Here is a 72,089-nt window from a genome sequence, read left to right as displayed (position 1 = left end):
AAATCGAACGCATTCAAAGCTTTTCGGAAACGTGGAACCATTGAAAATTTTCAATCGTATTTGGACCTTGAAAATCAATTTAAAAACTTGATCAAAGGGAAAAAACGTGCTTATTGGCGAAATTTCGTGGGAGGTTTGTCACGAGAAACGTCAATGAAAAAATTATGGAAAGTGGCTCGAAACATGAGAAATCGCTCTTCATCCAATGAAAGCGAGGAATATTCACATCGATGGATTTTTAATTTTGCACGGAAGGTTTGTCCTGATTCCGCTCCTGTGCAAAAAATTGTTCGAGATATACCACAAGATAGGTGCGATCTTGATTCCGAGTTTTCGATGGTAGAATTCTCTCTTGCTCTGCTTTCATGTAACAATTCTGCTCCGGGATCGGATAGAATTAAGTTCAACTTGCTGAAAAACCTCCCTGATGTGGCGAAACATCGCTTGTTGAATTTATTCAATCGGTTTCTGGAGAATAATATTGTTCCAGATGATTGGAGACAAGTACGAGTTATAGCTATTCAAAAACCCGGAAAACCCGCGTCCGACTTCAATTCGTACCGCCCAATAGCAATGCTGTCTTGTATACGGAAATTGTTGGAGAAAATGATCTTGTTTCGCCTTGATCGATGGGTTGAAACGAATGGCCTACTCTCAGATACACAATATGGGTTCCGCAGGGGCAAGGGGACGAATGATTGTCTTGCGTTGCTTTCTTCAGAAATTCAAATGGCTTACGCCGGAAAAAAACAAATGGCTTCAGTATTCTTGGACATAAAGGGGGCCTTTGATTCTGTTTCAATAGAGGTTTTGACAGACAAATTACACTCTCGGGGTCTGCCGCCTCTATTGAATAATATGTTATATAACTTGCTTTGTGAGAAGCATTTGAACTTTTCTCACGGAGATTCGGCAGTAAGTCGGGTCTCTTACATGGGCCTCCCCCAGGGCTCATGTTTAAGCCCCCTTTTGTACAACTTCTATGTAAGCGACATCGATAATTGCCTTACACAAAATTGCAGCCTAAGACAACTTGCAGATGATGGAGTGGTCTCTGTCGTAGGATCAACAGAATCCGACCTACAAGAACCCTTACAAGATACTTTGAACAATTTTTCAACCTGGGCCATTGGGCTAGGGATCGAATTCTCCACGGAGAAAACAGAGATGGTGGTTTTTTCTAGGAAGCATAGACCAGCAAAACCAAAGCTTCAACTTTTGGGTAAACCGATCACTCATGCTATGTCATTCAAGTATCTTGGGGTCTGGTTCGACTCCAAATGTACTTGGGGGGCCCATATTAGGTATCTGAGTAAAAAATGCCAACAAAGAATAAATTTTCTCCGTACAATTACCGGCACCTGGTGGGGAGCCCATCCCGAAGATCTTATAATGTTGTATAGAACAACTATTCTCTCAGTGATGGAGTATGGCAGTTTCTGTTTTCAATCAGCTGCCAAAACACACTTAATTAAACTCGAGCGAATTCAGTATCTTTGTCTCCGTATTGCGTTGGGATGTATGCCCTCAACGCATACCATGAGTCTCGAGGTTTTGGCAGGCCTACTCCCACTAAAAGATCGCTTCAATTTATTATCTCTTCGGTTCTTCATCCGGTGTAAGGTCATGAACCTATTGGTGATCGGAAATTTTGAGCGGCTGATCGAGCTAAATTTTCACTCCGGATTCATGAGTTCATATCATGAATTCATCTCCATGCAGGTTGATTCTTCTTCGTATATTCCCAACCGTGTTTGTTTCCCTGACTACATCAATTCCTCTGTGCATTTTGATCTGTCCATGAAGCAAGATATCCATGGATATTCAGATTACCAACGATCGAGGATCGCTCCAACGATCTTCGATGAAAAATATAGGGGTATCAATTGTGATAATATGTACTTTACTGATGGGTCCACTATAAATGAGTCCACAGGATTTGGAGTGTTCAACGAATTTTTTAGCAACTCACACAGTCTTCAGAATCCTTGCTCAGTGTATATTGCTGAATTGGCAGCAATTCATTGGGCGCTGGACAGCGTCGCCTCACGACCTGTTGAACACTATTACATTGTAACGGATAGTCTTAGCTCTGTCGAAGCTATCCGTTCAGTGAGGCCGGAAAAGCACTCGCCGTACTTCCTTGAGAGAATACGAAAAATTTTGAGTGCTTTATCCAGACGCTGTTATGTCATTACCTTTGTGTGGGTCCCTTCTCATTGCTCAATTCCGGGTAATGAGAGGGCTGACTCATTAGCAAAGGTAGGTGCGATTGAAGGCGATAGTTATCAGCGTCAAATCGCCTTCAATGAATTTTACTCTTTAGTCCGTAAAAATACCATCGCTAACTGGCAACGCAAATGGAACGAAGATGAATTGGGCCGGTGGCTTCACTCGATTATCCCTAAGGTTAGCCTCAAACCATGGTTCAAAAGTCTGGACTTGAGTCGGGACTTTATTCGCACCTTCTCCCGACTCATGTCCAATCACTGTTCGTTAGACGCGCTACTCTTTCGTTTCAATCTGGCCGGCAGCAATATCTGCGTTTGTGGCCGAGGTTACCACGACATCGAACACGTTGTTTGGTCGTGTGAGGTGTATCTTGTTGCCAGATCGAATTTAGAGAACTCCCTTCGGGCTAGAGGAAGGCAGCCCAATGTGCCGGTGAGAGATGTGTTGGCTCGGTTAGACCTTGATTACATGTCCCAAATATATGTTTTCCTTAAATCTATCGATGTTCGTGTGTGATTATCCTTATATCCTTATACCCTCCATTTCTTCCTTTGTGAGTAATTGGTCCGCTTGCTATAAACAGAAGAATGAAATGTAAATTCACAACTGATGTACGAATAGATTTAAGAATTGAGTGTGTGTGATTATCAACATTGTAATAATTTCCTTATACCCCATCCTTTTTCCTGAGAAAATGTCACCCTTTTAATCTCGAGTCCACCACGAGTAATCGGTTTCCCACATTACTAACCATAGATTTAAGAAAATTGTTCATATATATAGTTTTAAAAATATATTTAAGATTTCGGCTCCTTTAAACTTATGTAACTGAGCCTGTAAAAATAAACGAATTTATAAAAAAAAAAAAAAAAATCTGCGCCTTTGTTTATTTTTTCTTGTTCCGTGAAATCAAAACAAACATTTTTGCGCGCTGAATCAGTAGGTCCGAAAACACTGATTTTTTTCAAAAATCTCCAGAATCGCACGTCAAGTAATCAAGTAGGCATAATCAAGTGAGGTGGTTTTGAAAACTAAACCAAAAAATCTTTTTCCGTAAAGCTCTGAGGATTAAAACTCACACCGAGTTTTTTTTTCAACCCTGGGGTAAGTTAAATCCAGTGATAATCGACTATTTTTTGAAAATTTCTGCAGATGCCGCACGTTATTTGTCGGTGATTGCTGTATGCATGATTGCGGTGATTGCTGTATGAATGATAAATTAAAAAATAAGAATCATTCATATTTCGTTCTCCAGTATATTCTGCATAATTTATGAATGCACAAACATGATACAAGTAAAATTTGTTAATTTTACAATTAGGGGTCGTTCGAATGTTACGTAACGCATTCTTTTTCTATTTTAGCCTCCCTGTTCACTACATAAAAAGTAACAAATGGTCATTTGCATAAAACTGTTTAGATTGATTTGGATTTATTTCTTAACATGTTTCCACAATGTATCTCCTCCTACCTTTCTGGGTGCATTACGTAACATTTGAATATTTGAATGATCCTATAAAGCTTATTAGTAGCCGTTTTGTGGCTCTTTTCTGACACGAAAGCGTCTAAAATAGTATTCTCGATGTTATTGTTTCGTATATCAATTCCTAGTATGTAGTGTCCATTTTGCGTGTATCAAACTATTCCCCAACATCTCACGTGTACCAAAACCCTCTTTTCCAAGTGTTTATGTGTAATTCCCTCAATTTAGTGTTTCATAAATCAGTTGTAGATAGTTCGAAAAGCAAAACCGCTCAGTAAACTCATGATACAGGGTGGGCCATTTGAAGTGGAAGCATCTGGCAACCCCATAACTTTTGACAGAGATGTCAGATTAACAAATGTCATACCGCGTTGGAAGCGTCATTTCAGTACAATTTTAACCATGGAACAATACACACCTAAACAACGCGCTGAAATTGTTCAGCTGTACATTCAAAATAACTTCTCAATTGTGTTAACTAAACGTGCGTGGAAAAATAAAAATAAAGTTAAAACATCGCCTGGAGACAACACTATACGTCGATTATATGCCAACTTTATATCGTCTGGTAGTGTTGGTAATGCCAGTCATCTGTCCAGACAACGACCAAGACGTTTCGACGAGAATATTGATGCCGTTCGAGCCAGTGTTGCAGAGACTCCATCGACATCAGGTCGCCATCGTTCGCAAGAGTTAGGCATCTTTTTATTGCCATTTGTTCGTGAAAATGAATTGGACAATTACTGGTTCCAACAGGACGGCGCTACATGCCATACAGCGGCTGCCACGACCAAATTATTGCGCGAAATGTTCCCCGGAAGATTAATATCGAAAAATGGCCATTATGACTGGCCACCGAGATCACCTGATTTGACGCCTCCTGACTTTTTTTATGGGGATATTTAAAATCCAAGGTATACACTGGTAAACCAAGGACCCTGGCTGCGCTGAAAGACAATATCCGACAAGAAATTGCTGCCATATCGGCCGAAACATTGGGCAAAGTGATGGAAAATGCCGAAAAAAGGGCACATTTTGCGGTCAAGGCCAGAGGCGGTCATTTACGAGATATCATAATCAAAAAGTAGTTAGAACAAATCTCCTTGGACCAAAATAAATGAATTTCAAAACAATTTTTTTTAAATTCCACTTCTTTACTTTGCTATTGCAAAAACAAATCCTTCCACTTTAAATGGCCCACCCTGTAGTTCCGCGTTTCAACTTACCCTGCTCTACGGACAAGTTGAAAAAAGGAATATGAAAACTAAACATTTTCAAAACTAATATTTATTGAAACATTTAGTTTGAATCCCTATTTTTTATCGAAAGTCATCTGTTATACCTTGTATATGCTGCAAATACATTTAAATTTAGTGATTTAGAGATTTTTGAAGATAACTTTCAAGTTGAACTTAGAAAAAATTGTTTCAACTTGCCAGGTGTACCTAATTCAAAAAAACAAAATGCAAGATTTACAGCTTTGAATCCCATCTGATTCATTATTTCAGGTGGGATTCAGGATTATTTCGCTGATCAAAAGAAATTCAAGCAATGTCTCATACTGGAGGTGCTTACGGAACGTGCCATGTCATTTTTTGAGCCACAACTTTGAAATTGGATTTTCGTTGGATGTTTTGTTGGTTTGGTGAAAATCCTCTCAATGTGGCCATGTTCAGATAACTGCTTCATTAACACGAATAGACCGCCAAGTATATGACGAATTACTTTAAAATAATTAACTGTCGTTCTTGCACGCTACCAACAACAAGTGATAAATTTAATGATTTCGATTAGGGATGCGATAATAATTTTTTGAACAATTAATCATCAAATACGAAGAGGAAATTTTCCATTCAAACAAAAATATCTCTATATTGAAAGGTCCTACAGAAATTTTATAGGAGTCAAACGAAAGCTGGTTGATAAGGCCAATTGGATTTGCTATTGAATTATTTGACAAAAAAAATTGTGCTAGCCCACAAATTCTTTGATAAAACAGAAAGAACCGTTTTTTTATCACTTCTAGATATTTTTGTTTTGACCAAGATATAAATTTGTTCGCAAAATATTCCAAAACTTGAGAGTTGAGGCTTTAAAATGATGTACATCCCATATTTATGCGTTCATTCTATATACAAAAAATTACGGGCGGGGTATGACGTCCCGTTGAAGTGCTTCCAGGTAAGCTTGAACGACTTGAGCAACATGTTACCGAGTGTTGTCGTATAGCAAAATCTCTTTATCGTGTCTTTGCTCAATGGAAAACTCCATATATTGCGGCAGTATGTAGATGAAAGGAGCAATGGTTATTCTGAAGGTTCAAACAGGAAGATAAAAGACGGAAGACACCAATCTAATTATTTTGACGATACATATATTCCAGCACTGTTATCACACGAAATCACACGGAGGAAAAATATAAAATATAATTTTTATATAAAACAGCACATTAAAACATATAAGGCAGTAAATACATACCTAATGATCCTAAAAATTCAACAAATCTTGTTTATCTTTCGTCATTTTATAAGTTATGTATGAAATGACGCTTTGTTGGCACGAATATCATTATTTTCTCGCAAAAATACAGCTGATTCCGGTAGAAACTCTTGATTGTGGTGATATTTACAATATTTACAAGTGCTAATGGAATACCACCGTGTGGCGCCTTCGTAGGAGATGCCTAGTTAAATGTAATTTTTACCGCATAATAAAGAAATGATCGCATATAATAAGAGTATCCAATAAGAAATAAAGAATTTAGAAAAAAAATCCAATGCCTTAAATATGACACAAATGATTTGGTTAACTTATGTCAAAGTTCAGCTTGACTCGTTCGTATGCATACAAGACTGCAAGACTTGATGCTACAGGACAGAAAGTGCAGCATTTCAAGCTACTTCCCCCAGAATCCTGTTTCACAATAAGCTTAGGTAGTGACTTGAAAAGAAACAGCACCAGAATCAGTTTGAAAAATATTTTGTTTTGTTTTGAGAGAGTAAAGAGAATGAGAATCTTCGAGTAAGATACCAACGGGGTGTGTGCCGCGTGGGTTCACATGTCATCGGCACTAATAAATGCGCGATACTATTTTCAAGGTCTTCTTGCAGCGCTCTGCAGCAACCCATTGAGGTGTGCATTCCGGTAACCTGCCACAAGATTGTGTTATTTTGTTGATAGTGAATAAATATTCTTCCTGATTTTCCGCTGACGTCAATCAGAGAAGCTTCTTACATATGCAAAAGTTTTGAGCGAAATGGTCCATAATAATGGAAGCGGATGCTAAGCCACCCTGAGCTGCTTCCCATTATGTCTGACAACAAACGTCGTGGTCGCAAGCTGTGATACAATCTGTAGAGTCAGGTGCTTTCAGATATCTTTGTCAATGTCATCTAAAGCAGTATACTCACATATCAAAAGTGCTACGAAAAGTGTTCTTTCTGATTGAAGTAACGTTACAAACGTGAAAAGCAAATATGTTTTGTTAGAATTACAAAGCATCTGAAGGATCGTGCTGAAGGCTATACACGAAAAAGCCGCAATATTTCTCGTACACCAAAAAAGCACATGTAAAGCTAGTTTAACGCGTTTTCGCACCTTTTCAACGGCAAAATAAACGACTTGATGAGCACAATCTATTGCGGTGATAGAAAAAAAAAACGGATCAGTGAACAAGCTATTATGGCAAATTGCTGTTTGTAATAAGATAAGTGCTGACGGAAGAATCAAACACTATTCAACTTTTGAGGCGATATTATGCTGAAATTTATATAGTTTCAAACTTCCTGGTTGCACGTATTCAACGCCGATTTGACCGAAAAATAGACGATTCTGAAGAAAAACATTGAACTTGAATTTAATATTTGAAACATTTCGAAATTGTAACTTTACATAGAAAATAAAATAAACCATTATATTATGTGTTTGATAAAAATTACACAAACAAAATTTTTCATCGAAAATACGCTTATTATCGGATTCTCGTGAAACCTTCAGAAAATAAAGAAATAATGATTTACTTTTGTTCAATTTATTTTGTTCAATTGTCTCACTCATTTCGAATGCCTGTAGGTTTTCTCTTCACTCCACATTAAATTTTATTCAATTTTTTTCCTATTTTCCATGGTTTCCATCCAAACTTTTTTTCAACTCCATATCGTTTCCAATAAAAATATCTTAGCCGTTGGACGCGTCTTAAAGTATATCACATACGGCATGGTGTTATTTGTGAATCTAAACTTTTTAGCGATAGATTGATGAGAAGCTTCCGGATTTTCATTGGAAAGACATAACATTTTTTCGTGGATGATTTGCTGTTTCGAGGACATGATTGTAAGCACTGTATGAATTTCTATGGAACTTGACAGATGTAAACAATACACTTCCAACTAATTTTACTCATAATTTCAGATTTTTTAACTCAAACAGTTGTGAAAACCCCATTTCAATGGTCGGAATGATTCGTTGTTCATACGGGGATAATCGAAAAGTGAACTAACTATACCCTAATTGGCTGTGATATAAATTGGCATACATTGAACAGTGGTCGGCACAGGCCTAAATTTGTCCTAGCTTAGAATATAGTGATGGTTATGATCGTGAAATGAACACCGGCTTCGTATAGCGGAAGCAAGCGAGCTTCAACAAATAAAAGCGAATAGAAGAATAGACCCATCTTCTATTTATGAGAGGGTAAATATCTTCACAAAAAAACAGTGCTGTGTTTATTAAACTGAATGAAGAAACAGGTTTTTTGTCAATTGTCGTTTAGAATATCCGCGATCCGTTATGACCGCGATGAATTATGGCTAGTTGAAATATGATGTTCTTGATTAGCAGAAGCTTTCGTGCAGTTCACAAATATGTGGTAACAAAGAGAGTGACCATAAGTTCGATAACCATTTCTTGTAACAATTATTACGTAAATTACACCCGTGTTAAATATGGACATTATCATATTGGTATGGTTTGATTTCCACAAAGAGATTTTTTGTTCGTGCGATAGATCGAATCAATTGAAATGTTAAAATGAGCAACATGCTGATGTACAAAAAATCGCTTTCAATTGTATTTTCCTTGAACATTGAGTGGATAGAAAAATATCAAAATCGATTTTTGTGAAAATAGTTGTAAAATCGATTACTATCATTACTATCATTATTACCATTACTATAAATGGTATGTTGTTCCATTCACATCCAAAATGTACATTTAGTGCAATAGTTCTAATGAATTCAGGAATTGTTATCAGCAACGATACGCTTAGAAGAATCGAAATGCTTGTGGATATGATTGAAATCTGTCTGTGATAATAGTGCAGGAGCCTGTGAAACGTTGTTCCTTCAGCAAGGAGGTATATAGCAGCAATTCGTAGAAGTGGAGTGACATTTATGGAGGTTGACGAAAATTCATCAATCAATGATTTTGATTTTTTGCACTAGGTCTGTATGGTAGCTATTGAGCCAGAGAGGTCTAGTCTGATATCAAATAATGAATCCCATCAGAGAGAACTGTTTCAAAGAAATTCCGAATTTCATAGCATTTCATTCAATAGTACTGTTACGACGGACCGCCTGTTGCAACAACGCTGTGCATACGTAACGCGTAATGAACCATCGTTCCCAATTTCACAACATTTATGACGGTCTTTGGTAACAATTGCGATTGGTTTATAGCAAAAAAAAACAAATCAAAAGAAATCCATTAGACAACGTGTATCTCCAATAGTTTCAATATTTTTCTAAATTCGCTGCTTAAATTAATTGGTACTTAAAATAGTTACTTATTAGCTAGTTCTACTCATTATCCTAATTCTACTGCACTAAAAGTAAGTCATTTTGCAGGAATATATCCTAAAAAAAGGGAATTAATAATATCTTAACCTAAATACTACAACGCTGAATACGACGACTCACAACTTAAATTACTGTCGGTTTTCCAAAATTGTAAGTGAACTGAATATTTGTTACAACTTAAACTAAAATAAATAAATTTTTAGCTTAAAGCTAACAGCATATACATCCAGCGTTTACTACAAAGAGTTGGAAACCTCCGTCGAGTCTTCTATCGTACAAGTACACTCTGTCCAACTTCTATAAGAACACCTTGAATATATTTCGTTGTAACACAAACAGTTGGAATTCCAACAAGTTATTTTAATACATTGTTGAATGCTTAAAATAAAGCATATTTACATCAATTTCGTTCTAAAGAGTCGATTGTTTATTTATTGGGCTTAAATATTATAATTTCAGCTGTTCAGTTTTTAAAAGACCATTTAAAATTTCAAAAGTATCATCAATAAAAAATTCAAAACAATCGGCAGATTTACATATCAATAATAGTTAACCTTGCCATCTCGGCTAATGACCTGGAAAATTCGTTCTGGCATACTATTTACCAAATTCGGCAGAACGGATTTCTCGATATTTTCCCATGTCTCCGAAATTGCGGCCTTGACTTCATCAACCGTGGTATACTGCTTTCCCTCAGCGTAGTTTTTGCGTACTAGAATCCCCCAAAGATTTTCAATAGGATTCAAGTCTGGAGAGCGAGCTGGTCAGTCCAAAAAATTAAGATCTTGGTCCTTAATCTATTGCTTAGTTTTCTTGCTGATATGAATAGCGGCATTGTTTTGCTGGAATGTAATTTTTGATATCGATATTTACGCAAGAATGGCAGGAGAGAATTCCAGAACATGTATCTAAGCGTTGCTATTGATTTTGAAGGATGTGAAAGCTATCCTGAGTTTTTCGGTTGCACATAATCCCGCCCAAACCATACACAAGCTTCCGCCTAAGTTCCTGGTTGGAAAATACTATTCCCCTTCTGTAAATGACGCAAGAACTGCGTCTAACATTGAAAAACTTTACGTTATGGTTTATAGCAAAATGTATTCTTTTGAAAACATTCTTTGTCGTAACATACCATGTCCCACTGTCGATTCATGTGAGTTTTGGCAAAACTCAGACGTCTTTCGATGTGGGATGGTGTAAGATTAGGAGCTTCAACCTTTTTTAGATCTATTTATGTAAGGACTTTTTACCGAAACGAATTGATGAATTAACATCCGGGAAACATTAAATTCAAAAGTTGCTTTATTTGCATAACCAATTTGAGGTATTTGAAGCTGTTCTAACTATTTCCCACTAATCCCGCTCAGAGAGCTTCGATTACCACATCCATGAGGATTCGTCAAATAATTGAGCTCTACTTGATGGGATTATCCAATCCGACGAGCAATTTCTCTGGCGAAACGCACCAATTTGTTCTTTTTCTCTCTCCGTGATCAAATTTCCCTTCCAGATTCCATTTTCCAGATTTGTTGATCAAAACTAAAACAATGGAAAATGTAACTGGTCTTATACAAATTTGACACTGGAAAAATACAAAATTTACAAGATAAATATTGATGAGATTACTTCATCAGAATGACAATAACAATGATCGTGGAAAGTTGACAAAATTAATATGAAAAAAAGGTTTTCAACCTTTTTTGCTCTATTCCCCCCTTTTAAATAAAAATTAATTCCAGTGGAACCACCTCCTATCAGTATTTTACAAAAAAAATTGTAGCATATCAGTAAAATAATGAAATAATACAAACGGTTTTTAAATTATAATTGCAATAAATTTGATTTTATACTTGTATCTGATTACAAAAAGGGTATATAAAGTTTGTCAAGTCAGTTGATCCGATATTTTCATAACGGTCAGTCGGAAGGAATTTCAAATCATGTCCAGATCCTGTTCTTCGATATAAGGAAAATATATTTCAAGTTTAACTTGCTGTAAGAAGTCTTGACAAATGAAGTACAAGTTTCTTATTTATGTACTTCTATATTGTTCCGTCGTCTGTTCAATCATCATTCACTGACGAAAGTCTTCCAAACATTGCGAATGTTTGATTTGGAAATGATCTCCAAGGATCGCAAATTTTCAATTATTCAATAAGATTATAAGACAATTTTTGCGATTATAAGACATCTTCAAAGCGAAGTAAATGTATAATATTCTCTTGCACAATTCCCCCCTTTTAATGACCAAACTCCCCACTAGGGGGGAATTCCCCAACGGTTGAAAATCACTGCTTTATCATTACAATAATAGGGCAGGGACACTATGGTGTCTACAACTGCGAAAGTATTAAATGGTAAAAAATCAAGCATAAGCTATTAACATATTAGGGACCGCTCTAAAGTTTTATCGTGTTTCGCGTTCCGTCTGTACCAGATGGATCACGAAATAACCCATGTTTTCTACACTTGGTTAAATCCTTGATCTGTCAAGAATCTAACAAGGCCTACCGATGGATCGCCTTCGTCTCATGCACACCGAAGGAAACGATCTCATTCGTGGAATCAGAACAAATGAAGCGTACAAGTTTGTCCCAAAACGTGCGGTTCCAGGCGTATGTCTTACATATTTCTTTTCGGTCTTTACTATGTTAACATTACTATGAAAAATACAGTTTTAAATTGTTAATAGCTCAATGAAAAGAATTTCAAAATGTTTAATTGAATACTCATAACATATTGTTTCGAACCTTCTTCAACTATTATTGAAAGACTTTATAAGAACAGATCAAATTGTTGAAATTATGATTAGAAACCATTATTAGGAACAAGTATCGTTCAAGATTTTTTCATTGTTTGCAGATAACGTTTCCAATTAGTGATGGAGGTATTTCTTTGATACAATTGAATTTATTTTCACTATGAAAATGCATTTTTTTCTCTTATGACTATGAAGCCTGGAGTTGGTATATTTCTCCAAGCAATAAAAATGATCGTGAAGGGTTGAAGAATAATGATAATGTGGAATGGTGTGATTCTTGTTACACCCAAACTAGCGCTGGCAGAAAACATGTCATCTTTGGCAGAAATGATGCCATTTAGTGTGCTGGAGAGTCAAATGCGCAAATAACGAGCTGTTTTAAAAGCTTAAAAATGGTTTGTACGTATGCGTTCAGACATCTCTTTCTGTTTTCTTTTCTCATTTCATTTGGGATTGTGCCAAAGAAAAAAGTCCATGCGACGTCAATGGGGATCGAACCAAGGCCGGCTGGAATACAAAGCTACGCTATCCACATGGCTAATGATACTTCAGCAGATGTTCAGCAAATATGTGATATAGCACCTGATTATAAAATTAAGTTGGGGAGTGTTTTCTAAGAGTAAAACAGGAGCGCATGAAGGAGAACAATATCTATCTCGGTCTGGGCCGTGTATGTGGCAAAGTATGCGGAAAGCTTATTTGTCTTTTGTTTCGCTCGCTCGTATTGATTTTATATTGCTGTTCCATGTATATAACAAATGCTTACCAGTATTTGTGAGTCATGACATTTTCTGTTATGTTATGTCTCATTTAATGTCATAAATCGGGATGACAAAACATGAGCTAAAAATTAATTTTGGGTGTATTATTGCCATTACTGATAATGTCAATGCTACTGATCGTTAAAGGACCACTTTATAGAAGTTGGACAGAGTGTATTCGAACACTGCGGCAAACAAATTGTGAATTCCTGGTAACATAAAACATCAACAACAAAATAGAATAAATTGTGTTAAAGAAATGGGGAGTCATAAATGAAAAAAAAAGAAGATGGCGCCACGTACCATACAAGTTGCGAAACAATAAATTTATTGCGCACAAAGTTCACTGGTCACGTAGTCCCACATTTCGAGGATATAAATTGTCTACCCAAAGTCTGAAACCTTTCACCATTAGACTGCTTTCTTCGAAGATATGTTTAGCTTTGAGTCTACGCCAGTCTTCCCCAATAAATGTTAACTCATATCGAACGTTGAAAATTTTAAAATGAAATTTCAAGAAAACACGAAGATTTGCAAAAACGCAAGGCGTTTATTTAGAGTTAAAAATCAAATTTAACACCTCTTGTTTAAACGCTTTATACATTTCCTGATCCCCTTCTTACGCCGGATGCCTTGTAGAACTGTTATCAAACAATCAAATTTTGTCCAAAATGTCAATTAGAACTGACGCGTTATTTTTTAATTTTTTTACTTTTTTTAACCTGGCATAGGTCAGGTTTTAATCATAAAACCCTCGTACCTATCTTAGTAACGTAATTACGAAACTACCGAAAACTATTTTTTGATCTACTGATAGGAATACAACAAAGCTTATCATGCACTCCTTCCGTTGAACTGATTCTGTAGACTCTATGCATGAACAAAACTTATTCATGCTAACACTCCGCAGCATAGATATATGTTGAGAACTATGTAGAGAAATCGTTTTTTGTCTGTACATTATTTACATTATCCCACGTTCCTCTGGAAGGTGATTGTTCCGATCAATGTCCAGACTAAACGGTGAGCCGAAAGCATTGTGTTAGATATATACACAGCTAATATTATTATCAATCTTCCGTCAAAGCCAGGTGTAAACAAAACTGACTGAAAGTTATTGATCATTCGTACATAAGCAACCTGAAATACACGTCCATGATCCATTCATCACGGAGATTTTTTTTTTCTCCCATTAGTTCACAGACGTTCTCCGAGTGGCGAATTTCGATAACGATGCTTCGTAAAAATTACACAATCAACTATAAGAGATAAGATAAACAAAGCGATCGGACAAATAGCTCACTCCCAACGACAATAAGTCGAGGTTGACATCGAATAGTTTTGAGGGTTTGAACCCCGTCGAGGTGATGATCCAAACTTCACGTTTATTGCAGGCAGCAGGCTTGTTACCGTGATTGGTCGGTGTGGAATGGAGACTGGACTGGGTGTGGAATGGAGACTGGCGTTGGTCAATGGATCGTTATCGCACCAGAATCATTTTAAAGTGTCAAATCAACCTTAGACATAACAATTGTACAAGTGTAGGGTTGATAGAGTTACCCGAAAGGCCATTATCATTAGTACTTGAGAGTATCCGCTGAATTTAATCTCTTCTCCTAATACCTGGACAGATACATATATCCCTCACTAATATGTAATTTCACTACTATGACAACATTATATTGCAATAGGTTGCCTAATGCTTCTGGATGTTATATACTCTAGCAAAACTCAAGTTTAGTGTGTATTTATATCAAAACTCTCAATTTCCTACCCGCAACCCACCGTTGAACAACAATGTCATCTTCATTTGCTTCAAGTGAGGGTATTGCTTCTCCAGGTTTTAAGAGAAACGCATCAAGCCACAAGTGTGAACGAAATATGACGAATGAATATATGGATATTTACTTAACAAATTGCCCCGCACGGTGGTGGTCTTTCCCATTTTCATTCAAAGATTTTGAATTAAATGGCTTGTATTTGTGTAGTTTATGCAACCGAACAGCATTTTTTGTCAACACTGTCCTTCTCAAGTCAAAAAAAAAAAACGAAAATAAAATCATGAAGTGATAACGAAAAAGTGACGATCCCTTCGAGCAGTAGTGTTTAATCTGTTGATATGATGATGAATGATCTTCAATCAACAATAAACGCAGCTGGGGGACTCTGAATTGGTTAGAATATTGCCACTGAGTGAAGGTGTTGGAAGATTTTAGTACCTAATTAACCTGCTAATCTGATTTCTGTGGAGCTTTTCCCATTGCCTATATGTTTCGTTCCACTGTAACAGTTTGCATGTTTACAGTTTACAGTTGCATGTTCTTGTGTCCATAAAATAGTGGATAATTATATAAATTCCTGTATCTCACAACCAATGCATGTCAACTTTTTTAATTGAAAATACACGTTTATTGTCTTTGAATTGTTTAAATTATTTTATTGAAAGTTACTGTGACTGGGAGCTGGACGTTTTCTCCATCTTTTAGACAATTTATGAATGCCTCGCCAAACAAAAAAAAAATTGTTTTTTTGCGCCAAAGCGAGCCATTTTTGTAAGAATTGAAGCGAGTGCTGTACCATCGATGAGAACAAATAATAATCGAAAAAATGCCTGGTCTGGTAAATAAGCCGCATAGGGTAGTTGATCCCAATTGAGTGGCTCGAACATTTTCCTGTCTGGTCTTGCTCGATGTGACAATGCTTTGTCCTCAATTAGAATCATTTTGTGTTGCCTTTTCTGATTATACGGTCGTTTTTGAAGCAGAGCGTGGTTCATGGTTCGTTCAATTGTTTTCAGTAACGTTCACTATGAATAGTTTCACCAGGTTTCAAAAACTTGTACCATATAACATCTCGCTGATCCTAGAAAACACACAATATTGTTATATTTCAACACATGAATTTTTGGGGGTTTTTATGATTTTTGTGATTTTTGGAATATATCAATTTTTCATCCTCCATCATGATCCAATTCAGAAAAAAATATGTTGTACCCGGAAAGTGCGCAAATGCATTTCCGGTTTTTCTTTGTTGTCTGTCGGTCGAATTATGTGGAGTCTTATGCATAGGTCTGGTGCATGAATCTCTGTGCTTTTCTTGATCTCACTCCCAGCGCTTATACTCGTCAGCAGACATAAACACAATAGAGTTAAACGAAAATATTGCGGACTCAACGCTTAACGCTGAACGTTAAACGCTCAACGCTAAATGCTAAACGCTCAACGCTCAACGCTCGACATTTGACAACGCTTGACAACGAACACTTGCATCGATCAGAAATAGTTGATTTCCATATGGAAGGATGGTCAGGGTATGTTGCGAGCCTTGTTGACGGACGGTTAATCAGTGCCTCCGGACGAGCTTTGTTGTTTTTTTTTATCCAGTTCATTTATTTGTAAGGCTCAATCGCATAAGCTTTGCGGAGCCGTTAATTCAAGGTTTGTTTATACAAAGTTTCAACTAATTTCTATGTTTAATAGGATTCGACCGAATACTCGCGGTTTACTCGAGGTTAAAAGGGCAACATTTTTGTGGGACGGGTCAGGTTGGGGATATGGATATGAGGTATCGTTGTCTCAACCGAGGGTTGCCGCACGCACTGTAGCATTGTGCATAATGACCAGGGATAGCATCTGGTGTTTGACTAGCTGTCGAGGGTGGGCGACGGTGAGATGGGGGGACAAGACAAACAAACTAATAACGAAAAAGAAAAACACAAAAGCATTAAATACTTATACTAGACCGTTTCACAAACATATAGATCAACTGCATATAGCAGATGTCGCGAGTTCCCAACACGTCTCTAACAGGAACATAGGGTTGTCTTCCTTGGACCTCAAGGGCATTCAATAGGTACTCTCTGGCTGCGTAATTATCCGTACATTGCCAAACTGCGTGATCGATGTCATCGTAACCGTTTCCACACCGACAGACGTTGCTTTGAACAAGATTTATTCTGTGGAGATGCACATCTAGCGAGTAGTGGTTGGACATAAGTCTACTCATTACACGAATGAAGTCACGACTTAAGTCCAAACCTTTGAACCACGCTCTCGAAGAAACCTTTGGAATAATTGAATATAACCACCGCCCAAGACTTCCAGTGTTCCAATCAGTTTGCCAACTCAAGAGGGAACTCTGACGCAGTAATTGGAAAAATTCATCGTATGAAATCTGTCTATCAAACAATTCGCCTTCCTGGGCACCCACCTTTGCTAGAGTGTCCGCCTTCTCATTGCCAGGAATTGAGCAATGAGAGGGGACCCATACAAAGGTTAACTTATAAGATCTTTCGATCAGTGCACTCAACTTCTGTCTCACTTTTGTGAGGAAATAAGATGGGTGCCTACTAGTTTTCATCGACTGGAGAGCCTCAAGCGAACTGAGACTATCCGAGAAAATGAAGTAATGGTCTGCAGGCTTGTTGGAGATCATCCCCAATGCGAAGTCGATTGCTGCCAGCTCAGCAACATAAACGGAACAAGGTTCCTGCAGTTTACGGAAGGCGCTTGAATTTTCATTGAAAACACCGAAGCCAGTGGATCCATTGAGGCGAGACCCATCAGTGAAGTATCTTTTCATGCAATTGACTTTTTGGTACTTTCGGTTAAAAATACGGGGAATGAAAGTTGGTCGAAGCTGATCTGAAATCCCAATTATTGCTTGTTTCATCGACAGATCGTATTCAATTGAGGAACTGCTGATGGAGAAGTGAGCACGGTCTGGAGTAAACGATGGAAGACAAATATCTGATGAAATATAGTGATGATAAATTCTCATAAACCGAGATTGTATATTTAGATGAAGCATTTTATCAAAGTTTTCAATCACAAGTGTGTTCGTGATACCGCATTTCACCAGTATTCTGAGAGAAAGTTCCCAGAATCGGTTCTGTAGAGGAGTTATTCCTGCCAGAACCTCGAGACTCATGTTATGCGTTGAGTGCATACAGCCGAGAGCTATACGCAGACAATGATATTGAATTCGTTCCAATTTTAGAAGGTGACTTTTAGCTGCTGAGAGAAAGCAGAAAGAGCCATACTCCAGAATAGATAGAATAGTTGTTTTATAAAGCGTTATGAGATCTCCCGGATGAGCTCCCCACCACGTGCCGCAAATCGAGCGGAGAAAGTTGACTCTTTTTTGACATTTTTGCTTCAAATACGTAATGTGGGTATTCCAAGTGCTTTTTGAATCAAACCAGACACCAAGGTACTTGAAGGTCAATGATTGGGTAATGTTTCTCCCCAAAAGCTTAAGTTGCAATTGGGCTGGGGACCGCTTTCGAGTAAACACTACCAGTTCTGTTTTCTGCGGCGAGAATTCTATCCCTAAGTTCCTTGCCCAAGAAGACAAGTTATCTAGGGAATTTTGCAATGGTCTTTGCAAGTTTTCGGCATGGGGATCTCTGACGGAAACCACACCATCATCTGCAAGTTGTCTTAGCGTGCATTGTTCTGCCAAACAACTGTCAATATCTTTCACATAAAAATTATAAAGAAGGGGGCTGAGACATGAGCCTTGGGGTAGACCCATATAACTATTTCTGGAAGTTGTCAGCTGTCCAAGGGTGAAGTTCATTTGCTTTTCTGACAACAAATTGTACAAGAAGTTATTCAAAATTCCAGGAAGTCCACATCTGTTCAGATTGTCTGACAGAATTTCTATGGAAACTGAATCAAAAGCTCCCTTAATATCCAAGAATACTGAAGCCAGTTGCTCCTTGTGCGCAAAGGCCAGTTGAATATCTGTAGGAAGCAACGCTAGACAATCGTTTGTTCCTTTGCTCTTGCGAAACCCAAATTGTGTACTTGATAGCAAATTATTTGTCTCGATCCATTGATCGAGTCTTCGAAGGATCATTTTCTCCAGCAATTTTCTAATGCACGAGAGCATAGCAATCGGACGGTATGAGTTATGGTCAGACGCTGGTTTGCCAGGCTTTTGAATTGCTATCACTTTGACCTGTCTCCATTCGGGTGGCACAATATTGTTTTCTAGTAGAGTATTGAATAAGTCTAGCAAGCGTCTTTTCGCGATATCGGGAAGATTTTTTAGAAGAACGAATTTAATCATATCGCTTCCGGGTGAAGAGTTGTTCGATGAAAGAAGAGCCATAGAAAATTCCAGCATTGAGAATGGTCTGTCCAGAGGTCCACCGCTCGGAGACGTTTCTCGAAGAATATGTTGGGCTGGAACTGAGTCTGGACAGACCTTTTAGCGAAATCGAATATCCATCGGTTGCAGTATTCTTCACTCTCGTTGGTAGATGAGCGGTTACGCATCTTGCGAGCTACCCTCCACAAGGTGCGTATTGAAGTTTCACGAGAAAGACCTTCGATGAAATTGCGCCAGTAACCGCGTTTTTTTGCTTTAACTAATTGTTTCAGCTGTATTTCAAGCTTTGAATATTCCTCGAAGTGTGTGGATGTTCCATGTCTGCGAAAAGCTTTGAAAGCATCAGATTTTTTCAAATATAATTTTGTGCATTCATCGTCCCAGCCAGGAGTGGCTGGTTTTCTTTTAAATGAAGCACTTGGAACTTTTCTTTTTTGTGCTTCCAGTGAGCTTTTATACAATAAATCGACGAAGAATCGATATTCTTCCAATGGTGGAAGTATATCTATTGATTCGACACCGATTGTTACCGCCTTTGCAAATTTTTGCCAGTCGATGTTCCTTGTTAGATCAAATGGAACTCGAGATGGTTCAGTGGATTGCGGGCTACACTTGATTGATATATTGATTGGCAAGTGATCGCTACCATGGAGATCATTGATGACCTTCCACTGACAATCTAATGATAGCGAGTTTGAGCACAAAGATAGATCGAGTCGGCTTTCCCGAGCCGGAGGTTTTGCAATTCGTGTCACTTCACCAGTGTTCAAGATGGTCAAGCTGAAATCGTCACATAAATCGTAAAAAATAGCCGCCCTAGCGTCATCATAAAGATCGCCCCACCCAGTACCATGGGAGTTCATGTCACCCAAAATTAGAACTGGGGTTGAGAGAATCGAAATTAGATTCCAAAGTTGACTACGGCTAATGGAAGTATTCGGGGGAACGTATACTGAAGCTATGCAGAGTTCTTTATTCTTTGCAGTTATTTGACAAGCGACGATTTCGACGTCTGATAGAGCTGGGAGAGGAATTTTATAGAAAGAGTAGCACTTTTTGATCCCTAAAAGTACTCCTCCATAGGAATCATCTCTATCCAGGCGAATAATATTAAAATCGTGGAAGTTGAGTTCTGTGTCAGAAGAAAGCCATGTTTCGGAAAGAGCGAATATATCACAATCATAATTTTGAAGTAAAAATTTGAACGAGTCTAGTTTAGGCACTAGACTACGGCAGTTCCATTGTAGCACATTGATCATATCTTCCACTACGTTAGGTGAATTATCCATCGAAAGATATGATTGATGCAAGGAGGGGCCATGATGCAGTCAATTGCTTAAGATAAGACTTTAAAGATGGAAGCAAGGCAGAAATAAGGCTTCTGAGGGGGTCTTGAATTTTGAACGTGTTTAGTATGAAGTCCACAATGTCCGAAAAAGCTATCAATCCTCGATTAGACGCGAATTTTCTACGAGAAGATCGAGGAGCAGCGTTTTTATTTCTCTCTTCTCTGGGTAATGACGTAAAATCCTTGCTGCAACCAGGAACTGGCTGAGAAGGAGCCTTCGGATTCGTTTTTTTGCTACTATTACCCTTGGAATTAGACAATCTTCCGAGGGTCATTTTAGCTTTCTTACGGTGCACCATTGGTGAAGAGAGCTTTCTTTTTGATGATTCATCCTTTATTGAAGATTCTGGTGCAGCCGAAGTATGACCCTCATCAGAATCAGAATCCGATTCTTGAGATGACAAAACCGAAAATTGGTTTTCATTTTGAGCGGCTGATGCGGTCTTTAGCATTTCAGCATAAGTCCGCTTGGAGCGTCCAGCGATAGAACGCTTCACTTTATCGGAATGCTGTTTGTACCTTGGGCACTCTTGTAGAGGGTGAGGATTCTCGCCACAGTGAATGCATTTTTCCACTGTTTGAGTGCAAGAATCCTCACTATGTTTATCGCCACATTTGCCGCAACGAAATTTGTTGCCGCAGTGGCTAACCGAGTGTCCCAACTTTTTACATTTGGTACAATTATAAACCCGCGGTACAAACAGGCGCACTGGGAAAAAAACATTTTCTACTTTCACATAGTTTGGGAGAACAGAACCTGCGAAAGTAACTCGAAAAGAGTGCGAGGGCTTATAAACTTTTTTATTTTCTTCCAAAGATGCTGAATGCAGATTTCTAACATCCAGGATCTTTACAAGATCTCCAATCATCGAGTTTTTGAAGGAACCCGACGCTTGTTTTAGTTCATCGACACTCAGACTCGCGTCGGTTACTACGCCTTCTATCTCCACATCTCGAGAAGGGATGTAGATGTGATACTCCCTGTTAAAAACTTCGTGGTCAACAATCTTGTTGGCCATATCAAAAGTCGGTGCTTCTACACGCAGTTTGTCCGGTCTCTCTTTATGTATCGAGACGCCCTTATAATTACGCAGCAAATCTCTTGAAATATCAAGAGTTCTCAAAGCTTTTTCCTTGGGCCGAAAGAAAACAACCCATGGTGCCTTCGAGGACTGTTGATAATAACGCGTCCGCACAACATTGGCATCAGCAGATGTCATAACGGTTGCGCAGACGATGCGCAACCGCCTATGAAAACGAAAAAAAAACTCGCACGCACACACACAACTCACACGCACACACTCGCGCAAAAACTAAACTTAAAACTAACTTAGACTAAAAACTAACTTAAACTAAAAACTAGCTCAAATCAAAAATCTTCTTGAAAAAAAAAAAACAATAATTTCGTAAAAAAAAAAATTTAATAAATAAAAACTCAATAAAAAAATTTAGTCTGATGAGTTCGAGCAACTTGAACAACCCTATTCAGGGATCTATACAACGCTGCACGCTACGGTATAAGCACAATAGCGAGACGGCAAAAACTATTCTATTGTACTTCTCTGTTTGATGTTTGGTGAAGATACAAATGTGACGCTCAATGGAACCAATTCACAGAACACCGGTCCAGCGTCGCTGGAGAGGTGCTGCTTCCTCGCTGTTCCGGATGCGTTGGCACGTAACTTGTCACCAATGGGCGAAAGAAAAAAAAACAACCAAAAATCACTTTGGCGGAGGGGGAAAAAAAACTTTCCAGCTTCGATATTGTAGCGGAGGACGGACAATGTGTGTCCGTCTCTTGCAAATAATCGACGAGGAATGAGCTTTGTTGTTCTTACACGTCTGATGATGAGATGATGGTAGGGTTCATGGACAGACTGTACGACAAGGGTTGTAACCGGATGCAACAAGCAGCCGACGGTTCAGTGTATTGACAACCAGTTATTATAACACACCATTTGCTTCGAAGAAGAGTGATTATAGAGGAAACTGATTTTTGGAATTGGGACTTTTAACTCCTATATTCCTTCTCTAGCACGTCAGTCATGATATTTTTCACTGAAATCGTCTAATTGTGCTTGTCTGTGAATAAAGAAGAAATAGATATTCTGAGCGTTCCAATTGGTTTAAGATCCCGGTCGTTTGTCTATTATTCTGTAATCTACCGCAATTGTTCTATTAACCGCAGTATATACGCAACAGATCGAGCAGGTTTCCGCGAAATGGAATTTTTTGCGAAATCCATGACAGGATCCAGAATAGTGTGCACCTTCATCGACAAGTCCATCTCATTGGCAGTTGATTCGTAATTCGTACACCGCACAAAAAAAATCACATAAAAACCCCGCACAAAAACAGAAAATCGCACAAAAAAAAATTCGCACAAGAAAAAACCGCACAAAAACAGGTTTTACTGTAATTCTGAAAAACAGACAGGCCAAGCCAGGTCTGAGCCAAAAAAAAATAATTTGAAAATCCATTTTTTGAAGAATTTTATGAATGAGTGAATAAAACCGAGAATAAAGCCTAACAATTGAAATTTTCACATTCCAGATCGATATGGTTAACAATTGTCATAGCTATCAGGGACCCAAATGTTTGAAATGCAACCAACTGATCTCTGGTAAAAAGCAACCATAGCTTAAGGCATGGGGTTTCAAATTAACCGCGTAATAGGGTAAATGATCTTGGTTTGTCCAGTCGAAAATATGATCATGATTTGCCCACTTTTTTGAATGCTCTAATTCAGCGCTCCTGTGTCAAATAAGGCCTTCGAATGTTTCGAAACATATAAATGAAATTGCCTTTTACATGATTTATAGTAGTTTGATAGTATATTTTTACGAAATCACATGTTTTAAAGGATTATAAAATACACCTTCTATTTGTGTCAATGCGCCCCTCATTCGAGCTAACTTTTAATCGATCACCAGATGATTATTTGGCACGTATTCAGACCTTTTCTGGATTACAACACTTATAAATATTGTAAACATCATGCTTGCTCACCATTTGTATCGGATTTACATAGCTAAACCATTAAATTAACGCATTTTGATGAACTCAATTCTGATCATGAGTTGTCCAATTCAATAATGTTGTTTTGTCCACATGATTTCTATGGCAACCGCTTGGCGCGCTGCAGTTTGTTTATGTTTGTTTATGGTGTGCTTCGCGTATAGCAGAAGTATGGTTTTTCTGTGTCGATTGTGTTGAGGTGAACACTTCTAAAATGCCCAAGAAAAGGCAATATTCTGAAGAAAGCCTAAATTATGAATGAATCAATATGATGACAGTAAACTCAAGCAATGATAAATGCAACATCTAATTGTGAATTCGAATGTTTTCATTCAAAAATGGAGATTTCTAACACCGGACAAACCATGATCATTTTTTTTGGGCAAACCATGATCAGAGGTGGTCAAACCATGATCATAATTCTTCTTTAAGGAAAATCGTTAAAAAACATAAAAATTTGAATAATTTCAACACCTTATAGTAGTATTAGCAACTAGAGACTTGGGGCTTTTCAACAAACCCAAACGTATCGATTATGTGTGATTTTCATGCAGAAAAATCGATTTGCATTTACTAGTTGCATAAAAACACCCCAAATTGGACAAACCAAGATCATTTACCCTAAACCAAAAAAAAAAATCGCTTGTGAAAGCAAACAGGATCGAAATTAGTCTGCCGAAAAACACTTACAAAAGTGCGCGTGATGTTCAAATTCCATGTTTTTGTTCAACACGAACATACTTTTCGCTAGTGCTCAATGTTTACAACCATTGAACACCAAACACGCCCAACGATGAACAAACACAAACATGTTTAAATCACACGCGTTTTTCACATAAACAAACATGGTGTTTCTTATTCAATCACATCATATTCAAAACATACCACCCGTTGTCGCTGTATTCATTGCTCTTCGTTTCTTTTCATGCACGGAAAGAAATTATTCATCCTAAAACATCTTTTGTAGAATACTTTCTCACAGAAACTAACTTGAATTATACTCCGAAGAATTTGATTAAATATCATTTAGTTGTTTCCCTCGGATTTACCTCGGTGATCCGGAACACATTAGCACGTTTTGCAGGTCTGATTATATAGTCCTTGGCATTCTCCCTTACAAAGAAAATATTCTCTGAACAGAAAGAAACTTTCTATGAGATTTTTTTGCGTGCATGTTGCCAATTGAAGTCTGGGGAACCGACTGCACAGCGGGCGACGTCGTACATTTATTCTGGCCAAATAAAGAAACAAATAGCCAAACATTAGTTTTAGATGCATTTTTTCAGGAAAGCTTACACCTATTCTTGGTATTTTGATGTGGGTAACTAAACATCTCCGCCATGCTCTATCCAATTTTAGTTTTTGTTCAGATAGCTAATAATAGCGGATGTTACATAAATTCAATTTATAAATTGATGCGTACACTAAATAATGATATAAATTGTGGAGAACTCTGATTGACGCCTATTTTGTTCAGAACATATAAAGAGATTTATTTTGTTTACCCAAAATTTTAGACGAAGCACCCATTGATAGGGAAGCATTTTTTCCATGTCAACACACCAACACACCGTGTGTTTTCATGTTTTTTATTTGTGTCTCAAAACTAAACGTCGCCGAATTTTAACCATATTTATCTTGATTGAAGCATGCATTGGTAAAACATATGGCTGGTACCCCTTTTAGTTTTTTGATATCTTGCTTCTAGAAAAAATGTCAGCCCTAAAAACAGATTTTTCAAAAATTCAAAATTATGTATTATGTATGTTTGGGTAGAAAAAGTTCAAACTCAAGAACACCCAGTTTTGTACCGAAGCCCGTAAAAAATCATGGCAGTTGTAAAGTTGAAATTTTGTAGCACTGTTTTATTGAAAATAATGACAAAGAAATAAATATTTTTTCTTCATACTCAAAATACGGTACAAGTTGATAAAAAGACAGGACGGGAGAGGAAAGTGTCGAAAATTTTTCTGTCGATGATAAAGCTTTCCAAGCCGGCAATACGAGCTGCACACTCATCATAGAGGGGACTCTATTATCAACTAGTGATCCTCGATAATCGTTCGAATAATCGATTAATCGAATACTTCCTACAGAAATCGATTATTAATCGAACGAATACTGCGCAACCAATAATCGAAGCGAACGAATAATTTACGTCGATTAATCGATCCAAACCCAAAGAAAAAAAAAATCGTACGACCGCTGCATTTTTATCCCAAAAATCAATCATTATCCTTGACGCTCTCCTAAACTCCTAAACGAAGCTCGATGCCGTCGATGCGAATTGAGCTTCGTTTACTTGTTTAAAGGAGCGTAAAAAATAATAATTGATTTTTAGGCGGAATGAACACTTTTTTGAATCCAGATGACTTTCTAGCAAATGAGAAATATGAGTCTAACTTATTATTTCTCTCAGTGTGACGATTAATTCGTTAATCGATTATTTGGGGCGATTAATCGTATCGAATAACAAACAGTTGAAAAGTATTCGATTAGCTGATGAACGATTAATTTAAAAAATCGGGGATCACTATTATCAACTATCAACCAAGGCGCCTAGAAGTATATCCCAAGACGGGTCTATGGTACTAGGTGAGGCCGTTTTGTCACTAAGTTGGTTAGGGGAGCTGTATATGAAAACAGTACGGAAGAAAGCAGAAGGGGAATTATTTGCTTGAAGCGTGAAAAAGACAGACTGATCACGAGTGAGCTTGGGCACAGGCGTGTTGTGCTTTGTTTACCAACAAAACACAGTAGATTCCCAAGATGGCTGAAGAGTGATTTTAGCAAGTTGGCCCACCTTAGAATATACTTCTAGGCGCCTTGGTATATCCTAAGGTGAGGCCGTTTCGTCACTAAGTTGGTTAGGGGAGCGGTATATGAAAACAGTACGAAAGAAAGCAGAAGGAGAATTATTTGCTTGAGGCGTGAAAGAGACAAACTGATCACGAGCCGAGCTTGAACACAAGCACATTGTGTTTTGTTTACAAACAAAACACAATAGACTTCCGAGATGGCTGAAGAGTGGTTTTAGCCAGTTGGCCCACCTTAGCATATACTTCTAGGCGCCTTGCTATCAACTATCTATAGGGCGCTTGCAGCGTGCATATGTATTAGTGATCTGTTGGGCAGGCAAAAGTGATCGCTCCATAGGAATTATATGGAGCGACAAGATTGAGCTTTGTTTAAATAATTATTTTAGCGAAATAGTTATAAAGATTACGCGCTAATCTATATGAATAACATGCGAATATATGTTTCTTCACATAAAAATATTTACTTTTAGCGTCAAAGCCATACACACGGGGAAAAATAGAAATTTCTGTTTTGGCCATGATTCATATCAATGGAAGCAGATTGATTATTCAAAAATTTTCACAGAAATAGTGCAAACTGCACATTGCGATTGTATAGCCGGATTAGGTGAAGTGTGCTCCCATTTAGGTTTTAAGCTTTTTGCTGGTCTCGTGAAAGAATAAACTATAATGAATATTCGTGTGCAGATATCCTTAATCGGCGGCTAGTTCCGCCAAAAAAGCAGTTGATTATGTTGAAATTAAGGACATTTTCAGCCTGAAATATCAACCAACTCTCAGATATGATTTCCGAGTACCCGAATGCTCTGCGGAGAAGCTAAATACGTTTATAAGAAAATTTATCGGAAACGGAAAAAATCCATCGATTGACCAATTCATGGAAATACAAGGAAGCATTCAAACGTGAGCTCGAGACTCTGTGACTTTGATCTAGGTGCGAAAATGTTGATAATCCTTTTTCTGCCAATTTTTCGATTCCAATCTAATGGGAGAGTCGCTCAATGAACATCGCGAAATAGGTGCTAGTAAACTAAATAATATGCGTTACACAAAAACTCTTGTTCATAAAATAGCTTGCCTAACTGTTTCACAAAGTTCATGTTAGCTCTATGCACTATTAGAATGACCGTAACTCTATTTAAATCATCTACAAGAACGCTGATTGATAAAAATCCGCTTCTGCTGCATAGACACTACGAATGTAAACAAGCGAATGTGTGCCCAACACATGCTCTGCATGTATGTGTAGCAAGAGCCCTATTATCGTCTTGTATTCACGCTACCTGAACATTGCACACAACTTTACAAGCAACGTAAAGCATTACAAATCGTTTCAAAACAAACCTGTATGATTCTTTCAACTCTTCCGTAATACTTTTCTAAACAATACGTCTTATCACATAAAGTATACATCTAATATGTATTTAAAACTGGGTTTACAAATTACAAATGAAAAACACAGTCATTGTGATGAACTAATGTGTGCCGGCTTGATGATCATACTTAAAATTGGTAAATTACATCTGAGCTTGACATTGATTTCAAAACGTCACTGCTAGGTGAATATCGAAAAAAAAGCAAACAGAAGAAAACTTGTCAGATCATAATCCATTAGTCATAACAAACAGAAAAACCAAGTGACGATAGTGATAGAAAAACGTTTTTCGTGCTCCGTGTGGACAAGGGAATACAAAACCTTGAGTACTGAACTATTTACTAATCATTTGGTGCTTAGTTCTAATTGAGTCACTGACTATACAACTGCTATTGGAGAGGAAAAATGTTGAACGGTAAGTTCTATGATTGCGTGTGGATATTTTTTCCGAGAGCAATGAAACAAGCAAGCCAATAAAATTGTTTTCGCAATCAAATAATTCGTCGACTAATTATTAACGCTTCAAACTAAATGTTGTAACAATCCGAGGAAGAACGTATTTAACGTTCTTTTCTGGAATATGCTGTTAGGAAAACATAGTGATTACAAAAATTTCGCAAACAATGCACATTCCTTTGAACATCATCAGATATCAGGATGAAAAAACAGCTATTGATAATATAAATTAGAATGAATTAGCTTAAGTGCACTATTACAGCATTAAATTCTTTTGAATATGACACTATCATGTATAAGCTATGCTTATCTCAAATTGGTTCTATTCATTTCTGAGAAAGTAAATTGTCAGCAGTGACAACATATTGATCATAATAGAGCACTGAATAACACGCTCGTGAAAGCGATTCTCCTCTATCGAATGCACATGGATGTTACTAGAATCTATTTTTCGCGTATATATGTTTTCAATTATTTTACCCGATATTCTTAATATTTTTCTTGATTCTATCCCATGACACTCAAATGCGCATATCTATGTTTATTATCAGGGCTGTGGAAAAATCCTCCGATCGCAGAAAAAGATTTATTGCAAGGTACGGATCAAATTCAATCCTTTAGTAGATAAATGCCAATCAATCTAGTTATCCACGAAATAATAATATTCCGTCAGCAGTAATTCGCTGTATTTGTAGTGTCGCTTCCACCAAAACTTGTTTTTTTCAGTATTCGCTTATTTGATAAGTTTATTTTCCATCAATTTTAATGTTTAAAGCATATCAGAATTTGAAATCATTGTTCTTTATGCAACATAAGAAAATTTACACAAACAAAGATTGGCCCGGTATTGGCATCGTGGCTTATGATTTAGGTAGGATTTAAAAAAAATGTTCAAATTCATCCACATGTTACTTATTAATACTGGCTAATAAGCTTAATTCAATACTTCCAATAGCACTCCAACGGCTGCTTGGCGGCGATGCACCGCCGAATAAAGTTCTGGAAGTAAAAAATGAAAACTACATCAATCTACAAGTCCTGCATCGGGATGACTCTATGCGTTTGTACGCACCTAATATCACCGGGAGTGATAAGAAGATGGTTTACGAGATTGTGCTGGAGCGACCTCACTCGGAGACGATCAACACTTCGTATAGGTAAGTTGTAAATTTACAGTTCTATTTGAAAGAGGATCACGCCATGGAAATAAATGATACTTTACAACATATAGTCTGTATCGAGCTAACTCACAGGCCGAAGCCGAGGAAAAATTCGAAGCCTTCCATCTCAGAATACCGGAGCTAGTGAAAATGGTTCGCGAGGTATGTTTGTATTGCATAAATTTGTTCCGATTAGGTTTAATTCTTTGCGCAAATGAAGTTTAACTAACAACAGGTATTGGTACTCTGTGTGAGTGAGACATTCAGAGGTAATGTATTGCTTCGCCATTAATTTACCTTAGTTTACCCGACTTTACCGAATTGAGTAACTTCTACGGTAGCTACAATGTCCACAAACACATCTAAATAGAGACATTTTCTTTGCCCGTATAATTGTACCAACAGCAAAGCAGTTTGAAATTCTGGGAGAGATTTTAGATCGGACTTTCAACCTCGAAACCCATTGTTCACAAACTATGAAAAATCCGTCTACGTGACTACAAATCCTGGAAAAGATCAATGCAAGACGCTCACGACATTTACTGCTATAAAAAGGCTCAAAGTCTCGCCATTTTACAGATCAAGATTGTATATCTACTCACGCATCCGGATCTCGAAACAAACACGAAGTAGAAAATGTCTGAGGGATATACTCAGAGCGACCATCAATTCAATTCTGTATAGTGTCGGCGAACGAAATCCTACTATGGTACGGAGAACAAGAATCGGAAATTGAAGACAAAGGGGTTTGACAAGGATCTTTTAGTTAACCCATTAACGATCAAGCTGTAATTTTTTAACAAAAACCATTGGTGTAATTTCGATTATTGGCGTTACAGAAACTCCAAACTTCAAGAATTATTTTTTCCGTTCTTCCGTTTTCCGGAAAATGACAAAAAACCGAAAAATCTCCAAACAAAAACATTGACCAAAACCTACATTTTTGTTCTTGTAGGAGGTCCAGTCCAATGGGTTTTTACTACATTACAATGTGTGATCTTTCATCAAAAGCTTTAGTAAGGTTTTGTTTGCTTATGTACCTGCCCACATAGTTGCTTTGCCCAATAAAGTTATACCAAATTGATTAAAAATGATAATAAGTGGCAGCTAATAGATTAAGCTATCATTTGATGCCAAAACCTCACCATACGGTTGCTTGGCCTAAAATGAGTTAAAGCACTACGCATAGACCCAGAACTCTTGGCCTAATGTTGTAACAAATCACTCAGCATTCTCCGCGCTAGTTGTCTCCGGATCAGAAGAAAAGTCCAGAGGGCACGAGTCGAAGCAAAGAAAGAGAGGAGTGCCGGGCGATGTTCCGAGCAACCCAAGCTACGTTGATACGGGAATGTGTCCAAAAAGCACCCGGTCGTGAATGGAATGGAAAATTCAAAACTATTTGAATACATTCCGAAACCAGGAAAGCTTCTTGGGGAATTATCGATAATGCAGTTCGGGTTCCGAAGTACAAAATCTACAGTGGATGCCATTTGTACAGTAATTGAGAAAGCTCCGGTGTTGCTAAAACAATAGCGGAGAGAAGATTTCTTGAGTGGTAACGATTTGGAAGATTCCAGGAAGCTTGAAATAAAGACGACTAGTCTTGAGGACTGAAACTAGTGAAGTGAACATTTAAACAAAATAACAAACTAGGTTGCTAGTAGTAGTCTAAGGTTGGTAGTCGGTACAAATAAACATAGGGTTGCTTAGACTGGATGACTACACTTCAACACCCCCTCTCAAACAGTTAATCCTAGGTTTGATCGTAGAGCCTTGAAACGGGTAGACTCCAACGGCTTGGTAAATATATCCGCTATCTGATCTTCGGTCTTGATAGGTTCGATTTTCAGGGATCCAGACGCCACGTGATCACGGAGGAAGTGATGTTTGACGTCGATATGCTTGGTGCGCTTAATCTCCAAATTCTTCGCCATGCAGCTGCAGCCCCTGTTATCTTCGGAGATGGTAACCGGTACGCTAGCTTCTGGCAGATCCTCCAGAACTCCGTTCAGCCAAATCGCTTTAGTCGCCGCCAGACTCAGAGCTACATATTCTGCCTCGCTGGATGATGTTGCTACTGTCTGCTGCTTCTTGCTACACCAGGAGACGGGACATCCGAACACCTTGAACAGGTAACCGCTGACAGTTTTCTTATCGGTGACATCGGAGGCCCAATCCGCATCCGCGTACCCGACCAATGGTACGCTCGATTCCTCTCGCCGGAATAGTAGCGTCATACCTCTGGTTCCTTGAATGTACCGGACCACGTGCTTCAGTGCTTGCCAGTGTTGAGTCGTAGGGTTATGCTGGAAACGACCCAGATATCCAACCGGAAAACATACGTCAGGTCGAACACACAGCATGAGATACATCAGGGATCCCAATAGCTCGCGATATGGTTCGTCAGTGCGTTTGCCTGTCGGTTCCAGTGAGAGGCCTTTCTCCATCGGAACTCTGACCGGATTGCAGTCATCCATCCCGAAGCGTTTCATCAGCCGATTGATGCCTGCGTTCTGCGACAGCTTCATTACACCAGCCTCATTGTTGTAGTCGATTTTTATGCCTAAGAAATGGCGCAGGTCACCATAATCGGACATCTCGAACAGCTTGGCCAGATCACGCTTCAATTGCGCAATCGTTGATAGATTCCGGCCCACCACCAAAAGGTCATCCACGTATAGAATCACGATCAACTCATCATTGGGAACCAGCTTCGTGTAGAGGCAATAGTCGTGCTTGGACCGAATGAAGCCCAACTTCAGCAGCTCTTCTTTGAAACGCTCGTTCCAACATCTCGGGGATTGCTTTAGGCCATACAACGACTTGACCAATCGACACCAATCCTTGCTGTCATCTCGTCCAGCTATCTCATCATAGCTTTGTGAAGTATTTATGGAAAGTAGACCGCCAGAAGTTGCTCCGTAACCGGTAAAGTAATCAAATAACTTACCAGGGAGCGTGCGCTCCCGTTCGCTGCGCCTCACTTGCGTTTGTCCGTCGGACTCGCAGTGTTCTGGTTGCGAAGGGAGCGCTGGTGGTGTCGGATCGTAGGCTCGTCTGGTTGAGCTTCGTCGTCGGACTGCGGATCTTCTTCTTCTTGGGAATCGTCACCTGGTTCTGCCATGTCAGCTTGTACATCTTCAGCTTCCCCCTCTTGTTCAAGCGGGAATACGACGACCAGGAGAGCTTGTGATGATTCATCTGGTTCTGCACCATAAGGAAAACGTGTTTCGTCAAACTTGACATCTCGGGCTACGATGATCTTCCGATGCTTTCTGTTCCAGAGCCTGTAGCCATTAGGGGCATACCCCATCATGACTACTTCCACGCTTTTTGGATCGAGCTTCTTCCTCGTCTGGCTTGGAATCCACGCAAATGCCTTGCATCCGAATATGCGAACCTTCTCTACACTTGGCTTCGTACCGAACCACAGTTCAGCTGGCGTCTTTTCACACTGGAGGCTTGCCATAGGACTTCGGTTCAGCAGGTACACACCGGTGTAGGCGGCTTCAGACCACAAATTCTTTGGGACCTGTGAATCGAAGAGCATAGCACGTATCTTCTCGATGAGCGTCCTGTTGAAACGTTCTGCTACACCGTTCTGCTGGGGAGTATAAGCGACCGTTGGCTCCACTTGAATGCCTTTGGATCTGTACCACGCCTTCTGTTCGTTGGAGCAGTACTCCCTTCCTTGATCTACGGTCAGTCTGGAAATCGCCTTGCCTATCGCCGCTGTAGCCATTGCTTCGAACTCACGGAATTTCTCGAAAACTTGGGACTTCTTCTTCATCAGGTAGATAATCACGAAGTGCGTGTGGTCGTCGATAAAGGAAACAAAATATCGCGACCCGTCCCACGCCAGTGGATCAATAGGACCACAGACGTCCGAGTGGATTCGTTCCAACACCCGGGTTGCTCGCTGTCTAGTTCCGCTGAAAGGTTCGCGGCACTGCTTACCTTGTACACAGGGATCACAGAACTCAATGGCCTTTGGTTTCACGTTGATGCCATTCACCATGTTGTGCTGCACCAGTTTTGCCATCGCCTTTTCATTGAGATGGCCAAGTCGACGATGCCACAATTCGCTCGCCTCTGCATCGCACATGTTTGCTGCCGGTGGATCCACGTTGATTTCCAACTCGTACAGACTGCCCTTCAAATGGGCCGTGGCAATCACTTGGTTCTCCTTCCGTAACACTGCTTGACGACCATCAAACAGCACCGAAATTCCAGCAATTGCCAGTCGTTTAACGGACATCAGGTTATCCCGTAGGTCGGGGATATACAGCACCTCGTTGATATTTACCCGAACACCTTTGTTGCTGCAGCCATCGATCACGCCCTTCGTTCTCGCCACGAGTGTTTCGCCGTCCTTGGCAACTTGAATAACGATCGGCTCAGCCAGTCTTGAAGACGACGAAAATACCCTGGCATCATTAATCATATGGTCGCTTGATCCAGAGTCCAACTTGAAGGTGACCTTTTCGCTCTGCCGCCGGCCTGATTTTTCACGGTTGACCATAAAGCTCACAGAACCGCTTCCTGAAGCTACGTTGGCCTCACCGTTGTTCCTCTGGCGGCAATCTTTCTGCATGTGTCCCTTCCGGCCGCATTTGTGACACTTGCCTTTGAACGTTTTCGGTTTAACTTTACCTTTTTCGCCGATGAACGCCGTTGGCTTCTCCACCACATCATTGTGCCGGTCACGCTGCTTCCCCTCCTCTGCCAGGAGCCGCTGCTTGACGGTATCGAATTTCAAATCTTCGTCGCCTAGGTTTTCGAGCGCCGTGATTAACGGATCAAAAACTTCCGGAAGAGTCCCAAACAGCGTCACGATCAAATCCGCTTCAGCTAACTCTCCGCCTGCCTGTTTGAGCTGCCGAATCAGGTCTTCGAAAACCACCAGATGACCACGCATGGAATGGCCTTCCTTCATCCTCAACCGTCCAATCTGCTTCCGAACCAGGTTCTGCGTCACCAGAGACTTCTTAGCAAAGGAATTTTCGAGAGCTTGCCACATTTTTTTCGCAGGAGTTTTATCTCGAACGATTTCCAGGCAGTCATCGCCAAGGAAACCAATCAACAGTGACTTCGCTTTTCTGTCCGTCTCATCAAATTTCGTCTTCACCGCGGCCTCCGCAGTGTCCGCTGGGGGATCATCTGTCAACGTCTTGACCACTCCTTGCGCGTCCAGGAACATCCGTACCCGGAAACTCCAGTTGTGAAATCTAGGACCTCCGCTGAACTGGGGTATTCCGTGCATCGAATCCTTGCTTGAAGTACCCATAACCTCTTGAGTGGTAACGATTTGGAAGATTTCAGGAAGCTTGAAATAAAGACGACTAGTCTTGAGGAGTGAAACTAGTGAAGTGAACATTTAAACAAAATAACAAACTAGGTTGCTAGTGGTCTAAGGTTGGTAGTCGGTACAAATAAACATAGGGTTGCTTAGACTGGATGACTACACTTCAACAAGATTGTTAGTGCGCAGTGATTATGATCGACGTAAAAGGCGCCTTCAAAAGAGCCAGGTGGGAGGTTATCTATGATGCGCTAAGAAGAATGAAGGTCTATGGCTATTCTTAGTAGTTATTTCGACAATTGGATCTTGGTATACAGACAGGGGGAAAATTAAAGAATATCTCGGCAGAAATTCTACAGGATTTTATCTTAAGTAATGCCCTGGCTTTGCAACACGGTGTATGACAGCGTGCTCACACTGTCCCAGAGGTGTGAAGATCGTGGGTTTCGCGGACGTCATCGAAATAACGGTAATCGGTGAGATGCTCCAAGAAGTGTGAAATAATACAGCATCGGCAAAACATTGAGACCACTGCTCAAGCAAATAAAGAAAGTGCCAAAACTTTAAGAAAAATAAACCAATCCAGTGCTTCAATCTAGTCTATAATAATAAATTTGCATTGTTCGAAGAAATTTATAACATCTGTAGTTGAAACAATAAACATTCATTAAAATTTGCGTTTTAAGCATACTTAACAACTAAAATGACGCGACAAAATTTAGGACCAGTTCCTCATTTCAGCTGTTCGAGTGTTGTTTCGACCGATTTTTTAAGAAAATCGATTGTTTCTCGGTGGTATTTTGTGTTTTTCGGATCCTGGTAAGTATTTATCATGTAAACAAGAAGTATGTAAGGTTTTAATTCTAGAATTCTCAACGAAAAATGGGTCGCGCGCATAATTGCACGAAAACACAGCGGATGGTCATCCGCAAAGTGTCCAAAACAGGCAGCAGCCAACGCGAAATCGTAGAGAACTTGGAACGATCCAGAACCTTCCTGTTTAATGCCCTCCACGACCGCAAAAAATCCGAAACTACTGGACGCCCAAGGACAACGACCGCGAAGTATGGCTACCAAAAAGCGAGCCTCCAAGAAATTCCCTTCAAGGCCCCGAAAAAGATCCGGGACGAACTGAACTTGACCGTGAGTTCCGGGACAGTTCAGCGGCGACTGATCCCGATGCTGAAGGCGAAGCATCCGAATACGTGGCTGAGGTTTGGGAAAGACCGATTCGATTGGATCGGTCCGGAGAAGAGAAATCAGTGGCGAAATATACTGGGGTCGGATGAGACAGAGGTAAACCTCATGTGCTCGGACAGAAAAACTTGAATCCATAGTCCAATAGGCTGCGCTTATCTGCCACAGTATACCACGAAGAAAATCAAGCATGGAGGAAGGAGCATTATGGTGTAGGGGTGATTCTCCTGGTACGGTGTTGGCAGCCTGTACTGGTTGATGATATCATGGATCAGTACCTCTAAGCCCAAATCCTAAGGGATGTTATGCTGACACGCCGAGTGGGAGATGTCCCTGAAATGGCAGTTCATGAAGGATAACGGTCCGAAGCACACCGTCAAGACTGCCAAAAAGTGGTTCCAGGATAACAAAGTCGACGTCATGGAGTGGTCAACGCAGTCACCGGATCTGAACGCTATAGAGAACCTATGGAAGATCGTGGAATGGTCGATGCACACGGAGAAGTCGAAGAATAAGCAGCAATTGTGGGATTGGATCCAAGCTTGTTGGTACGCAATCCCGATCACCACGTGCTAGAAGCTGGTGGAATACATGCCGAACCGGGTGCGTGAAGTGATGCGTAACAAAGGATACACGATCTCGTACTTACCCTAGAAGCTTTTTACGGTATGAATTTTCTTGTTTTTATTTTTTTACCATGAAATTGAAAACCGGTCTTAATTTTCGTCGCCTCATTCTATTTGTTAAGTATGCTCAAAACGCATTTTTTAATGAATAATATTATGTGTACCCATATGCAATGGTATAGAAGGGAATACTCTAACGCCAAAAAAAATGGCAACGGTGTAGTGTGCTAATAGATATGATAAACATGTGACATGTACACGATTAAAATTCGGCTCTGTTACAGCTAAAATGCTAATGAACCTAAAATAAACAAAAGGGATAAAAAAAGAATCAGCGATTGCAATATGTCTTATAGCTTCAACCGTGAGCCCTTTCGTCCTCTTTGTGATCTGTGCATGGTAGTTAATACGATCGAACACATTTTGTGTGTTTCCCCGAAATATAAATACCTCTACGGTATAAGCAGGAGCATCCGTGATGTCAATAGCGATGACCCATCGAACATCATGTGATCCAAATCGAAGGTCCTTGTTCCTTTTCCTTCTCGATTGAGGGGAACAAAAGCAGTCGACATCTTGGAACAGCGCGGGTTACTGACCGGAGACTGAAAACCTCTTTAACCCTTTCGCGTACAACATCAAGTCTCACTCGTGGTGTACTTGCATAGCATAGTGCGGTAGAACGCTCAGTAGAGTAGTGAAATCACTTGAGTATTAAATAATATGCTAAGGGGTTAATAAGAACAAAAAAAAATCAAAATATCATGTCAAATCGTCGGATACTTCAATTGATAGGGACGATCATCCATCCGACAAAAGTAGATTTCAAAGAACATCATGACAAACGGCTAGAATGGAGGAGCCGTTATTCAACTGATTGGATGGGATATAGTGAGCAGAGAACCGTATAAATGGAACATGTCCATTTGTCAGCACCAGTTAACCTTTTTATACTCGCGTATAGGTCTGACAGACCGAGAGTAATTGAGGTGGCTGAATTAAATGACTATTGAAACTGAATGAAGTTGAAGAAAAAATATTTTCTTGTGTTTCTTCATTCAATTATATCTTTTTTTCTAAATAAATGCCAATAACGCCTTAAAATACACAATAGCAATATCACAGAGGCACACACAATCTGTGAGTATACGAGTTACGATTTTGCGCGCGAATATAGGAGTAATAATGAGTCCGCGTTGTATGTGCTGGACGAAATTATTATCTAACTTGACTGATGGTAATTGTTCATCCGATTTCAAATGAATAAATTGATGATTGGCTGCACTGCCACCAAATGATGGATATTGATTCTAACAACCCAGGGGATCAATCGGTCCTAGCACGAATAAAAATCGGACGTAGTAGCTGCAGCGTCATCAGCGTTTGTCACATATTACTCGAACGGGAAAAACCAAGATCCTTGAATAAAATTCAAGTCTTCGAGCATTCATTCGATACTACACAGATGTACAGGAAATACAGGAAACTATAATCTAAGCTTTCAGGCACGAATGCGCGTTTTCGTTTTTGTCCTTTATTGTTAAATCCGGTTGAACGTTATCCGAATGATAAAGACTAATCCTAACGTCTCAGATTATTATTCAAAAAAATGTAGATATCTATACTAGGCATCTAGTCCATTTTCGAGAAGGTTACCAATCATATCAAGCAAGTCAACAACCCATAAGGAGCCTCAAACAGAGAGAAGTCAAAATCTGGGTCCTAACAACATTCAAAGATGATATAGCGGATGATAAAACCTATTTATATTGCGAACGACCATCCTCCGAACGTTTTTGACGATGAAAAGAAGAATACAATCGAGAACATCGATCAAAATTGGTGAAATCAGTTGGCCATAACCTTAACCGAAATCGCACTGACTATATCTGTACAGTATTAACGGAGACGTTGAAAAATTTCCAAGCTCGCAACAAATCGCAGTGCAAAGCTCGCGGATCCATTGAACAATTGATTCAAGATGCCAGTTTTATACATTTGAAGGCCATGGGAACGTTCCCGGAGATCGGAAAACGCAAAAACAAGAGAACCAAAAAATCAAATGTAAAATCCTACTCGCCAGAAACAAATAGAAGTCATTTCTCCATCGGATTATGACCTGAGATGGAAAGTGGTTTTATTCTGAGATCTTTGGCGCTTAGATCTTGGATCAGTCCAGGGGAACCGTCAACATCGGTTGCATGGACAAATCCCTATGGACGGAGAAAGGGAGTCATTTGGTAGGGAAGTTTTTTCATTCCTGGCTTTCTCACCAAACTTGGCTCCTTCCGACTACATCCTGTTTTCAGCGCTTCAATTCTAACAAAATATGGGAAAATGGTTTAATGAACGCTTTTAGTTTGGCATCCATAATGATTGATGAAATATACTTTGAATAAAGTACAGTTGAAAAAAACCGGTTTCATACCTGCACAGCTGCTAGTCACCAACATTTAATTCTTATATGTTCTTTGATTTATTCTGTTCCATTTCAAAATAATCTATGCTTCAGCCATAAATCAAAAAGTTTATTCGGAATACTGAATATAATTATTTAGTCTGAAAAATGTTTATGTTAGCATTTCGAAGAAAATTATTAATGTTTCTTAATTGCAGATGTATAATATCAACGGTCTTCAAAAATTGTGTGACACACTTATAGAGCATCCTTCCTGGACACTTGCACACGTGATCGCTCACTTCAATCTGGTTGATTATATTTCTAACCCGAAAATTGTGGAATCAATCGGAGATCCAGACCATGCGGAACTTTTAACTCCCTTGCAGGTAGGTCAATGGTTTGTGGTCTAGTATATTAAACATGAAAACAAAATTCTATTCAGATAGCTACAAAGGCCAACAATATCGAAATGGTGAAGGCCCTGCTACCAGTTAGCAACATAGAACACTTGGACAACAGTAGCAATTCGGTGTTTCACTTTGCGGCTAGCACTACTAAGGAAATGATTAATGTAAGCAAAACCAAGTATATGTTCCTACATATCCCGTACTAACTCATGCAAACCATATTTCATGTATGATCCAGCTCTTGACGGCAAAAAGTACCTCAAATCTAAACCATTGTAACACGGATGGCTACACTCCACTCCATTTGGCTTGCTTGGCAGATAAGCCGGACTGTGTGAAAGCTTTGCTACTAGCAGGGGCCGATACGAACAAAATGGCACGTTGCGCTAGCAACACTTACGCCAAATCGGCCACATCAAGTAGGCTCAACTTTCCAGTATTACCTACCTTATTTTTTGTTTTTTGATACATTCACAACTTTAACCAATTGTACCGCATTTGTAATTATGTGTTATTCAGTGTGTTCAGTGCTTACACTGTAAGCAATCTACTACTAATCCACCAAGGGCGTTCGGTGGCACAATTTCGAATCAACTAACATACTTCAGTGATGGAATTGTTTGTATTCACTCGCGCAAGAACCCCAAAATTAACGATGCTTTTCTTTTTCTTTTTTCCCTGCATAATTATTAAACACTGGTACCGGTCCCAACAACAAAATCCCAAACAAATGGTTCAATAACCACAACTAGAACCTTACTTCCCAGGCAATGTAGCGGACTTTCTCGTAAGTAACCCAAATAAGCTGTTTACCCAGGACATGAAACACGGTGGAACCCCATTGCACTGGAGCTCGAGCAGGGAAGTGCTCAATTCGCTGATTGAGAGAGGATGTGATGTCAATTTGGTCAACTTCAATGGCCAAACGCCGTTGCATGTCATGGTATTGAAGAATTTAATTGAAAACTGTCTTTTTAAGGATCTACAATATGTATCAATTCGTAGGTAACCCGAGACCGGCTGGAATGTGTTGTGGCACTACTCGCCCACGAGGCAGAAATCAACGTAGTTGACAACAATGGGAACACTCCGTTGCACATTGCCGTTGAAAAGAAGCTTATTCCGATCGTTCAATGCCTAATTGTTTTCGGAGCCGATATCAACAAACCTAACAAGGAAGGGAAAACTCCACGACACATGGTGGGCAGAGATGATTGTGGTTCGAAAGAGGCAATGACTCTGTACATTTTGCACTCGGTAGGTGCTAAGAGATGCCCCGAGAATGGGGGAAGTAAATGTCCACCAGGCTGCTCGGCAAAGGGTTCGTACAATGGGATCCCACCGGTGCAACCGGAAACCAGCGAACAACGCGAACACATCCAACAGGTTCTTGCTCGTACCAGTAGGTCGCAAAGAAACAGCATTCCTAGTTTGATCACAAATACAATAAAAAATGTTCGCGAGGAAAGGGAAAGAGAAGCTAGAGAAGAGCTAAAGACAGTGGATGTGACACAAGAGCGCAAAGGAGCCAGTGTAATGGATGCGCTGCTGTCGATGTTCACCAACAAAGTAGAAGCCGCTGCGAAACCAATTACACCGGGATCATCATCCAAAGGTTCACCCACCAGTAGACACTCAATTGATATAGGCGACGAGATGATAGTTGACGAGCCTACGTTTAGTTATTTGAATTCTACACGGCCTACCTCCTCGGGCGAATATCACGGACGCGGAAGACTACTTTGTCTGGATGGTGGTGGTATCCGCGGTCTTGTACTGGCCCAAATGTTGCTTGAAATAGAAAATCTTGCACAAACTCCCATTATACATCTCTTTGACTGGATCGCTGGCACCAGCACGGGTGGCATACTCGCGCTTGGGCTTGGCTGTGGCAAAACAATGAAGCAATGCATGTGTTTGTACCTACGCATGAAGGATCAAGCTTTCGTTGGATCGCGACCCTACCCTAGTGATCTACTAGAATCGGTATTGAAAGATCAGCTCGGAGAATTCACTGTAATGTCTGACATCAAACATCCTAAGCTGATGGTGACGGGAGTAATGGCTGACCGAAAGCCGGTAGATTTACACCTATTTCGCAATTACAAATGTGCTAGCGATATCCTAAATATCGCTACACCATCAAACAGCCGAAGGCAACCACCTCCGCCACCGGAAGAACAACTGGTTTGGCAAGCGGCTAGGGCAACAGGGGCAGCCCCGTCATACTTTCGGGCTTTCGGTAGTTTCCTAGATGGAGGACTGATAGCGAACAATCCTACACTGGACGCGATGACCGAAATACACGAATACAATATGGCTCTAAGAAGCGTCGGAAGAGATGCAGAAGTTGTTCCGGTAAGCACCGAAATGCACCTATGAGACCATCGAACTAATGCAGAAAAAAAATTCTAGCTTTCAATTGTGGTTTCCCTTGGTACTGGACTAATTCCTGTTACAGAACTAAAGGATATTGACGTGTTTCGACCGGACAGCATATGGGCGACAGCCAAAGTAGCTTACGGTATATCCGCTATAGGTAGGTATAGGTATATCGACCCATCGCTAGAGCGTTCACACACTTCAATTAATTTGAGAGTTGCTCTTTGTGATTGTGCAGAGTAAACTGAATTTAAAAAATACACTGAAAGGTGCTGGAATAGATGAAAATACCTTGACCTTAATAATGTGATAATGTGAACTCGGTCTCCCAATCACGTTTTTCGAGCCCCCGAATTTCATAACACGCGTACTGGTTGATAAAAATAAGTCTTACTCAGATGAGATTTGGGTAACGAATGAACAGGAAGAATGTTTATTGGGTTCATGGTATGATTACTTTCAAACATTCCCCATTAATCGTAAATAATTGGATTCCGAGGATCTTCTCCTAGCTTCACAACCGGTATCGGTTTGGTAAGAACATCGGCAATTTGCTTCTCCGTTCCGACGTGGTCCAACTCAATAATTTCCTGTTCCAGTTTTTCTCGACCGAATGATGGCAGTATCTACAGTTTCGGAAAAATTTCAAGACCACTGCTCAAACAAAAGAAGAAAGTGACAAAACTTTGAAAAAAAAATCCAATCCAGTGCTTCAAGCCATTTATAATAGTTCATTTGCATTTTTCGAAGAAATTTATAACATCTGTAGTTAAAACAATACCCATTCATTAAGTAATGCCTTTTAAGCATGTTAAGCATGCCATGTTTTGTCACATTCTTTTTTGCTTGAGCAGTGCTTTTAATGCTTTGTCCAGAACTGTATTCCATGTAACGGAGAAACATGTTAAGTGCGATTCACATACAACATTCCCGTCACGTCACGTAAAGCTAATTATTCTCCCATGCAATTCTTATGGAGATATCCACATACACTGGCAACGTAACGATCCGTCTGCGACCGTTCAACGAAAACGACCGGCAGGATTTCTAGAAAAGAATAATTGACGGAGACGACGGTTCGTGGGGGTTTTGTCTGGGCTTTGTGCCTCGGCCTTTGTTTTGAATTTGGTTACATTTTTTATGCCAACATATATCGTAGTTCCAAAATTTCGGAATCAAAATAGAACAGTCTATATATTATTATTGTTAAATAAGGGTCGGGATTACAGGTTTTAAGCATTTAAATAATATAATTCTATGATTTTCATTGAATTTACCAAAATTTAGAACTGATTTTGTGGAAGTGATCTGGCGTAGTGGTAACATCCGTACCTCTCACGCAGAGATCACGAGTTCAATTCTCACTCCCGACATTCTTTCAAAAACGGAAGTAAAAGTGACGAACCAGCGGGAATGTGTTGAAAATAACTATAATAAAGAAAAAAAAATAGAACTGATTTTGGGCATGCTGATTCGAAAGAGTACGTTGCAATTTGAAACTGTTGTAGGTGGCGACACTATGAATTACATTAAATAAATAAATCATTCGTTTCACATTTGACGCAACGGTGCTGCTGCTAGCATAGACTGCGTGTGTGAATTGGTGGAGACGTTGACGGTACGTGAACGTTATTTTCCGTAACATTCTATATGAATCGCATTTTATTTGCATGTGATTGAATAATCTTGAACGAGAATAATTTTATATTATAATGACGAGTTTTGGTAGTAGTACTAGTAAATTTATAGTGATAGGGATTTTTTTTTTTTTTTTTTTTTTATATAGATGACGATGGTCCCACCTCTTTCCCCTACAAAGGCTTGAGCGGGACGAGTTATCTTATTGATAATAATTGAGTTACTGAGTTTATTACATCATACTAACCAGTGAGCACATTAAATTGAAAAGAAAACGGACTGGTTATCCCGCAGACATAGATTACTAATCGATAGAACAATTTATGCCTTTGTCTAAAGTATTCATTCCATGGCATGTCGAGAGAATTTCCAACCCGGGAAGACCCTAGACCGATCGGGAATTGAACCCAATGCCTATGTCAGTATTAGCCATGAATTTTCAAGGGAAATCCCGCTTTATCAGATCCCCGGCCACGGCCTGCAATTGCGATCGTTTCCGAGTTCTAGTAGCTGAGCAAACCCAAGCCTTATTCTAGCCGACACTTCAGGCCCATCACTTCACATATCCCAAGGCATGTCAAGAAAATTTCCAACCCGAAAAATTCTTGACCGATCAGGAATTGAACCCAATACCTATGTCAGCATTAGCCTAGAATTTACAAAGGAATTCCCGCTTCACTGGATACCCGACAACGGTCTGTTAATCGTTTTCGAGACCAGACAGCTGAGCAAACCTAAGCCTAATTCCAGCCGATACTTCAGGCCCTACATTCAACCTGGGGTATAAACGTGTCAACCTGAATCTGCAATGAGATCCGCCACAACACAGAAAAATCTTGATATAATTATCTGTTGAGAAGATGAATTTACAAGTATTCCGATTGAGCTATCCCTAGCTTACCTCAGGTTTCCACATTAAACCCCTTGGAATGACTTTGTTTTATTCGATCAAAAATTCTTTTGCTTTTGTTCAATCTCACGTTTCTCTATGTTTGCCAACGCGCGCGGGCTCAAACTATTGCAGACTTCACAATTATTTTTTAAATTTAATTGAATAACTAAGATATATATAAAAGCAAAAAAAAAATACCATCATCACCATAGTCTTGACAAGAAAAATACACGGACACACATACACTCAAAAGACAATAATTTCCTCGTTTTATGAAATAATGAAATAATGATGATGATCACCTCAAAAAGTTTGAGCTGTACGAGTTCTCTTGTTGATCTTTATGTAACAATTATTAAAATAACCAGTAAGCACATTGAAGTAAAAAACAAAACAAACGGACTGGTTATATTACAAACATAGATTCCTAATTGAAGAACAATTTATGTTATCAACTTAACGTATTTAACCCATGGCATGTCGAGAGAATTTCCAACCCGGGAAGACCCTGGACCGATCGGGAATTGAACCCCATGCCTATGTCAATATTAGCCATGAACTTACAAGAGAAATCCCACTTTATCAGATCCCCGGCCACGGCCTGCATTTGCGATCGTTTCCGAGTTCTGGTAGCTGAGCAAACCCAAGCCTAATTCTAGCCAATACTTCAGGCCCATTACTTTACATATCCCAAGGCATGTCAAGAAAATTTCCAACCCGAAAAAATCCTTGACCGATCAGGAATTGAACCCAATACCTATGTCAGCAATAGCCTAAAATTTACAAAGGAATTCCCGCTTCACTGGATACCCGACAACGGTCTGTTAATCGTTTTCGAAACCAGACAGCTGAGCAAACCTAAGCCTAATTCCAGCCGATACTTCAGGCCCTACATTCAATCTGGGGTATAAACGTGTCAACCTGAATCTGCAATAAGATCTGCCACAACACAGAAAAATCTTGTTATAATTATCTATTGAGAAGATGAATTTACAAGTATTCCGATTGAGCTATCCCTAGCTTACCTCTGGTTTCCACATTAAACCCATTTGAATGCTTTCATTAAAAAGAATTGTTTTTGCATATGTTCTATCTCAAGTTGTCTATGTGTGCTAACGCGCGCGGGCTCAAGCTATTGAAGATTTCACAAATATTGTTTAAGTTAACCATCATCATTATAGTCTAAAGATAAGAAAATACAAATATCCGTTAAACTTCGTCATCTTACACACTAACATTAATTATATGCAGGGTCAAAAATCTAAATCATGCTTCAAAAACTCTTTACAAATACTATGGAATATTCGAAGGCTTGTTGCTGTCTTTGCTTCATTTGGTAATGTGTTATACAGGCGATATCCTTTATAAAAAAGTGAGTTTTGGGTACATGACATTCGAAAGTTCATGGTTCTGAGGTCACTTGCTTGCCTTGTGTTATATCGGTGCATATCTCTTCCATACGTTATCGTGTTTTGTAAATAGTTCGGTATCATGCCGCTAACCATCTTATATATGAACGTAAGAGTGCAATATTTGATACGCTGTCCCACTGACATCCATTGTAGGCATTCAAGCATAAATCTTCGTGGAGTAAGTCGATCGCATCTCAATATCAAGCGCATGGCCTTGTTTTGAACAATTTGCATTCTATTCATTTGCCTCTTATTTGCGAGAAATAGCACAGATGCACAATAATCGAAATGTGGAGCGATCAATGCTTTGTAGATGGTAATTTTACTTTCAAAGGTCAAAAATCGATTAATTCTACAAAGCACTCCATATTTTTGAGCTGCCTTCTTTATAGTATAGTTTATATATTCGTCGAAGCGCAGCGTTTCGTCAAGAATAACGCCAAGATATTTGATTGAAGTCGTTCTTTCCACAGTTTGCCCATCGATAGTTATACTAAGACTATCACTGTCAAGATTGCGTGTCGATACTACCATATACTTTGTTTTGCTAATGTTTAACTTAAGTTTTTTCCATCTCAACCATTCGTCTAAGTTTTGCAGTTCACGGTTCATCTTGACGAAGCAATCTTGCAATGTCTCAGCAACAATGAATATCACTGTGTCGTCAGCAAACAAGTTTACGTCACTGTCATTTAACACCTGTTTAATGTCATTAATATAAAGCAAGAAAAGCAGCGGCCCCAGAACACTTCCTTGAGGTACACCCAGATTCACTGGTCCCGCCGATGATTCACTGTCCCTGTAAATAGTGATTTGTGTTCGCCCGTTCAGGTAACTTTCAAACCAGTTCAATACAGGTCCAGTTACATTATAATTGGAAAGCAAATCAAGTAATTTCATTCGATCTACTGTTTCAAAAGCCCTCTTCAAGTCAATAAATACAGCCAATACTATTTTTTTCGTTTCGATAGCCTGTTTCCATTTCAGGAGTAATAAATTGAGAGCCGTTTCACAAGAGTGGTTTTTCCTGAACCCTGACTGTTCCTCAACCAGAATTCCATTTTTCGTTATATGTTCCAACAGTTGGTCTTTGATAACGATTTCGAGGATCTTTTCGTATAATGGCAACATATTCACTGGTCTCCGGTCTTCTGGCTTGGACGATTTCGGATTTTTTGGAATCGGTATAACAACAGATTTCTTCCAAGTATGAGGGCATTCGCCCCGAAGCATAGATTCATTTATTATATATAGTAGATTTTCTTTGATTAGATCAAATGCATCTACTAATACGGTTTTATTGATATTCTCAACACCTGCACAGTTTTTCAAATCCATTACTACCTTCCTAAGAGTTTCCATGTTGATAGTTTTAAAGCATCTCAATTGTGAAGACAGGCCAGGGAAAACAAAATTCAGTCGATTTGATGGAGCTACAATACCATTGTGGATTTCTTCCACACTTGAAGTGAAAAAATTGTTGAGTTTCTCTGCTGTTATATTGTTATTTTCCTTTTTACCGTCAAACTCAATGTCGATATCCTTGCTGCCGCCTGGATTACATAATGATTTGATTTTTTTCCATAGCTTCTTCGGATCATGCTGTATTGTATTTATCTCATTTTGGATGAATTTATTCTTGGAATTTTAAAGGGCAGATAGCAGAATTTGCGAGCGTACTGTGCGTGATAGCATGTGCTGCCATAGCTACTTTTTACATTGTGACGTCGATATTTGAAGGCGGTCGCTCTTGACAAACTCATCAGCGAATTCGCATCGATGGGTGTTACAGCAGAGTACAAGCTGTGTGGCATAATTCGGTCTTTTTCCAACCAGTTAATATTGTTTATTTTCCGTCTTCATAAGGGCTTCGTTTGTGCCTTTGAGACAGTGCTGAAAATATTCACATTCACGACATTCAAATTCGGCGAATTTCTGCCTTCCTTGTATTGATAACCTACTGCTCAAGCAAGAGTCGATAAATATGGAACAACATTATCAATGAACCCCAGTGGAATGAACATCAACATCAGCTTGCCATGAAGTTCATTTTTCATTTGCATCTTCTTTTTCGTCATAGTATTCGTAAGGTCGAAAATGAAGATCATTGCGTGTTAGAGAAAATCAAAGCATAAAATTCAGCGTCACCAATTGAGAGTAAAACCGATTAATGGTAAAGGATGGCAATTCATCACACAAAATTCTTGTTTTTGGCGACTTTGGCAATGGAATGTATAGAATAATTCTGGCTACGTTTTATGAATCTACTCACGATTGCCCGGAAATGACATACACCACCATTTATATGTGCAATGGGTAACACTTTTTCAAAAAAAATTCACTGCAAGTGATGAAGATCAACTTAACGTTCGTGATAATGACCTAAAATTATTGACAGTAACGAAAGTGCCTGAATGCAGGCTTTTCGAAATTCGTTCATGCTGTTTTCGATCAATATACCAGACAAAGTTCACGCGTCTCGACTCTTGTGTTATACTCATTATGCCAGATATGGAGTTGAGTTTTAACAGAAGAGAATTCACCCGACACTGGGAAAAATCTAATTCCTCCATTCGTGAATAAATTTTGATAATTTATGGCACTGCTTTGAGAATGCATCAATGCATTAAACTGACGGTATGGCGAAGCAGACGTTAAGATTGTGCACCAAAAAAATATTTGGGAATACTAAGCATCTTGAATATCTTACTGGAATGTTATAAGTTATTTGGGTTCGCGTGCCAGTCGCAAAACTGCCTTCAACTAGGATTGCATTTGCGCTAATATTGATCATAATGAAGCATTGCTACTGTTTTCGAGGTTGTTATTAACAAAAAGAGTTTATTTATCTTGTTTAGTCATCAAGAAAGTAAATGTTCTGGAATTTTGTATGTGATTAGGTTTTGCTTGCCAGTAGCAAAACTTCCTCCACTAAGGGAGACAGCTGCGCTTATCTCGAGCATAAGAAAGTAATGCAACTCTTTTCGAGGCCAGTACTATTAACAGAAGCGTTTCTTTTGAGAATAGCGCAAAATTATGAGAAATGTTTATATTGCTAGTAGTTTCAAGCCACCAATGTATGGCTCTGTATGCATGCTATGGTGAACGCTTGGTTTACGCTTAGTTTGTACGAACGATATCTAGAGGTGCGATTCCTTTGAGGCAATACTAAATAACATGTAGCATGATATTTGATACTTGCAAGTGTTGTCATTGCTGTTGTTTACATGCGGTGCCAAAGATATATTGATGTAGTTATGAGATATGGAATAATGGTGCTGATGCAACATGTATATAATCGACTGTAGCCGAGTCTATGTCAATTTCGAAAAAGGCCACCGGAATAGCCTTCGAGGTAAATTTTCAATGCATTGACATGAAATAAATTGCGACATACGAGGGCAAGAATGAATCATCAATCAATTATCGTCAACTGATTCTATAATGAAAAAATCATTTCATAGATTATTCTACTAAGCAGTTGTTTCTAAAATTTCACAGCATTATAGAATAATATCCGAAGGTATAAACAAGCGACTTATATAAAATAACAGCGTAGTTCTACGTCAACAATGCGGTCGTATCTTGGACACAACCTCCTATAATTTTTTACTTAAAAATGGTAAGAGAATAGTTGAATTTTCAGAAAAAAATACTGAAAAATATTTTTAAAATCCTACACTGAAAAAAAACGATTTCAAAAACTAAAAGTCGATGGTCAAAATGGTCATCTCAGATTTTGGTGAAATGATAGATAATTATGTGCCCTACAACTTTTCCATACATTGCAACTTGTGCATTTTTAAAGCAAAAAAGTTTTTCTAACGAAAACTTTTTTAATATTTTATTGAAATTAAGTCATTTTTCAGTGCAGAAAGCCAACCCAAAGTAAAAAAAATAAATAGTAACAAAATAACAAAAGTAATAACAAAAATGTTGAATGAGTGTTTTAAATGTCTTTATTTCAAATCAAATGTAACAAAACTTATGACCTTTTTTGACATCTTCTTCTTGAATGGCGTTAACGTTCCCTGTGGAACTTTTGCCGTCTCAACGCATGCATTAACTATCGTCATTTATTAATACTTAGTTGAGATTTCTTAAGCCAAATAACACGCCTTGAATTTATTCCGAGGGGCAAGCTCTAAAATACGCGTGACCACAGTGCAAGTCGAAGGTAATTTCTCTGACGAAAAATCCCCCGGCCAGAACGGGAATCGAACCCGAACACCCGGCATGATAATGTGAGACGCTAACCACTCGGCCACGGGTGGTTTTTTGACATGAAATTCATTTTTATTTATCTGATCCTATACCATGTACATTAGGGTGCCAATGAATGTAGAGTAGTGCGGGGCAAAGGTGCGCACGAGGCATTTTTTTTATCTGTATTATAGTGATTTTCCACACTTTTTGGTTGGTTCGTCACTCTTACTTCCATTTTTTGGAAGAATGTCGGAAGTGAGAATTGAACTCGTGACCATTAGCGTTAGAGGTATGGATGTTACCACTACGCCAGATCGCCTCCACGCACGAGGCAAAAGTGTGCATTGGCCTTTTTGAAGCAAACGGGCATAAAATTTCGACAACAGTGTATTCGTTTGATACATTATTACACCAGCAGCTCACACATATAAACAAGATACATTTCATGAATGTGGCAAAAAGTTATGAGGTAAAAAGAGTTTTGCGATGTTTTGATCTATTTTTCTCAGTTTTGGAGATGATGATTAACTTACCTAAAATAACTGGAAAGTTTGAAACGATACTGTCCAGGAAATCTTCATTCTATAGTAGATGATAGTACGTATTCGTTTTTGTGATTGCTTGTGGGACAAATGTGCGCAGTGGCTGTGGGGCAAAAATTCGCACCAGAGTTTTGCTCTGAAAAAAAATTATAAAATGTTTTCAACCAAATTTTCAACGGAACCCACAAGAAGAAAACTGATTTGAAAAAAATGCACTGCAGAAATGCTCAAATGGCCCGACAGAGGCTTCGGAAGGGAGTCTCGAAGCGTCGGATTGCAGCAGACCTCGATATTTCTGAATCAGTTCTGAGGCTCTTATCAGTGAGTGATTTATGATTTGAATCTTCTTTTATTGACATTTGTACTTCTGCTGGAATCTGCCAGCTAGGCACCTAGGGCGGTTCAGACAAGTATTTACGAGTGAGCAGTCTGAGGATCTGGCGGACCCCTGCAGAGCACTGGACATAGCTTTCTATGGTATGACTCTCAAAGATTTACGTCGTCTTGCGTTTGATTTTCGGAAGCCAACAACCTCCAGCACGAATTCAACCAAGCTGCAAAACTGGCAGGAAGAGATAAGGATTCTAGCATCTGTTTCTTCGAACCCCACAAGCGCAACGAAGCAACAGCGCTCCAAGGCAAAGCGTCGGAATCCTCAAAACCCAATCCAAGATGGGAAAGAAAAATAAACAATTCCTTAAAAATAATTCAAAATGAATTTCAATTGAATAATGTTTTTATTTTCATCATGTATTCAGTTCAATAACGGTTATGTTTTGTTTATGTTTATGTTCTCACAACGAACTTCAAATAAATATTTTTTGAGTTTCAAATAAATCAAGTGAAGGTAACTATGTATTTATAAACTTGATCTATTCTAATAAAAATGATTTGGCGTCCGTTCCTCACAATTTAATTCAAGAACGGAGCAACGGATTTAAACAGTCAGTATCAGGATTGATGTGTCTAAGTCTGCATCATGAAATTATATACCGCGAGTATAGATTATGTATTATTATTAAAGAAATAATTTCTGCGGGAACTTGAGTGTTCGAAATGATTTATATCAATATATAAATTGTGGGTGGGACGAAGTTCGCTGGGTCAGCTAGTTTGTTAATAAAAAAGAATTCTGTTTCAAATGTTCTTCATTTTCAGTTATCTTATATTGTCAGTCTTCTCTCTCCCAAAAATTTCCACGAGGTAATGATAAAACATTTATTTTTGTTACAAGTTACCTCAGAAGTACAATTCAATAAGTGCGCACTTTTGCCCCGTACTGTGCGCAACTTTGCCCCCACTATGGGGCAAAAGTACGCATTTGCCCCATAGTGGGCAACTTTGGATTTAGTTTCACATATCTTCAATTGTGCAGTAAAAGTTTTAATTCTATTATGTTCTAAAGTAGGAGTGCTTATTCTGATCTTGTTTGAGTTAATTAGTCTTAGTCTCTTGTTGATGCGCCCATATTGCATACTTCAGCTATTATATTATCGCTTATATACTTATATATAATATATAATAGATAGTTACAAATGGCATATTTAGTTTTGGTTTCATATTATTTTATTCTAAAACCTCCAAAATACAGTTTGTTAAGAATACTCGTGATGAAATACGATGTATAATTTCGGTTTTATTGGTTTTACAGAAGTTTTCTCGGTTACCTTATTGTGTTTCCTGAAAAAAAATCCCCCACTACGATTGGACTTTAACCTACACGCGATGAATAACGATATATATCAGCGAATCGATTGATTTTTGATTGAGTTCTCTCGGTAACCTTCTCAGGTTTCCAAAATATAACTCATCGCCGTCGCGATTGGATTTAGAGATTGGAAAAGAATGTGCGATGAAAATAGAATATATAACACGTCCAATTTATTTTACATGTTTTCCTTCTCAGGTTACCTAAAGATAAAATCGTCGATAGTTCGCGTTACACAATCACATCACTTACCATAGTGAATCCTAATTCTTGTCCTCCCTACTAACAACTATCCCTTCCATGATATTCGCTAGGGAACCACGCTATAGAGGCGACCCTTCTGGCCTTCGGGCGGCGAATATCATACCAACTTCCCTTCCCCTGGTGACTGACGGAGGACGTGGCCGGCGTCGTTTTTGACCATTGAAAGATTGAATCACCGAAAATTACACAACTAGAATGATTTGCTAGTCCCAAGCGTCATTCTGTGTGTTCTTTGTGCAATTTGGTTGGTTCAGGTCAATCACGGTGAGCAACTACGAATTGTACAATCTACCCAAGCTCAAGCTTCCAGTATCGGTAACACTGTTGTACTAACTCATTAGTACTCGGTTATAGTTTCCAACCATGAACCGATTCAGTTTCATTCATGAATCCCCATATAAACGAGGCTCGATGGTAGATGGTAGAGCAAAGTAATACAGGGTCTTTCAGATAAAACGCTCACGCAAAAAAAAAATCGAATAGCTGCTTATAAAAATTTTTTTTCGCTCCGTCAATGATAACACTGTATTCCCCACTTCGGGACGATAATATTCGGCTACTCGTTCAGTCGGATGGTTTTTAGTGTCAAGATGTACAATTTACAAGAACGTGTATTTTTAGTGAAACCGTATTGCTCGAGCAACCGAAGCCTTAAGGCGTCGTGCACAAATCACATAACGCTAAAAATGCGATTTATGAACCCCCTCCCCCTATGTAACAAAAAGTAACGCAAGACAAACGCCCCTCCACCTTATGTTACGCAACGCTAATCTTTACACAAAGTCGAAGTCGTTCGTTTAACATAAAAAAAAGATATTTGCCCAGGTCGGAATAAAATATTCTTACGGAAGTAAGAATATTTTATTACTTATATGCAAGTAATGTCATTACGTTGTCATTACTTATATGCAAGTAATGACATCGGAAGAACCTTCGACAAATTCATAGAATTTTGAACATAGACGAAAAATTAATGCCGACATCAGTTGGGATTGGTGCTTTCAATCTATCTGGTGTTAAGCTGACAGGAACATGGACTGATATAAATTGCTGTTGATCCACACTACATCTTGGTTCAATGCAGCAGTTCTTGTCGTTACATTTCACTCCTTGCCAAAAAGCCTGGAATGTCCTTACGTGACGAGCAAACCACTCGGCTTAATATCGTACTAATTCCACTTAAGGTGAAGGTGGAAGCTAGCCACAAATGGCTGCCACAATGGCGCTCATTTCTTTCATCTCCGTCCCTTACCCCTCGCCCGAAAATCAATAATTGCGCGAAACTATGTGAAGAAAATGATCGTTTTCGCACACTTCCCATGAAGTAATATCAACCAAAATCTAATCGATTACTCACAAGATATTAAATTTTCATCTGCTGTCGCACTGTATAGTGAAAAACGTCGGAAAACTCGAGCAAGTGTTCTGAAAGTTAAATTTTCATTTTTCAATCTTCGGCAATGGTTTTGTTTGTATTGGTGAAAGCATCGTTATTTTTTCGACACTGATGCCAGACAACATCATCGAAACAGCTATCAAAACCACTCAATAAAATGTTATTCCTGAGTCATAGCCTTTCATGTCATGAAAATCAATAGAATAAAATAGTGTTGATATCAATACAATCATTATTTTTACGTTTAATGGGTCTATAATGTAAGTTTTAGCAACTTTAATATTGGGTAAGAAAATTGTATTGCAGAGCTCGGAACACTGCCACGGCTGCCTATGCTTTCAAAAACAATAAACGGAAAAGTATTACATTCAATCAAAATGTCTCAGCCAACGAAGAGAAGGGTTAAGGTTCTCCAACGTGAATATGTGAAAACAATACGACCAACGAAGGAAAATATTGAGGAATTATCAGCATCGAGTTACTATGCGGTAGAACTTGTTAATATCAAAAGAGCCCCAATTCGCATGTGTTACAAATTTGCACATGTTACGCTCGCGTATAATCAGAATTTTACTTCATATGCAAAAATACCCCTTCTATATATTCATGTTTGCAATTGGCATGGTTCATCGGAACATATCGTTCATACATTAAATTCAGTATTGAATTGTTAATTTTTTTTCAAATGTATTCAAAGACTCGTGTCAATGAAGCGCCACACAGTCTGATAAGTGAATTGATCTATTTACATGTGCTTTGCTCTTCTCTCACAAACACTATTACCCCATTTTTACACGTGGTTTTACCTATACTACTACAATGGCTAGCTTCCACCTTCACCTTAATCGATTTTGAAGTTTGCGAAATCAATATATTCTGCTTTGAGGAAATATCCGTCGATCGCTAGATCATTCCACACATCAGCTAACGATTCCCCTGCATACTTTAAATGTTTCGTTTCCAGTTGAGATCCCTTATGATCATGAGGAAGCATTCAATCTACTAACTCCCGGGGAAGAGGAGCCATCCCACGTTCAACGATTGAAAGCATTGCGTCCTGGAGAATTTGTAGTAACGCGTATTGGATCAAGATTCAACTGATTGAAATGAAAATCGAAAATATTCATGACCTTTTTAAAACGGGTTCTCGCCTGGTCCTCCATCTACATTAATTATGATTATTGGCTTGATTATTCCTTGAAGCTGTATAATCCCGAATTCAGGCAACTCACTCACTCTTTTAAAATTGAGCCCATGAGAAAATGCGTTCAAAGAACATTGCTTTCCTGAACGCCCTGCAACTTAAATTGGACCACTGTATCAAACTGCTTCAGCATGACCAAGGTGCCCTAGCATCGTGCGATAACAGACGGATTAAGCCTTTGTTTAGCAGCCATGACAAAATCAAAATCTGTGTTTTTGATCTGAATTTTTTTTTCTCTCTTATCTTTTTCTCAAAAAATCTGTATTGAAATTGAAAAATTGAAAAAATAGAAATTATTGATTGGACGATGTAGATGGTATCCACGTAATACATTGCTTTATTGAAGTGCAATAGAAATTTATTCAGTTACCAGGGGATGCTTGTTCATATTGGGCAACGTAAATACCTTCATTAAAATATACTTCAGGTACACACAAAAATGTAATGGAAATAATGAATTTAAAGATAGAATAATAAGGCTAACCTGTCAACGCTTGAGTAGAGCACATTTAGTTACTATAGAGCTTATACTTAGAATATGGACATGACAGGAATTTTTCATTCTAAACAAATTGATCGGGTATGTTTTTATTCAAATTTCTATTTTTTATTCAAACTTTAGTCGTCCAACCATTCGATGGTTCAGCAGATTGTCCTAAAAGCTATTGCTTTTTTATCGCCCAGTTCAGTAGCTTCTATTTCTACATCTTCAACACCTACGTAGATATCTTCTAAATCTCAAAAGTTTGGTCCTGGAACATCAGATTTGATGTTCCAGGACCAAATTATTCTTGGCATATATTACTCAAAAAAATAAGGTAGTGTTCTGGTGTCCGAACTAATCTGAGTGAATTCAGGTGTTCCAGTTTGTTTTGTTCATTTTAACAATCAGTAGAAAAACGCAGTTCAAAAAACAGTAAAATAGAATTTCGGTCGTAGTTGAATCTCTCTAGGTTATGTTTAACGATGGATTCCGGTGAGAACGAGCGAATTCAGCATTTTCAATGGTTCGAGCTTTAATATTTTCTTTAATTTATTTGAAAAAATAAACTTTCAAATTAAATGAATCTTCACGACAGTATGAATGCACTTTCCGAATTCACATTCTCTGTGCTTTAGTGAGGAAATGATAAACGATGTTATTTATTTATTATAACGCTATATGAATAAAATAGGTGAGATAGGAAAATATATTATTAACCTCAAGCCATTATTGCAACGTTGTTTTGAAAAATCTGTAAATTTTGTATGAAATGCAAAAAAGTTTTAATCTGTATCTACAGATTTTTGGTTTAAAAAAAGTCTCAAAAATCTGTATAAATACAGATTTCTATGTAGATATGGTAACCTTGTTCGAGATGCACCTATCTATCTTGGTGCGAAGAGCACAAAATTCATAAGCACGACAGCGCAAAATGTACCCGGCGCAGAACTCAGATACTAAACATTTCTTCTCACTTGTGTGATGCGCGTCTCATTCTATACACACACACACACACACACACACATACAAATCAAATTCTAGCGCCCGCTTTGTCTTCGTTCGTTCTAAGCAAAGCATAAAAGCAACAGCGCGCCCCCTTTTGAACCGTATACGCTTGTGTGAAGAAAAATATCTCAACAAAGAGAGCAATCCAGTTTCAAGCGCGCAGTATAGAAATACGGCGCAATCACGGCGCAAATTTCAGCGTAAAACTCAGCTTAACACTGGACGCAAATATCTGCGTAAGGGTGGGTTTAGACCAGTGATATATTCATGTGAAGAAATATGAGATTTATAGAAATCGCATCATCCGTTTATACTAGCGTGAACTTCTATAATGAATATATTCATATTTTCGGTGAATTTATTCACCTGAAGTAGAACTGTATCCAACTTTAGTGATTTCTCACCAGTGAGAAATTCACAAGCGTTTACATATGCTGAATTTATTCAAGTTATATATACCTCGAATAAGTGTATCATATTTATTCTCACCCGTTTACACCTATTTTCACGTGAATAAATCCATCTATAGCTATAGATCTCCCTAATGTAAACCCGCCATAAGAACGGCGCTGACAACAAACATTTCATCTGTGTTTCGGAGCGTGCTCATTCGCCAGAGCGCATGTGTGCACAAGGAGTGGGAGCTCAACTGGATACAAAAATCTTGTTGCGCATCAGCACCGAGTTGCATTCTGAAGACTGGGGGTACTTAAAGGACCGTTGCTATGTTAATAAGCCACAAGAGACGCGTTATCGAAAAAAGGTGTGGTCAAATCGAAAATGTCCTAAAATAAACTTTATTATTGGTTTTTTTAAATAAAAATCGGTTCACTTTTGTAGAAGTCATTAAAATTTGTTGCGTGAGCGTTTAATCTGAAAGACCCTGTATAATCAGTATATTTTTTCAGGTAATCTCTTGGTGGATCAAGCAACCGCATCGGATGGCCGTGTCGTGGATCGTGCCCGAGCTTGGTGTAGCATGATATGTGTTCCGTACTATCGTTTCAATCCGCAGATGTCGGTGGATATTGCAATGGACGAAAAGATAGACGAACCCCTGATCAACATGCTGTGGGAGGTAAAGGCATACATGTACGCCAATCGGAAAAAACTCATTGAAATGATAAACTTGCTAAAATAATAAAACTGGGTGTGGTTTTTCTCTTCGCTTATGAGAAGTCGGATGATTGTTTTACGTATGAAGAAGAAAATAACGTTGTCAGCGACAATACACAAATACTTTTGATAAATAACGAATTGAGGAAAGACTTTTAGCAAAAAAAAACTTTTTCCAATAAACAAACTTGAATTGAAGATAATTATGTTTCAAATTTTCTTGGGTATTTATTTTTTGTAGGCAGAATTTCTATTACCGATATCAGATAAGGAATAACAAATAGTCGGTGACAAATTCCTTCTCGAGTATTATCGCTATTCAAACAACAGCTATTTTGAGGGCCTGTTTGTCCATTTCCCCACCTAGAACACAATAAATTTATAGAAAGTAGACAGAAACATAGACCACCAAGAAAAAAAACTGAACAAATTGTTATCTGCATTCTATTCGTTCGAAGCTTCGAAGCACTGTTGAAATTAACGTTTATACAAAAAAAAAACAAATCTGATCAGATTTTATACAGGTAACTGAAAATTCATGAGTTTAAAAAAAGTCGAAATAATATTCGTTAGGAATAGGATCTTTGCTTCCTTGAACACGTTTACACCGGCATTGCTTCCAGTTTCTCTGTATAGGATGGTACTAAAAATGAGTTACATTAAGAAGGAATCGAAATTTGAGTGAGTGAAAGTGTAAAAGCTTTTTAACAATTTACTACGATGAACACAGCGCTGCGTGAAGCCGTATTCCCGATTCATTCGCACTCAATTTCAATTAAGACGAGTTGGCTAAGAATTCATAAATTAAAATATTTAAGAAGTGTGAAGCCGCCGATAAATGGAACCGCGTTATAAAAAGCGATGTTACAAAATTTAAAAAAAACAAACCTTTTTGTCGTTTGATGTCAACCCCATGACCGGTAATCGATGTGAGTATATATGAATGGTGATATTATTGTATGTTTAAAAAATAAAAAGTACCTATGCGAGGTTATATTTGGAACTATTACGTTAATAAATTGTTTTCGAAGAGCCACGTACATACAGGAGTATATTTCTATCAAATAGATTCACAAACCCAGTTTAGCCTTAAGTTCTGTCGGTGAAATCGCAACTACTACCAGCAGAATAATTTGAAGTCGTATAATCTGACGCCCCTCCTTCACTCTCACCAAATTTCGCGGTGCCATTTTTTTTTTATCCAAAATATATATTTTATTAAGGCGCATATGGCGTCAGCCTAACGGGGCCGGGAGTTCAATATTTTGACAATGTTTGCTTAGACTATGTTAGTAATATGTAACCGATTACTCGCGGTTGACTCGAGGTTAGTATTACAAGTGTTCTCATAATTGGTATGTCGCAGTCTTCGATGCTCTGTACGTGTGCCCGACACGGGATACTTCCTATTGGGATGCAGCTGACCATTAATCAGCAACGCCCCCCTAGTCTGTACCCCATATCTAGCGTGGTGCGTCTTTCTCGACTCGAGGAATCCAGGATAGAATGGCGGCGCAATCATCAGCTCGTGTAGAGTTGTCATGAGCGGTACAACCTTTGGCGCTTGTTGAATGATCAGTGGACTGCACAACCTTTGGCCCGTGTGTCTGTAAAGAGTGTGTGTATGTATTGCCGCGACTAAGTAAAAGTTTATCGATCGGATAGGAGGGATATGAAACGGGGACACAACGAAGGAAACATCATTAAACGTTGACATCGGCGTTTCTGAGGAACAGGTATAGATGAAGCAGAAGATCAAGATCGCGGCTACCTAAGATATCCCGGACGGGGATATCCGATTGTCTGCCTTGTGCTCTCAGTGCTCTAGAGAGCTGAGAGCGAGCAGCATGGAATCGGATACGCGACCAGACAACATGCTCGATGTCGTGATAGCCATCGCCACAATCACAAAGATTGTTTGCTGCGAGCCCAATACGATAGAGATGCGCGTTTAGGTTGTAGTGATTGGACATAAGCCGAGATATCACGCGAATGAAATCACGACCTACATTCAATCCCTTGAACCATGCACTCGTCGAGACCTTAGGGATAATCGTGTGTAACCAACGACCGAACTCATCACCACTCCACATGCGCTGCCAACTTACGAGCGTATACTGACGAGGAATGTGGAAAAATTCATTATAAGCAATTTGCCTTTCAAAAAGTGTGCCTTCTAAAGCGCCCACCTTAGCTAGCGAGTCCGCTTTCTCATTCCCCGGAATCGAGCAATGAGAGGGAACCCATACTAAGGTAATCTTGAATAATTTTTCGACCAAAACACTCAAAAGTTGTCTTATTCTAGTTAGGAAATAAGATGAGCGTTTATCAACCTTCATTGAGCGGATTGCCTCTATTGAGCTGAGACTGTCTGAAAAAATAAAATAGTGGTCGATGGGCAATGTTTCAATGATCCCTAATGCGTAATATATCGCACCCAGTTCAGCGACATACACGGAACAAGGATCTTTGAGTTTGAAAGAGGCACTGGAATTTTCATTGAAGATGCCGAAGCCAGTGGACTCGTTTATGAATGAACCGTCAGTAAAGAACATTTTATCAGATCCAACTTTCCCATATTCTGCCGAAAATATCGGCGGAATAGAATCGGAGCGTAGGTGATCTGGGATTCCATGGATTTTTTGTCGCATGGACAGATCGAAAATGACAGAGGAATTGCAGAAGTATGGGAAGCAAACTTGGTTGGAGATGCCTGGTGAAGGTTGCACGTCGTGGGTAAGGTACTCATGGTATATAGACATAAAACTTGACTGAGGAGTCAGTTGGAGTAGATTTTCGAAGTTATCAATCACCAATGGATTCATGATCTTGCAACGGATGAGAAATCTGTAGGATAATTCTGTGAACCGAAGAGTAAGCGGGGGTACTCCTGCCAAAACTTCGAGACTCATCGTATGTGTCGAATGCAAACACCCCATGGCTATACGCAAGCAACGATATTGTATTCTCTCCAGCTTGAGAATATGAATCCTGGCAGCTGATCGGAAGCAAAAACTGCCATATTCTAACACTGATAATATCGTTGTTTTGTACAACTGAATGAGGTCTCCTGGATGGGCACCCCACCATGTTCCGGTTATTGTTTGGAGAAAATTGATTCTTTGCTGGCATTTCTGTTTCAAATACGCAATGTGTCTCCCCCAGGTACACTTAGAATCAAAATATACACCCAGGTATTTGAAAAACATAGAGTGTTGGATCGTTTTGCCGGATAGGTGAAGCTGGAATTGGGCGGGTTCGTGCTTCCTAGAAAAAACGACCATTTCAGTTTTCTCCGTAGAGAATTCGATACCCAGCTTGAGGGCCCACGTGAACAGATTGTTCATGGTATCTTGCAACGACTTTTGCAGAGCGACGGGATTAGTACCCGTGATGGAAATAACTCCATCGTCTGCAAGTTGTCTCAGCGTGCAGTCTCTAGTTAGACAATCATCCATATCATTGACGTAAAAACTGTACAAGAGGGGGCTTAGGCAGGAACCTTGTGGTAGGCCCATAAAACTGTAACGAGAAGATTTCGAGCTGCCATGAGAGAAAATCATGTGCTTTTCTGACAGTAAATTGTACAGGAATTTGTTAAGAATTGGTGAAAGTCCACGATTATGAAGTTTCTCTGAGAGAATTTCCATGGAAACTGAATCAAATGCCCCTTTGATATCGAGAAAAACGGAAGCCATTTGTTCTTTGCGAGCAAATGCGATTTGGATTTCAGAAGATAGCAGCGCGAGACAATCATTTGTCCCTCTACCTCGGCGGAAGCCAAACTGCGTATTTGACAGCAAATTGTTTGTTTGTTGTCTCTAACAATTTACGAATACAGGATAACATTGCAATCGGCCTATACGAGTTGTGATCGCAAGCCGGCTTGTTGGGTTTCCGTATGGCTATCACTCTCACTTGTCTCCAGTCATGCGGGATAATATTCAGCTCCAGAAACTTGTTGAACAAGTTCAGCAAACGCTGTTTTGCCAAGTCGGGAAGATTCTTCAACAAGTTGAATTTAATCTTGTCCGACCCCGGAGCTGAATTGTTACATGAGAGAAGGGCAATTGAGAATTCCACCATCGAAAAATTCTCATAATCGCTTTGAAGTGGAATGTCGCGTACGACGTTTTGTGCAGGAACGGTGTCGGGGCAAACCTTCCTTGCAAAGTTAAAAATCCAACGGTCAGAGTATTCCTCACTTTCGTTTGTATGGTTCCAGCCACGCATTTTCCTAGCCGTATTCCAAAGAGTGCTCATAGCGGTCTTCCTTGACAAACCATTGACGAACTTCCGCCAATATCCACGCTTTTTTGCTTTAATCAAACCTTTTAGTTTGGCTTCTAGAGCTTGGTACTTTAGAAACCATTCCACTAATCCAGTTTTCCTGAATTTTTTGAAAGCGGATGATTTTTCAAGGTAGACCTTTGAACACTCCTTGTCCCACGACGTCGGAAAGTGGTAGCCGGTACACGTTTCTTTTGAGCTTGAAGTGCGCTTTCGTAAATCAAACTCGATATAAAGTTATACTCTTCGAGTGGAGGAAGTTCATGCATTGAAACAATTGCTTCAGATATTATTTCCGCAAATGTTCTCCAGTCAATATTCTTCGTGAGGTCATACGAAATATTGACTGACTCACGAGAGCTTGATTCATTAGCGATCGATAAAATTATTGGTAGGTGATCACTACCGTGGGGATCTTGGATTACCTTCCACATGCAATCCAGGGATAACGAAGAAGAGTATAGAGATATGTCTAGCATGCTTGCCCGTGCAGGAGGGTTGGCTATTCTGGTTGCTTCCCCAGTATTCAAAACTGTCAATTTGAAGTTGTCGCACAGATCATAAATCAAAGTGGCACGGTTGTCATCGTAGAGTGATCCCCATGCTGTTCCATGGGAGTTAAAATCACCTAAGATTACCCGCGGCTCCGGCATTGCCTCGATAGTATCAAAGAACTGATGGCGGCCTACCGTAGTTCTGGGAGGGATATATATCGAAGCAATGCAGAGGTCTTTGCCATTGATTTGTGTCTGGCAAGCAACAACTTCAATGCCTGTCATCGATGGGAGAGTGACTCTATAGAAGGAGTGACATTTTTTAATCCCCAATAGTACGCCACCAAACGAGTCATTTCGATCGAGGCGAATTATGTTGAAATCGTGGAAATTCAGCTCATCGGCTGAAGAAAGCCATGTTTCACAGAGAGAAAATACATCACAGTTAGAGCTGTGAACTAAAAATTTAAATTGATCTAGTTTAGGAATAATGCTTCTGCAATTCCACTGTATTACAGTGGTCAAATCCTTGACCTCTTGCACTGAATCAGGCATCGAGGGAAATGAACGCTGCCAAAAAACCACATTTTTCTTTCAAAAATGTTCTCACAATCGGAAGCAAACATAAAACTATGCTTTTAAGAGGGTCGTTTATATTTAAAGCATTTAAAATGTTGTCCACCAGGTCAGAAAGCGCAAGCAAGCCAGATTGTGGCTGTTGCCTCGACCGCGAAAAAGGAGCAGACGTGTTGGGTGCTGCTCCGGGAAGTGCTGAGGACCCCTGGTGCGTAGAAGAACCGCTTAAACCAGGAGGTACTTGCTTCGGTCTATTCTCAGCACGTTCGATTCGAGTTTTCATTCCAACTTGGGAAGTTTCGGTTTTCTTTCTGGGGAGTGAAGGAAAAGAAGTAATTTTTCTTTTCCTGATGGCACCCTGCGATGTACCGGAACTTCCTGCATTGGGAGCGTCAGTAACAGGCTCGTCGTTCTGCAGAATGGAGTAGGGATTGTCCTGAGTCGTTGGAACGGGACTCTTAAGCATTTCTGCATAAGTCCGCTTGGAACGTTCTTTTAAGGAACGCTTGATTTTTTCCCCTCGTTGTATGTACACCGGGCATTGAGTAAGATCATGAGGAGTCCCGCCGCAATGAAGACACTTGCGCTCTTTCGGGCAAGGATTCTCATCATGGCTCTCTCCACAATCTGCGCAACGTTTTTTGTTGCAACAATAGGCGGCCGTGTGACCGAGTTGCATACATTTGTTGCATTTCATTACCCGGGGTACAAACAACCGAACAGGTAAACGAAGTGCGCCTATTGCAACGTAGTTAGGAAGGGCGGAACCCTCAAATGTCACACGAAAAGAGTTTGTCCGATTGAGGACTCGTTTGTCATTTTTAAGTGACACAGATTTCAGTCGCTCGCATGCAAGAATCTTCACACTTTTAAGTGAAGAGTTCTTGAAGCGACCGACACCATCGAGTATCTCTTTTCGAGTCAAACCCTTTTCGTTTATTACACCGTCTATTTCAACGTTGCAACAGGGTACGTATACGCGATACTCGATCGCAAAGAGATCACAGCGCGTTATTTCATTCGCTTGGGTTCTGCTGGAGACGACAACTCGTAATTTGTCTGGCCCCATCCGAGTAATCTCGGTAACTTCGGAAAATTTCTGTGTCAACTCTTTTGAGATGCGAATGACGTTAAGAGGTTTGGATTTTCGTCTAAAGTATACGATAAATGGGCCTTTGGCGCCATCAGGGTATTCTTTTAGACGAAAATCCTGCTTCTCGTCTTTTTCCTCATCTTCAGAGCTTTCTATTTCGTATACAGAATTTTCCTCCTCATCTTCTGTTTCATCCTCCTGCTCTTCAGGAGGAGGTTCATTATCTGATATATTCTTTGGCGTGGATGGGGGATCCTCCCCGCCCTCTGCCATATTAATAAAAACGAAGAAGTAGACAACTGTTCGATATGAACAGAATATAATAATTTGGAAAATATAAATTAGTAAAAGAAATTATATTACTATATTAGTTATTGTTGAAAATTTTATTTATTTCAATTTTTGTTATTATGTGTAATTTGAAAATGAAAAAAGTTCCAATAATAGTTCAACGGTGATGTATCAAAATGGACACCCCTAATGCCAACGCTTGCCGATTTGGTAAACACAAAGTTTAAACAATGGTGTAAATCGTGCACAGAAGCTATTCAGAATGATGGAAGAAGAAAGAGGAAAATAAACTTCTACTTGCCGCCGCTGTGTAGCGTGTGTGATGATGTGTCTTGCTGCCGGATTGTCTCGATAGCGCACCACTTTTTATGAGCTTTACTTCGCTCGCAGCGCACCAGATGAAAAAATACACACTAGAAACGGATGTAAAAAAAACACCTGTATCGGATCAAATATAGGTTCGACCGATCTGCTTGCGAGTTGTCGAAGCAATCAACGGTGCGGTGCCATTTGTATTTCTTCGGTTTTTCAGCAACAATGAAGTTCGGTCTGTACGAGAAGCGTGTGGTAACCGTTATGCGGAAGAGGGCGGAACAGATTCACAAACTGCTCAAACCGCTTTCTATCAATGAACGATTCCTGTTTCGTACACTACAACGGTGCAAACAAAACAACCGATGTCGAAGATAGTCCCAGAGAAGAGCGTCCGAAGTCTGTACGGCTGCGCAATATCATCCACGCCGTTCGTGAATGCGTTCGGCGTAATGATCTTCGCAAACAAAAGCGTCGAGTAGCCGAAATTATCTTTACCGAACACGGAATAAGTCGAATTTTGCGTGAAGATTTACAATTGGGTATGTACAGGCGATGTGTGTGCCATTTATTGATGCCCAGGTTGATACAAATACGATTGGAACAATGCAAAAAAAACTCCTAAAATGGTTACAAATCGTGCTGAACAATCAACCTTCATCTCCGCGTATGATTGGTCATCCAGTAGTCCAGACCTCAGAATATTGGATTATTCACAATACTAACGAGCTTTTCGCGTTCCGGCAGCCTCTTCCTGAAGAATGTATACAAACAAAATTCTGGATAGAATAAAGTGCATTCAGGTGAACCTGTATCACGCCAATGCAGCAAGCAGTGTCATACGCAGAAGGTTCACTCACGAAACTCTGGATGTGGCTCTTGGTTCAATCATTTTGAGAATTGGCAGCAATTCTTATCCGGGATAACATAAGGTATGTACCCATCACAGAATTCTTCAATAGAACTATTGTGGCAATACAATTGGAGGTTCCAACAACCCGAGGGGAAACCGTAATCATCGTCGCCTTGGCTTATTACCCAGGAGACATTGTTCAAGTTCCTCCGTTTGAAGTTGCTGCATTGGTCCAACATTGCAAATTAAAGAACAAACAGTTTATAATAGGAGGCAAGGCTAATGCCCACCATACGGTCTGGGCAGCCGTATGGCACCCGCCATGTTTTTGGTGCCAGCATCTCACACGTCAGAAGTATTTGTTTTCTTCAAACAGCGATCCGCGTTGACGGCAGTGAGCTTCGTTTACTAGTTTAGGGGAACGTCAAAGAACAGCTGATTTTCAGTCGGAGTGGTCGTTTTCAAAATTAAAATTATGAATGAAAATTAGCTTTCGTACGATTTAATTGAATTCATAAAAGATGTCAACAAAACTGGAGTTAAACACCTTTTTTAAATTTGAACAAATGTTGATAAGAGATTCCCAGCAATTCTTGATGTTTATTGCGTGATTTGGTTACTGTATAAGTTGTTTGAAACGAAGGTTTAGTGTAATGATTTTATTTTGAGGATTATATTCACAAACATACAAGTATGACTGATATAAATTGCATGTATATGATGCGCCTGCCAGCCCATACATGCTAACGTGGAGGCGATATACATACATCTTAGAAAAAACTTAAATCGTATAATTATCGTTTATATTACATCATATACCCCATATACATGTATATGGCCTCCAATTTCATATGCATATGCCAGTTATAAACATCATACACGTAATGTGTCTTGGATGTATGTATATCGCCTCCAATTTTAGATTTTTGACGTAGGACTACGTCTTACATTAAGGGTGCCAAATCAGGTCACGTTTTTATGAAATAAAGTTAACGTTAATAACTATTTTTTCTACGAACGGATTTAAACGATTTGCATACCAATCAAATTGGAAATTTTCTAAGATTTTTTTTGTTTGACATGCTTTACATTACAATCCCATAGTCTGTATATGGTTTAAACTGATGAAAATGAGAAGCGTTCCCATTTTCCCATACATTTGTTCTGTCCATTTGTGCAACCGCTAGAACAGAAACAACGAAGGGGGATAGCAGAAAGAAAAATTTTGCGAAGTAAACTACACCCTTGCATAATAAGTAAGCTGTCGCTAGCGTATAAGTATTGCATCTCCTCTGAGGAAAATTCTCAGAATCTTTCTGTGCCCGAAACAACAAAGGTCGCTCATTCTGCTCGTTTTGTGTTTAATGTTTCCCCTCGAGCTGTGAACACTAGTGAATATTTCACTTGAAGTGTATTTAGCATTGCAATGAACACAACCATCCGAGTCATAGCAAACAAGGCGAAAAAAGAGAAGAGTGCAAATGATTATAGGTCGCTTCTAAACATCGCTGTTTGGTTTTTCGAAAACAAGCAACGTTTTTGTTGCGCGAAACATAGAAACTTAGAGAAACTTTGTTGACGGTTTTGACCGAGAGTCGAGAAACGATTTTTCATAAACGGTCATTCTCGCGATGTTTCATTTTTATCACTTCAAGTGTGTGCATCTGTTAGACACGTGTTTGATGCTTGTTGAATGACGATGCACTTTTTCTTTTTCTTTCGAATTCTAGATACTTGAAACTCAGACAGTTCATTCGTCTTCGATGGCGATGCACGGAAGATGCCTCTTGTAAATGTTCAGTGCAATGCGTGCATTGATATAAAGAAACAAATTGCGACACATGACCAATTAGTGTATTGTATTGTTCTCGCAAAGGCAAAAAATTAACGTTCTTCTCGAAATGATTCTACAAAACTACGAAAGCCATCAAACCTTTTGAGAGTCCCTGGAACTTTTTACTAAAGAGTTATTTATGAAATTTCGACGTATTCGCAAATAATATTCGAAATGATAAACCATCAAATTTCAAAAAAAAGAAGATTGCGTAGTCCTACGTTCTAAGCGGTCGGGTCTCGGATACAACCCCTCGAATTTTTTACGATTTAATGTTTGCTGGGCCGGCCCGAAGGCAGTTTTAAATTGTTAAAGTATGAATGAAATTTTTTGCTTCATGTTATTTGATTACTTGAAACATGTAGTACTGAACTTTATTTAACCATTTCTATATAAATTTTGCGATATGTCCACTAAAGCACAATAAACAATCAGGAATTTCGTATCCGATTGCAACTCTTTCGTATCATATGTAAGAGCTTTATTTGCCCTAAAAACATATTTCAGATAGCCGTACGAGATAGCTGCGGCTTGATAATCCAAACAACCGGAGTTCAAATCCCATCGGAGCAATTTTATAACCGTCGTCACCACTAATATCAAACATTTATATCCCTAAAAGTCAATTGATTAATTCCTATTTGTACAGACATAAATGTTTATAAAGGTTCTATATACATACAAAAATGATGATTCCCCGGGCCGAACATTTTACTTTAATATTTTCCGCCATTTTTTTTAAAGGCAGTGATAAATCGTATATTCGTGTGACAACAGACTTATTATGTTATTAGGTATTGCCTAATAACGTAGCATGTACAGTAAGTTACCTCTAATTCGACATTTAGTTAATTGGACAGACCTGTAATGGGACACAGTAATTGCACATTTTCATCTCTAATTGGATATTTTGTAAAAATCGAGTATGGTACCCAAAGTATGGCCCCAGATTGGAAGTCGCCACCAGATGTCGACATTGTACCACTATCATCGTGAATGTCCAATTACAGGCCAACCACCTCTAATGCGATACTGAGTAGTGCCTCGGTATGTCGAGGATTAGAGGTAACTTACTGTATATGATATTTGGGTGCATCATGTACCACCCAAAATATCAGATATTCGATGCTCTATATACGATAGTTATACGATTTAATGTTTGCTGGGTTGGCATTCTTGGCAGCTTGGTTTGTCAGGTTTATAATCTCATGTTTACAGTTTTGAGTTAAGTGCAATTGAATGACGAAGTTGAACTAATTTATTTTTGTAACTATGTTTATCAGAACGCAAAAGATCGGCAAACAGATAATCTTTCGTTGTTAAAAGTTAAAAATAAAAAAGCAACTTTAACTTTCACTTTTCTTGAAACCGGAAATATTCGGACTTAAAAATAATTTTTAATATTTCAAACATACATGTATTTACCAAAATCTATAATAATTATTATAATTATCAAGAACGTTTTCCGCCATTCGTTTTTTGGTTGTCTGTTTTAAATCGTATATACGCATGACAATAGTCGTACTAGATGCATGTATAAGTCGTATATTCATCCATCCAATGATCGTGAATACTGTTGCAAGTGGAAAATAAATATGTGTTCGTTGCTTATAATGCGAACATAAATGAGGGGTTTAGAACGAAAGGGGTGTAAGTGATTTAATCGATTTCTCTACATCGACTCTCTCTTTTGGTCATAACTTAGCTGCAAATACATTCCCAGCTTTATTTGACAATATGGAAAATAGGTCAGAACCTCATCTATCGGCTTATATAGCAAACTTAAATTGGAACGTTTTTGCAGTTGGGTTATTAAGTAAAGAAAAAGTTGATGAAGAGAAATCGATCAAGTCACATACACCCCTTGCATTCTAAGCCCCTCAAATAACAATATAATACAGTAATTTAAATTTAATACGACGCGCCGAAGCACCACTCAGTGTCGCTTTGGAGGCGATTTTGGCCTGTAATTGAACATTGACGATGTAAGTGGTACAGTGTCTACGTCTGGTGGTGTAAATGACCGGCCTCCGTGGAGTACACTATTTTGCCCCGGGACGCGGAAATGTATCTTACCTCTTGTGTGGCTGGAACAAGAAAGAGGGCCAATGTTGTGTGTGTCGTGCTCAGATGAGCTGTCAGCCCGAGGTGCAAGGTTGCTATGATCGAGGTATATACGAATGGTGGGATGAACGAGTGTGGCGAGATATTTATAGCTGACAGTGTTGCCAATATGCATTCTAGCGTTCACACATCCTCCCCCCTCTCTAAAAAAAACGGAACCTGGGGAATAAATGAAAGATTTTTTTTTCAGTTTTATTTTTATTTTCGAAATTTCATGCCGTCCTCCTATGAAGCAGCATTATATGATCATCCGTTTTCTTCTCATTCTTGTACAACATTAACGTAATCTTTTAAATTTGCCGGTTTCCGTCTGCTACGTGTTGGTCGCTGTGATTCGTTACCTTTTGAAGTGTCTTCCTGAGCTGCGGCTTGTACTTTGGTGGAGTCCCTATCGCTGTCTTTATTGTTGCTGATCGGTGTTTGGGAATCCCGCCACTGATGAACTTTTTTTGCCTGTGACACGTGCCTTCGCATCACGTGACCGTTCTCATCGCTCAGGTCAAGCATACCGTTACGTTCTTCCATCACGGTATATATGTGAGGGTCGAACCGCGATTCTGCTTTCCGGCCGATTTTGTCGTTCAATGATAACCGTATCTCCAGGTGCCACACGACACAAACGAGCCCCTCGTCTTGTATCTTCCCGCTTTTTGGATTGTAATTTTGATTGCTTGTCTTTCTCATTGAGTAAATCGTCATCAAATGAAGCTTTCCCGCGACGCAGAAGGGGCAGTCCACGCTTGAATTTTCTCCCCGTCATAACTTCTTCTGGTGGTACCCCTGTAACAGAGTGCGCAGCGGCGTTGTAAGCATGAATAGCTGCTTTCAACTCCTCTCTATAATTTGCCCCGGTTGAAGCTGCTGCTGCCATTGCCTTATTAATCAGTTATTGTTTATTGCAGTGCAAGATCCGAATTTGTGAAACGGCTTGTCACATTTTGAGCATCTTGAGCGGCGTCCCGGACCGCGATATCTATTGTAATGACCATCTCGTTTTTTCCGTTGATTTCCATCCTCGTTAGGTATTTCATGTTTCCGCTTCCACTGTTGCTGGTCGTAAGCTCTCTGCCTATTTCGAGTAACCGCAAACGCTTGCGATGATTCGGGTTGCAACGTTTCTGCTGTATAAGCTTCTTAGCGGGTTGCAGATTGTACTATGAACGTAGTTTCGTAGCCAAAAGTTCTCGCTGTTTTCGCCAAATCTTTATTCCTCATCCCTCTCAACAATTGGGCACGCACGAATCGATCCTGGTCATCCCTACTATATCCACATAGGCGAACCTTTTCCATTAGGCGAGCATGGAAAGCCAGAGTCGGTTCATCCATGTATTGCTTTAAGTTGGTAAACGCCTCGTGCTCTGCCGTTACATCCACCATTGACCGCAAGTAATCCTCTACGTTCTTCACGAAGACGGCGTAACAGTTAGGTTCATTCAAGCTAGGGCGAAGCCTAGCAGCCAGGATGATTCCTTGCAGCTTTTCTCCCATCGAAATAAACAAGCCCTGGGCGAGCTTTACCGGATCGTTGATGTTGGCGAGGGACATGGCGATTTCAAAACGGTCCACAAATCTATGCCAATGTTCCCACATTTTATTGGCCGGAATATTGTTGGGGAACGGTTGAATGTTCTCCCAGCGAATATTACTCGAGCTGGACGATGGTCCTGGAACCACACTACCAATGCTCCAGCTATGATCAACTTCGCCAGGTGGTTTATTGGGTCCTTTCATCGACTGGTTCGAATCCGAAGCTTTCACAAGTTGGTTTAGAGTGGCTTCCATCTGCTTCATCCGCTCGTAGTACTCGCGATTTTCGTTCCGCATCGCCGATAGCTCCACTCCCTGATGTGCACTTAATCTTTCGTCGTCTCCGGTTTCAGAAGTGGATTCATCGCTTCCATTAAGCTCGCTTCCGCAGGTTTCATTTTCACCACATCCAACCTCGTGCAGTTGCGTTTCCCTTCCTTCATAATCCAATGCGCTCGATGGAACCTCGTCGAGTTTTTCCGAGTCACTCTGGAACTCTGGGGCACGAACATACCTTCCTCCAGTAAAAATTTTGATTTGTTTTGTTTTTTTTTCCAATATCTGAAACAATGTACCAAAGTAAAAAAAAATAGAAAATTCTTTTTAGATTGATTTCTTGGGTAGCTGCCCTACTAGTGGGAATTCCTCATAAATGGTTATTGTTTTTATAATTCCCATTTATCTCGATGCATTTACAAATGAAATTAAATTCTCGATTATCACGAGCTTTTCAATCAAATGTGGCACGGTCGTCACGATCCGTTTTAAGTTGAACATAACGCGGTCGTCGCGATCCGCTTTTCATAATACCTAGCGCGGTCGTCACGATCCGCTTTTGATTACTTCTAGCGCGGTCGTCACGATCCGCTTTTAATAACACTTAGCGCGGTCGTCGCGATCCGCTTTTCATAACACCTAGCGCGGTCGTCACGATCCGCTTTTGATTACATCTGGCACGGTCGTCGTGATCCGTTTTTTATATAACACTTAGCGCGGTCGTCACGATCCGCTTTTAATAGTACCTGGTGCGGTCGTCACGATCCGCTTTTAATAGTACCTAGCGCGGTCGTCGCGATCCGCTTTTTATTACGTCTAGCGCGGTCGTCACGATCCGCTTTTTTTTACATCTAGCGCGGTCGTCACGATCCGCTTTTAATAACTCTTAGTGCGGTCGTCGCGATCCGCTTT

The 72,089-nt window shown here is 39.3% G+C and overlaps 1 protein-coding gene across 6 annotated transcripts; it reads left to right on the top strand.

Annotated features, from left to right (window-relative positions):
* Positions 1-27,702: 27,702 nt before the first annotated feature.
* Positions 27,703-58,553, top strand: LOC129768012 (85/88 kDa calcium-independent phospholipase A2). 6 transcript variants are annotated; one of them, XM_055769365.1, is made up of 11 exons: positions 27,703-28,124; positions 28,717-28,761; positions 29,121-29,322; positions 29,397-29,487; positions 39,067-39,237; positions 39,294-39,422; positions 39,497-39,677; positions 40,011-40,201; positions 40,264-41,616; positions 41,674-41,797; positions 57,300-58,553. In XM_055769365.1, exons 1-11 carry the CDS (start codon positions 28,115-28,117, stop codon positions 57,530-57,532), a joined length of 2,730 nt encoding a protein of 909 aa, XP_055625340.1. In that variant the 5' UTR covers positions 27,703-28,114; the 3' UTR covers positions 57,533-58,553. The 6 variants fall into 6 exon arrangements, with proteins under 6 accessions (XP_055625340.1, XP_055625342.1, XP_055625341.1 ...); XM_055769366.1 differs by having other exon boundaries at positions 27,705-28,124; positions 40,026-40,201; XM_055769367.1 differs by lacking the exon at positions 28,717-28,761 and having other exon boundaries at positions 27,704-28,124.
* The last annotated feature ends 13,536 nt before the right edge of the window (positions 58,554-72,089 follow it).

The sequence above is a fragment of the Toxorhynchites rutilus genome, chromosome 2, assembly GCF_029784135.1.
Source record: "Toxorhynchites rutilus septentrionalis strain SRP chromosome 2, ASM2978413v1, whole genome shotgun sequence".
In the NCBI taxonomy this organism is placed as follows: domain Eukaryota; kingdom Metazoa; phylum Arthropoda; class Insecta; order Diptera; family Culicidae; genus Toxorhynchites; species Toxorhynchites rutilus.
The sequence above is the reverse complement of the archived record's forward strand: the minus strand, read 5'-3'. Positions and strand labels throughout refer to the sequence as shown.

Excerpts from the sequence above, each read along its gene's own strand:
- LOC129768012 (XM_055769363.1), top strand. The coding sequence starts at position 28,931 with ATGTTTAAAGCATATCAGAATTTGAAATCATTGTTCTTTATGCAACAT. Across the intron at positions 29,488-39,066 it reads TAGTGAAAATGGTTCGCGAG|ATGTATAATATCAACGGTCT; the intron begins GTATGTTTGTAT and ends TCTTAATTGCAG. Across the intron at positions 41,617-41,673 it reads GAGATGCAGAAGTTGTTCCG|CTTTCAATTGTGGTTTCCCT; the intron begins GTAAGCACCGAA and ends AAAAAATTCTAG.